We start from the raw sequence: 72,089 nt of genomic DNA, 5'->3' as shown, positions 1-72,089 counted from the left end.
TACTTGATTAATATCTAACATTATATTAGCAAAATTATAAGCATTTTTGTGAGCTCTTGTTGGGAAAATAACACTGGAAATACAGTGATGTAATCTGAATTCAACTCCTACTTTGTCATTTCCCAGCCATGTGACACTCAGAGATCCATTTCTTCTCACTGGCTCTTTGCACTTCACTTACGCAATGGTGGTGAGAAATGCAATGATATGCAAGGTCTCCACTATCCCAAACACCCTATGATTCTATTCATCACATCATTTTGATAAATGTAATTGACATGTATATGAGTTGTTCAGAAATGGTAACCATTATTAGAAAAACCACTGTCACTCATTCAATCCAGACTTACTGTGAATGAGTTATTGTTCTGAGCACTGAAGTAATGGAATGATGTTGAATAAACAAGGTATGCTGACTGACCCCACAAAGCTTACACTCTGTTGGGCATATCATACTCAAGTAATGAAAACACAAGACCAGACATGATGAATGGAAACCGCCATAGGTAGGATAGGAGCACAGAAGAGTTCATTCCAACTAGATGGAATGTAAGGGAAAGTGTACACAGAGAAATCCATTTCTCTAATACTAAGTATTTGCAAAATGATTTATGAGCACTGACAGTAATAACATTGTATGCATAGTAAGGCTTTTAACTTATTAAAATACCTACTTCTGATCATTGTTCCCTCATGACAGTGCGTTAAAATAGAGAAGGCAGCCATGATCAGCACCGTTTGAAATAGGCAGAAACTGAGACTTAAGACAGTTAAATACATGACATGATTTTATAACTACTGGCTAAAGTGAGGTCTGAAACTTAAGATACAGCTATGGCCACTGCTAACCCCTTCCCTCTGTAGAGAGACATTATCCCAGATGTGACTCAGTTGCCTTGGGAGCTTGATGAAGTTTCCATTTCAACTGGATGAAGTGCCTGCCTTGAGCACAGCTGACTCTTATGCTCATAACTAAACCATCCTTATTGTAGCTATAAAGTAATGAGATGCTGATATGTAATTTATCTCTTACAACTACTATGCAAACTTAGTTTCATTATTGCCATTTTAAACATGAAGGAACTAAACTCAGACAAGTGATGCAACTTGCCAAAGCCCCGTGGAGCAGAGCTGGCTCCACCCACCTCTGTGGCTCACTGCTGTCCCTAGGGCCTCTGCCCAGCTTATCACATGCACTCTGCCTTCAAGACTTTCCACAAATCCACGGGATCAGTGGGCAGGAATTCACAGGCAAGGGGATTGAGGGAGGATACTCCCAAGAACAGGCCCAAAGCTAACTCCCGCCATGTATGCTAAATCGAAAAGGCGCAGAGAGGCTTTTAGAAAAAAATGTCACCTTACAATAATTTGGGTTTCTAGTGTGAATTCTGGATGCATAAATAACAGTAATAATCATAATAACAATTTGAGTTCTGACATGAACAAAATGGAACTGTACTGCTCAGAAGGAATTCCTGGAGACTATTTTGAATTCTAAGGAAATATGAATCTGTGAGTTTAATATCATTAAATGTAATGTACATATATACTACATTTTCTTTGTCCATTAGTCTGTAGATGGACATTTAGTTTGTTTCTATTTCTTGATCACTGATCTCATGTTAAATGAAAGAACAAGTAATATAATTTAGCATTTTGTTAAATTTAAGGAAGATTCATTTAAATTGTCATCAGTGAAGCAATAGTGTCTATACTGCTCGCCTTATATATCACTCAGCAGTGCTGACATGAAGGATAGAATCATAACAGGTAATAGAGAAAAGATTCTATCAGCCTCAGGAAAATTAATGTCAAAGTCTGGGCTTGATTTCTTATCAAAGCTGATGCTGTTCAAAAGTCTTGCAGATGTTCAGCCTCTCTGACTAACTTCTTTCCCTTCTGATGTGGATCATTTTGTTCTGCACTCCATTTTCACTCTAGGTGTGTTACAATATCATCCATCTTGTATATTTGTCAGTTTATAAAAGCTTTGCAAAAAGCATGTGAATTGCCTCAAGGCTAGTAATAAAAAATCTTTCCAACTTCCTGTGGATTTTTATATGTGCTTCACAGTTTCCTATACAAAATAATTGGGGGAAAAATATTCACTGTTCAAAATTGCTCTTTAACTTGCTTCCATTTCCTTCTTTTATTCATTCACTTTTCATTTCTCTTACCTTTACAATGATCATCAAATATAAAATCCAAGATCTTATTCTTAAAATGCAAGATTTTGAAAAGGCTTATTTCAGCTGGCTTTCAGCTTAATCTAAAGGAAGATTTATTGATGGTCTGTCAGGTGGAGTTTCACTATCTATTTTTTTCCTATAGAATCTTCCATTTAAGACCTGTTCTTTGAATCAGAGCGATCAATAAGGGCTACGAACATGGGCAGATACTGAGTCGAGTTCCCATAAAAAGAGAAGCTAAATGGTTAGCACGTAGGTGACAAATGGATTCTGCAGTTTAATCATGCCAGCCGTGCAGAAGTGCCAATATGTCTTAGAAAGACTTCATTTTATCTACTGTTATTAGAAATACTGAGGGGCAGGACGGCTTTTGCCAAGATGAAGTGTCCCGTCTATGCCTCAGAAATATAAAGTCGTTCATGATTCCATGTGTAATTACAGTTTACCAGTGGAGATTTTTCCCACATATTACTTTCACTGCCATCTCTGTATATTTTCTGTAATCTTTGGCCAATCTTCTTGGGAAATTGACAAACTCCTCCATGAGAAATACTTTCAACATATTCCCAGGCTTTTCCTTTCATGAGAACTGGCTATATTAATGTTTAATCTATAGACAGTTCTTGATTACCTGACACTTCAAGGAGAAAATTGGTATTTTATTCTCCAATAAAATGCTGTATATATTTTTTCAATTCTATGTTTTGCTTCTGTTACTCAATACACGTTTGTTTGAATGGAGGGAGGGAGGGCGGGCAGGCAAAATCTTGATTGCTTGATGCTTTGGAAGAAGGTAGCTGTTAGGCTAAGTTGAAAGTCCCTTGGTGCAAGAGAACCACTGTCTGTCCTGGCCTCTGCCCCACACCCCCTCTCAGTCTGCACCTCTTGGGAGCAGGGCCATCTTTCACCACATGCACAGCACCAGCTTGAGCTAAGCTCTCCCTAACGATAACATCTCTCAGCTCACATTTTCCTGGAGATTAGGAGAGATCGTTGACAAAATTGGGTGTCCTTGCCCTAGATCCTATCAGACTCACTGACACAGGAAAAAATAAATTGAAGTGGTTAGTAAATGTTAGGAAAGGAGATGGGTTGTAAAAAAAAAGTTAACGTTTCTAAAACTAGTGAAATACAAGGCAACCCAGATGAAAATTGGGAGGAGAGAAGGTGATATACCCACCGGCAAATAAGTTTGTCCAGTTTGATACAAATATGGCCTATATCATGTCAGAGAAAATAGCTAACTTTTAAATGCCACCACCAAAAGCTAAGACATACGTCGGGGCAGGGGTGGGTGGGGAGCGGGACGACTCCCTCTGTGGGCTACATTTATGGTTTTGTGTGTGTTTGGGAGCTCAAATCTACACACAAAGATAGACACTGCTGGACAGTCAGATTCTAGAGAGGCATTGAGAAGACTATTCGATCCCAGGGAAAATTGTGGCTGTAAATCCAAAGAAACAGAGGGAAAACTGAGCTTGGATTCTACTGTCCCATGATGTCATTTTTGCTGCAAATGAGAATGACTTGGAGTCGCCGCCCTGGAGTTAGCCCTCTTGCAGTAGTGCAGTGTCTGTGCTTGTGCGCATCCCTGCAGAAATGTAGTTGAATGAATGTAGATCACTCCAGTCCACATCTCTTTGGGTTATTTTCATCTTAAGTTGGGCCCTGTGAGGCTGCCTCCTCACTCATCATGCATCCGTTTTCTTCTTCTTCACCTTCAATCTTTTCGACCCTACCATGTTGAAGTGAGCCCCATTCCTCCACTCCCAACCTTCCCATGAGCTCCCCCAAAAATCCCCATTCCAAGCCCTGGCCTTTCCCCACCTGTCCAATGGACCCTTTTGCACGTCAGGCAGGGGAGAAGAGCAGAAACTCCTGCTTAAACTCTGGCTAGTGGGGAAAAATCAAGAAGAAAGACACCTCATTTCTGCCTACATATGGGAGAGAAGAGAAAAGAACATCTCTCTTTCGGTGGGAAAGAGAGAAGGTGGTTCCAAGACAGGGAATATGATGGAGGAAGTATTCTATTCCAGGAACTAAGACCGCCGCTAAGTGATTTGTTATTCACCATCCTCAATTCCAGGCAATAAAGTAGAAAATTTACTATATTTCAGATGTATTTTGGATTAAGCAGGTTTCTGATGCTTATCAACTATTTATTACATCCTTTCACTGGGGAAATGTGTTCCAGATTTTATACAAAATGCTAATAAATCAGGGACTTCCACACTGACAAAACTGGCACTATAAACACACCAACCAGCCCCGTCATTCATCAGCCACACAGTGTGAAAGTTTACTCCAACAAATAAACCAGTTATTCATAAATCTGAAGTTAAATCCAGCTGGTGGAGGGCTTATTGCTCCTCACTACAGCATCACTCTTTAGAATCTTATTACTGTTTATCTGGCATGTTGTTATTTAGCTTTCCCATTTAGGGCTCAGCTGCTCATCTAGCTCATGAGCACTTGAAGGCAATGGACCACAGCTTCACTGCAAGGTCCCTGCAGCTGCCAGGACAGTGCCTTGCCTCTAGTGCAGCTGTCTATTCACTTACCAATTAATTTCTTCTTGAAGCCTTTAATCCGTCCATGTTATATGTGGTTCAAAAACAAAATTCCTAGCAGTTCCTTGTCTAGGCCCCCAGGTACTCTCTCTGTATATTGGGACAAAAGGTAGTTATCCCCCACAGAGCAGAACTCAGGTGCAGGCCAGGCTGATGCAGCCCTTCCAGACCCAGATAATCCCAACTCCAGAACTACGTACCTGCAGCCAACCAGGAGACAATACAAAACCAACCTGCACATGTGCCAACCAGGGTCCCTGCAGGAACCAGGGCAGCACAAAACGCTAGAGAAACCATGGTAGGGTCAGACTGAGCGTGGAAGTTCCAGCCATTAACTGAAACAACTGGGCAGGTACTCACCTTACACAGCAATGCTCAGGGATTCTTGGAGGAGTCTAAGGAGTCTGGAGTGATGTGACGGGAACCTGTGCAGTGGGAATCTGGGAGCTGGTCATGGTGACTGGCCATTTTTGAGAATCTAGGCAGGTGGGAAGCACAGTGCAGGAAGCCCCAGGCACCCGACATGAGGTCTGCAGAGAGCATTCATGTGTTTCAGAAGTTCAGTGATGGCACACCACGGGGAGAATGGCAGTGCCGTCCTCTGCCTCCTCATCCATTCTGGCGTTGTTGATGCTCTGGGCTCAGCGGGCCGTGTTCATCTGGCCATTAATGCTCACTTGGTCATAGTTTTATTGGCTTCCAAGCCTGCATATCTTTTTCACCTGCTGGGCTTTCAGCCCTGGTTCTTGGCTTACATTAATCACAAATGCCTGTCTAATTAGATACTGCTGGTCCAGCAATGAGTCTCAACCTTGGCTGCACATTGGAAACACATGGGGCGCTCTTTAACCATTCTGATCCCAGGCTGCACCAACTAAATCAGAATCTCTGGTGGAGGGATCCAGACACCGATAGATTTTTTTCATCTTCCCAAATAATGCATGCAGGGTTGCCATATTTAGCAAAGAAGAAAACAGAATGCCAAGCTAAATTTGAATTTCAGATGAACAAAACAAGTAATTTTTTGTACAAGTATATCCTGTGCACTATTTCAGTTTTTCCCAGGTTTAGATGTTTTTCTCATGATTACCTATGGTTATATGCTTTGGGAAGGGAGACCACAGAAGTATATCCCTTGCACTATTTGGGACATATTTATACTAAAAATAGTATTTATTGTTTATCTGAAATTTAATTTACATAGGATTACAGCATTTTATCTGCAAACCCTATAACAAGCAGCCAAATAGGAGAGTCACTGGAATCAAGGAGAGAGAACAAGAGCAGAGATTAGAGGGATTAGGCTGCCCAGAAGCACTGCAGAAGACCTGGAGCTCAACAACTGTTTTTTCTCAACATTTTACCAAACAGCACCTGAAGATATCTAAGGATTTAGAGCTGTAATGCACGTTTAAAAAAAAAAATCCTAGTAAAATGCTTTGTAGTCTGAATTTTTCAGTGAATCAAAAGTTTGTTGATTTATATACTTAACAACATATCTAGGACACAATTTTTGTTTTTTTTTTTTTTTTTTTTTTTGAGATGGAGTCTCACTCTGTTGCCCAGGCTGGAGTGCCATGGTGTGATCTCAGCTCACTGCAGGCTCCGCCTCCCAGGTTCACGCCATTCTCTTGCCTCAGCCTCCCAAGTAGCTGGGGCTACAGACGCCCACCACCACACCCAGGTAATTTTTTTTGTATTTTTAGTACAGACAGGGTTTCACCATGTTAGCAAGGATGGTCTCTATCTCCTGACCTCGTGATCCGCCGGCCTCGGCCTCCCAAAGTGCTGGGATTACAGGCGTGAGCCACTGCGCCCAGCCATCTAGGACACAATTTAATGTCAATATTTAGGAATAAGAAATCCTGAAACTTTGCCCAAGGATGCTGAATTTGGGAGTCCTGACTCGCTGAGCAGGGGAGGAGCAGGGGAGAACAGAGGGAGTGTCAGGGACTATCGATAATTCTGTAATGCCTGTCATACCTTACAAACTTTATGAAGACACACACACACACACAGAGACATATGCGTCTTCATAAAGACATATGTATTTACACATACATATATGTGTGGGGGTATGTGTGTGTGTGTGTGTGTATATATATATATATATATATATATATATCTCCCTCTTTCGAACTGATGAAACATCGGCATAATTTTTTTTTTCCTGTGAGTTTGAAGCAGTTGTAGAGATTTGGGTAAACGCCTCACAAATCTACAGAGGATGTTGAATAGGAAAACCAATTCAACAATTCAACTTAACAAAAATCTATTTGATAAGACAAAGTATAAGATAAATATCTGTAAGTCCATACTGATATAAATAAATGATTGAGCAAATAAATAAATGGGGAAGAACAGGCAAGTGTTCCATTCAGAAGAATTCCAAATGGTTTGTATAGATGTGTACCCTCAAGAAGGACAAGCATAGTTCCCACTCCATAAGGGTGAGTTCTTCAAAATAACTTCCTTCTGAAAGCACAGTAAGGAAAGGGGAAAAAATAGTAACGTTATAGGGGAGAAATCTGCCAATGCCACGTCAGCCAGGTTAACATCACTAAGGTTACCATCCACAGTGCTGAAGTCCTGTTGATAGTGTGTCCCTGTGAAGTGATGGGATGAGAATGATGCTTTACCCCGAGGTCTTCCTCCCCAGAATCCATAACCCTCATCTAATAATGAGAAAAACCTCAGACAAATTCCAATAGAGGGGCATCCTACAAAATTCCTGACTCAAAACCATGACAGTCATCAAAACCAAAGAATGTCTGAGAACCACAGCCAAGGGGAGTCTTCAGTGTAAGGAAGTATCCTGGAAAAGATCTTGGAGCAGAAAAAGGACATTAGGTAAAATCTAAGGAAATCTGAATAAAGTATAGACTTCAATGACGTTTCAATGTTGGATCACTAATTATGGCAAATGTACCGTGCCAATATCAGATAATAAAGGAGGAATACGGGTACAGGGTAGATGCATACTCTCTGTACTATCTTTACAACTTTTCTGTAAACCTAAAAAATTAGAACTATTAAACCTAAAACACCTAAACTATTCTACAAGCTAAAAGCTTATTTTAAAAAACCTATTCGGCACATAGTGTATGCTTATCCTGCTCTACTTCTGTCCTCTCATTGACTCATGAATTTGCTATTTCCAGAGAATAAGTCAACTGTATTGATGTCACTCTGGAAACAAAGGTCCCCTTGCACGGTGGAGCCACAGGGCATGACTGGGAGGGGAGAGCAGACAGGTACACGGAGCACACAGGGAGAATGTGGCCAAGATTATAACCAAGTACACGTCCCTGTGGGAACACAGAGAAAAAGAGAGAAATTCCGGCTGTGGGGACCAGGGAGGAGTCCATGGAGGAGATGACCAGCATTTTCACTGCATCTGGGAGAATTGGTGTGATTTCAGCAGGCAGAGTTGGGCATCTGAATATCATTTAACCTAAGGAATCATTGAAGAAACCAGAGGTATTAGGTACAAGTGAAGATCTGAAATTGAGCAGTGACCTAAGAGCTGGCTTTGAATAATTGTGGGATGCTCAAATGGAGGAAGAAAGCATATCTGTGTGTCACTGCATTAAAAGAGAATAACAGAATGGACCAGAGAATAATTTCAGAAGGCAGATTTGAGCTTCACAAAAAAAAGATGTTTACAACAATTTAGCACCTAACCAAATTTTATTTGAAAAGAAAAAGAAACCCTCCCTTTGAAAAATCAGCATGGATCCAGCAGACCAATGAGAAATACAGGGTGTCTATACTGAACCACAGATCTTACTACATTTACACTCTTTAAAAACATGATGACTAAGTCAGAATTTTAAATGTTTCAATGAATATTTTAATTATAAAAATATTAAATACAAATGGTGCATTATAGGCTATAAAAACAATATATGATGTTTCTCCTCAATGAGCAAGTGAAACTTATGGAAGAGAAATTCAGTCAAAATGTATTCCAATAAGCATCAATCAATTGTGAAGTCTCATAAAAGAATAATGAGAAGGAAACCGAAGTTGGATGAATAACAACAGAATGGCCCACTGCTTTGATGACAAACTCCGTAAAAGCGTGTCATGTAGTCCTATGAGAATCCTGAGAGCAACTCTGGCAGAGCAATTTAATGTCCGTGTAAGTCAGTACATTCTACAGAGATCTTGGGGAACAATATCTCATGGCCATCCAGTTCAGTACCATTGACAGGCATATTTCATAAGGATGACAAAGTCATTGATATGGGGGCAAAATGTATTGTGTCTTAGCCATTGTGTCACAGTAAGGCTGTGATGTATTCTAAGCACCTTGCCTTGCCACCGCTCCTTGCACAAAAGGCACTAACTCATTTTTCCAGTGAATTAATACAGGGTCCCTCTCCCAGAAATAGTGTAAATCTGCTGGCTTCTACATCCAGCTCATTTGTCTCCTTCCCTTTCCTACAGGAGGGAGGGGAAGAGTTGGGCACTGTTCCCCAGGCCAACTGCCTTGGGCCTCTGAGTCTAGTGAGTTCCATGAGGTTGTTGGTTCCAAAGAGCAGGGAAGGTCTGGACGTGTCAAGGTCCAGTCACAGTTCAGTGTAATGAAGAACAAGATGCAATTGTTTGTTAGAAAATGTTGAAGAAAGAAAATATAATTCTAGAATTACCTATGGCCATGCGAAAACATAATTCTAGAATTACCTATGCCCATGTGAGTTGAAGAAAATTGGTGTACAGCAGCGGTTCCCGACCAGGGGTGATTTCGCCTCCTTGGGAACATAGAGTAACGTTTGGGTTGCCACACCTTGAAGGAAGGAGTGTCGCTCCTGGCATCTGAGTGAGGTGAGGGGTGCTGCAAAACATCCTACAATGCACAGGACCCCCCAACGCAATTATCCAACCTAAAATATCAACGACACTGAGGCTGGCGGATGCTGCTTACAGGACAAACATCCTACAACGCACAGGATCTCCCAGCACAATTATCCAACCAAAAATATCATTGACACTGAGGCTGGGAATGCCGCTTATAGGATAACCATCCTACAATGCACAGGACCCCCCAGCACAATTATCCAACCTAAAACATCAATGATGCTGAGGCTGTGAATGCTGCTTATAGAACATCTTGGGCTTGGGCTTGAAAGCCAAACAAAAAGTATAGCTTCTCTGGACACTACTTCCTGCAAGTCACATGCAGCTGTTTATTATTACATGGGTGTTTCCTCATTCCTCAGATTCAGGGAATTTCTTTCCTGGGGGCGGCAACTTCTGTTCCCACCAGCCATGGCCCCCTGCTCCATCTAGCAGGCAGCACCTGGATGATGTTCCTCCAAGTGTGATCTGACTCAACCCCTGCCCACGTGAGCAGCACTTCCACCACCACATCTCAGGCCCATGGCATGACCAGACTGTGCGTCCAGGGTAGGAAACACAGCGTAGGAACATCGGAAAATGAAAGACATCAGTGAGCCAGCTCTGTCTCCAGAAAGGAACACTCTTGTGTTAAGTCCTGGAGACAAGACAGGAAAGATGAGTCTCAGTAGCCAGACCAAGAAGTTCATGCCGTATCATGTAAGCACTGGGAAGCCATGAGTCATTTCCAACAGGGGGAATAATATGGAGAAAAATGGCAATTTTACGAAGAGTAACTAAGATAGATTTATACTGTTTTGGGTCACACTTCCCTCCACCCACCCTCTCCTATTAACAAATATCCCAGGGAGATACAAATTATGTCTTTCCTTTAGTAACACTGAAATCTCAAATTTTAAAAGTTAAGAAAGAATACCGATTGAGTTTTTTTGTTTCATTCATGGGAATTCATTAAAACAAATATATTTTCTTCTCTTTATAGTTCATCATCATCATAACTAAATATGAAGTTTTCCCTTGTATCTAATTTAATAAAACTGCATTAGGAAATGCAACATGTGAAATAGTGCCATTAGAGTTGTGTTGATTAAATCATTTGTGGTACAAATAAAATGCCTCGCCTTAGAGAACAAACGTGCAGTCACAGTGCTGTGGCGATAACTAGACCAGATTTTCCCATTTGATGGGAGACCCTCATTTTTAGTCAACGTTCAGTCACTTCTCTAATTTCTCCCTCTTAGATAATCTTATTTAATTCAGTTGAAATTACATTCCTTATCACCAGCCAATTATAATTTTTAACGTTGATGTCTATTTCACAGATCACTTTTGAGCAGAAAAACTTAAGACTACGTACAACTGAAAGAGCATAAAATTATTTCAAAATGAAAGGAGGATCAGAGCAAGCTAAAAATTTTGATTTATTTCAACAAACCCCTTTCAACCCATTGTCCAGGCATCTGTCAGTTTCCAATGCATTAACATAGGAAACAAACCCACAGAATCTAATGTTCTCATTGTAATAATTATGACTTTTATTCAGGAATTATCTGGTGGGAGATGATATGCATGATCCTAACATTCTGCATGCCAGGGCGTCCATATCACACCCGGGCTCCCTAAATGGAGGGAAGGAGAACCTCAAATTACCTGGTGAGCCATGGAAGTGGAGGCCAGGTGGGAATCTCATGCATTAAATCAGGATGGCATTTTATTTATCTTAGATCCTCTGTGCTATGCCGAACTGTCTGAAACAGATCAGTTCCTCAGTAAGTACAGATATATCAGAAAAATAAAATATTTATTACTTAAGAAATGATTTGTGTATGCACCTATTTTTTCCTCAAATTGTAAATTCCTCAAAGCTATGTGGCCATCTCTTGTAGTGTTTGCTGAAGTGATCTGAATTTCAACCAAAAACTAATCCTTGAATAGAATAGAGTCTCATTAATAAGGGCAACCTCTTACAACAGAGCTGAAAACTCAACAAGCCAGAAGCTCACATAAGTGGGTATTACGATTTCTTCTGACCGGAGATAGCACCAGAAAACTCACTTTTCTTTTCTTTTTTTTTGAGACGGAGTCTCGCTCTGTCTCCCGGGCTGGAGTGCAGTGGCGTGATCTCAGCTCACTGCAAGCTCCGCCTCCTGGGTTCATGCCATTCTCCTGCCTCAGCCTCCTGAGTAGCTGGGACTACAGGCTCCCACCACCACACCCGGCTAATTTTTTTGTATTTTTAGTGGAGATGGAATTTCACTGCGTTAGTCAGGATGGTCTCGATCTCCTGACATTGTGATCCGCCCACCTTGGCCTCCCAAAGTGCCAGGATTACAGGCGTGAGCTACTGCGCCTGGCCAAAAACTCACTTTTTTAATCCTAGTTGAAACTATTTCTAAATGTGCACTTGCAGTCTCCTTGCAGATCTAAGTCTGGAGGAGCCTAATTGTGTCTTTCTTTGGTAACACATCTGCACAATAATGTTCTTCAAGACAAGAGAGCACAGATTTCTCCGTTCTCCTCCCACCCTCTCTCCTCCATCTAGCTGACACAACATGAAGAAAGCTTTAACTGGGAAATGGGAAGGAGCAGATGGGTGAGGAATCCTATGAATTCAGGTGAAACACAATGATAATAGAGTTTTAAAGTTCCCACGACAGCCAACTGTGTTCAGCATTTTCCAAACTAAAATAGACATCTTGTTGGATGGCATTGGTGCTTGGTGGACAGAGTGAATTCCATTATTCATGGAGGTGGCTTCAGATCTGTGGATTGAGATGAAGTAAGATTTTTCTCAGCCTAAATTTGGGACTTGTGATCTGAAAAAGTCAAGTATAAATATGAGGACATCGGTTCTCTTCCCTGAGTATAGAAGCATTCTCAAGCCTATACATATATAGACATATTTATAAATACCTAGGCCAAAAATAAACAGTCTCTCTGCACCCTGGAATTTCTTTTGGGTTTATCTTCTGTCACCTACCTATAAACTTTCTGCAAGAGTAGTCTAGTTCAGAGGTTTGGGTATTCCCTGAGAGAATTTCCAACAGCTGTAATTTCTCTCACATGGTTTTAATATATGAAAAATTTCATTACAAATTAAAATAGTTACAAAGAATATAATTTCTTCTGGTCATATTGACATTTATAAATAAAATATATATCACTCTTTTAAATGTATCCAATTAAACATAAATACCATATGGAATTCATGTTTACCTTCTTCTATTTAAAAAAAGGCATGAACAAGCCCTTTAACAATTAAAATACCAGTTCTTTTTTACTGATACATAATAGCTATATGCATTTTCTGTGATAATTTAATACATTCATATAATCAAATCAAAGTAATTGGGATATCCATCACCTTAAATATTTATCTTTTCTTTATGATAGGGACATTTAGATTATTCTATTCTAGCTATTTTGAAATGTGCAATAGATTAATGTTAACTCTAGTCACCCTATTGATCTGAAATTGTATTTTCGTTCCATTTCCTACATGGCATATAACATTAATGTAATTTACTTTTATGCTTGAAAGTCTTTTATTTATATCCCTGTCATACTCTTCTGCAACAAATACATGAAGTAGACACAGGTTGAAATGTATTGATTTTATTTTCTGTGATCATGGGCTGTAAGTGTTAAGAACTTTCCTTCTGGATTACATTAATATTACATGTATGATTAGACCATAATCAATCAGTCTGAACAACATAAACACAATCTACATTGCAATTAGCAGTTGTTAAACATAAAAAGTAAGTATTTATTGGGAACACATCTCAATGAAGTGCATGTTGACTGCACTAAAGGAGATATCAAATTTCCTTTGGTTGCCAGGAAGATTTTGTAGGCTGGGGCAGTGTTCCACGGGAAGACTCTGGATGCGTAAGGGAGATTTGGAAAGTGGAGTAGGAAAGGAGAACCTTCAACCAGAAGTACCTTCTTTTGCAGGTGACTATTAAGAGGTATCAATTTTAGTACCTGCAGAAATTGTGGATAGGGAAGTTAATTTCCTGCAAATTATCTGTTGCTATGTCTCCCATGAAAAGCCTCTGCAGATCCCCAAGGGATACATATCCCAGTTTGAGGACAACTGGTCTAAACCAAGGAATCTCCAGCAGCATGAGGTTTTCAATCCAATGCATTCTAGGAACAACATATTAGAACTTCTAGTTGAATTTATTTTTATCAAAAATGAGATGGCAATTTTATTTTACTAATATTTAATATATTAGGATTGACACTGGCTCTATATGTTGGAAGGGCTCTGGTTTTCTGAAGGAAAGAATGGAATTCCCACCACTTGTTCACTCTTAGCATTTTAACATAGTTGGCCTGTGCCCAATTAAGTGGATTAATACATCTTATTATTTAGTTTAACTAAATGTGAACATGAACAAGTAAGCTTAAAGAGATAGTTGAAAAGAAATCAAGGATTGAAGATAATTCTCGTAAGGCAAGCACAAGCAACTAGCAAGAAGACGAAGCAGTAATGTTTCCCTGCCCTTGAAGCCCTAAGACTATGCCAAGCCCAATTTCCCATCCATCTGCTCTTTACTAATTCCCAGTCCAAAAGCTCATCATCTCTTGTCAGGCTAACAGGAAAGCAGCTTAAGTGATTTCTACCTTCACATCCAGCTAGTTCGCACCATCCCTAATGCCAGACTCAGGTCCCTGACTCCGATCACTCACTTCCCTGTTCCACTACAGCGTTTGGTGGCTCCTAGTACAGAAAACAGCATGTTACCTTCTCACCACCTACCCTGGGGCCTCTGCAACCTGGTCATAAGTGATATTCCTAGAAGGTGGTCTCTTCCAACTGCCTAGGAATCACACTACCTGACCCAAGTGCACTCACTGGCCCCTCTGCTGGATGGGCATTTTATCATTTCTCCTCTGTCTGCAATTCTCCAACTCCTCCTACCCATTCTCAAATTCAGCTCAGGGCCTTACATCCTAAACATTCAGCACACTGAAGTCATCAGAAGAGGATGTGCATATATTCCCCGCTTCCCATCTGCACCCACACGTGCTGCCTTCCTGCTGGTCACTGCAGATAGAGTCCCCATGCTGCAATCTAAAGTCAGCCCTGCCCCTGTGCCCTAGATCCCATTTTTTTCTTGCCTACTCAGGTAGAGTCATCCACTGTATAACAATGTTTCAGTCAAAAATGGACTTCATATATGACAGTGGTCCCATAAGATCATTATCCTTTATATTTACTGTACCTTTTCCATGTTTAGATACACAAGTGCTTACTATTGTGTTATAATTGCCTACAGTGTTCAACATGCTAGATAGATTTATAGCCTAGGAGCAATAGGCTGTACCATACAGCCTAGGTGTGTAGTAGGCTATGCCATCTAGGTTTGTGTAAGTCTACTCTGTGATGTTCCCACAGTGAAGAAATCACCTAACAATGCATTTCTCAGAATATGTCTCTGGGATAAGTGATGCATGACTATATATTATTCTAGCAATTTCTACCTCTCCTCCTTATCTCCTACACATACACACAGACACACATACAAACACACACACACACAACCATTGCCATCAACAAAGATGCTCTTCATTTTTCCGATTATTTTTTGAACAGTTTCACTGGGTTTGGAATGGCTGCTGTTGGCCCTCTGCCCTTACCTCTTCAGTGCACATGGACCCCACTTCCACCTGTCAGCAACTATTCTTCGGCCTAAGGCTTTCCTTCTTCTGCCTCAATTTTGCCCCAACCCACCCACAGCAGGCCAAAAGTGCCAGTAAATTCACATTCCCTGGAACACCCTCCAACCAACAACTGACAGGTGTTGGTATATAAACACCATTATCTCCAATTCCCCTCTGCTGGGGCAACATGGCAGGTGTTGGGGGTGTCCTATTCCCAAAGCTTCCCTGCAGGATTGAGCACCATCACCCAAAAGGAGAGCTGGTGTGGTAAGTCCTCCTTATAAAGAATGCTGCTTCCCTACTCCAACTCCCCACTCCTCTGCCCATGTGCCCTGAACATCCCAAATGAGCCCAGACAGGGATAGAATCCCAGTTCCCTCTCCAGATACTGTTCCAATTTCCCATTCCCCTTTACAACAAAACTCCTCAAAAGCATGGTCTCTTGTTGGTGCCTACAATTCCTGTCTTCCCACTCTCTCTTAAACCTACAGCAACCAGGCTTTCCCTTTCATGTCCCACTGAAATGGTTCTTGTTGAGGTTACAAAGGCCGCCATGTTGCTGAATGTAGTGGTCCAATCTCAGGCCTCATCTTAGCTGGCTGGTCAGCAGCATGTGACTTAGATGATTCTTCCCAAAGCATTTTGTTCACTTAGCTTCCTAGACACCAGGGCTCCTGGTTTGCTGCTGTCCTCACCGGACACATGTCTTTAGTCTTTTTTTTGGTTGTTCATCTTGCTGACCTCTTAGCATTGGAACCCCCAGGGCTCAGTGCTCGGGCTTCTTTTCTCTACCTACACATCTACCTTTAAGTCTTTAAATACATTCTAAACTCTGAAGACTCCCAGAATTTACATCTTCAGACATGATCCCCACTCGACATCCACATGGATCCCCAATAGATATCTCGAACATAACAGTTCCAGAACTGAACCAGTCTTCCAGCCCACTTGTAGCCTTTCCCACCTCAGCAGATGATTGCTTCCTCTCTTCCCAAGGTCCACACCAAAACTCTTTGATTCAACTTTGGATTACGCCTTTTCTTACATGGAACAAATCTTGATCAGAATATATACAAAATGTGACCCCTTCCAATTCACCATTATTCATTACCTGGATTATTCCAGCAGCCTCCTAAGCAGTTTCTCTACATCCACCCTGGCTTCCTTAAAGTCTTGTCTCAACACAGCAGCCAGAATGATCTATTTATACTTAAGTCAGATCATGCCACTCTTCTGCTCAAAAACCATCCAACAGCTCCTCTTCTCATTCAGAATAACAGCCAAAACCCTATACTGGTCTTCAAGGCTCAACATAATTGAGCCTCTCTGATGTAATCTCCAGCTACTCTCATGCACTTGAACTTCATTCTAGCCACTGCCCATCTTTCTGTGAACACAACAGCCTGCTCCTGCCCCAAGGGTCTGCATTTGCTGTTCTTTCTGCCAGAGATGCTCTTCTATTCGATTTTGCTTCTCTTATACTATAATATTTACTTGTTTATTCTGTTTACAATCTGTCTCTCCTGACTAGAGTGTTGGTTTGTGTTGTCACAGCTACAGGAGAGCACGGAAAAGATCTGATACAGAGCTGATATTCAATAATAAGAATATGGAGTGAATGACTTTCTCACCCTTTTTATTCCCAAACATCCTAATTTCTGTTTAAAATATATTACTCCACTGCCTCAAACGTGCCCTCAACCTGTTTACACTCTTGCCTTCACTTATATAATTTTCTTTTTTTTTTCTGAGATGGAGTCTCGCTCTGTCACCCAGGCTGGAGTGCAGTGGCGTGATCTTGGCTCACTGCAACCTCTGCCTCCCGGGTTCATGCCATTCTCCTGCCTCAGCCTCCCGAGTAGCTGGGACTACAGGCGCCCACCACCATACCTGGCTAATTTTTTGTATTTTTTGGTAGAGACGGGGTTTCAGCCTGATAGCCAGGATGGTCTCAATCTCCTGACCTCGTGATGTGCCTGCCTTGGCCTCCCAAAGTGCTGGGATTACAGGCGTGAGCCACTGTGCCCGGCCCTCACTCATGTAATTTTCACTGTTGCTGAAAACCGTCTTCTCATTAATATAGAATCCAAGTCCACATCCTTTGTGAAGGCCAGGCAGAAGTCATCTCTCTCCTTTTGGTTTCTAAAGTCCTTTTACTTTGTCTTTCTATTATGTATAACAATCATTTATAACTGTTGTAAAGTCCTTAACAGCTTTATTTGCTGTGGCTTGAGTGTGTGTGTAGTTTTTGTTTGTTTTATACACAGCGCCTAGAGCAGGTTCTAGTCTCTGGCAGGTATTAACAGATGTTTGAAGAAGCAGAGGCTTAGAAACTTCAGTGGCTTGCCCAATATCACTGAGCTACTTCAGACAGTTTTGAGACCTCTGGCTGAGTGTCCTCACTCTACATTCAGTGGCCTTTTTACCTCCTGCAGCTTACATACCTTATTACCTTCAAAAACATAACACACCACTAAAACATTTCCATTGCACAGGATGTCAATAACTATCATCTGGACCTCTCCAGTAGAAGGAAAGGACCTGATTTTTTTCTGTTTAACCTCAGAGAACCCACGAATACCAAAGAACTTCCCAGAATTCCCAAACTTTAATATGCATACAAATCTCCTGGGCATTTGTTAAACCACAGAATCTGCAGTAGATCTGGGACAGGGCCTAAGAAGCCACAAGTTCATAGTTAATGTCAATACTATTGATGACAGTGAAGTTATATACAACTGTTCGTTAAGCTCAATCCCCCAGTTTCCCTAAGGAACAAAGAAATTAAGGCAATGATTTACCATCTTGGCCATGTGTTGGAATTACAAGGAAGCTTTAAAAAAACCCACTGACGTCTGAGTTCTGCCTCCTCAGATTCCAGTTTAGTTGGCCTGGGAAGCAGTCTGGACATTGGAATTTTTTAAAACTCTCAGATGAATCTAGTCTGCAGCAAGGTTAAAGACCACTGTTATAAGTGATCTGCTTTATGATTGCAGTGGGAATGCTGAGGACAGGCATTCAGGCCACGTATTCACTGAGCCAGTGCCCACCTGAGAGCAGGGTGGACTCAACTTCAGAGTTGCTATTGCTCTGCCAACAGTGACAATAATTTTAAAAAAAAGCTGTCTTGTATAGCTGCTACGTATCAGGCAGTGTTTTGAACACTATAAATATTATTTTATTGACCCCTCACAACATGCTGTAAAACTATTTATTATCCTCATATCACAGGTGAGGAAACTGAGGGATGGAGAGATCAATTAATTTGCCTAAGAACATAATTCAAGATTCCAACCCAAGTAATATGGCTCTTGGGCCCATGCATTTAACCAGGAAGCTCTACTGGCTCCCCACCAAGAATATTCTACAGGTCCTGTTAAAAGCTAAACTGTGGCCGGGAACAGTGGCTCACGCCTATAATCCCAGCACTTTGGGAGGCTGAGGTGGGCAGATCACGAGGTCAGGAGATCGAGACCATCCCGGCTAACACAGTGAAACCCCATCTCTACTAAAAATACAAAAAATTAGCCAGGTGTGGTGGTGGGCGCCTGTAGTCCCAGCTACTCGGGAGGCTGAAGCGGGAGGCTGAAGCAGGAGACTGGCATGAACCCAGGAGGTGGAGCTTGCAGTGAGCAGAGATCGTGCCACTGCACTCCAGCCTGGGCTACAGAGTGAGACTCCGTCTCTCAAAAAAAAAAAAAAAAGTTATATGGCTGACGTAATAACGGAATCAGCCTCTTTTTTTCCACATGCGTCAGGCAGAGTGCAGAAGTACTGCTGGTATCCCAAGTGTTCCACAACCCCCATCTGATCACTGACCTGCTGGGCTATTTGAAGAGGCTCTGACTGGTATCCCAAGTCCAGCCTTCTCTCTTCTAATTCTCCCTTCTCTCAGGGCTGATGGTGTCACCCTTCTTTTACAAATCTCCTATGGGTTCTCGTGGCTGCAGAGTATATATGATGCCATAGCTTGACATCCAAGGTCTTCACAATGTGGCTGACCTACCTTTTATGCCTCCTCTCCTCCCCAACTCTTCCCCACTATCCTCCCTTCATCTACTCCCAAATGCAGACTCTGTGCTCCAGCCAAAATGCACACTCACTGCCCACCGCCATCCTAGAGGGCTCCTCCACGACCTCTCCCCTTCTTTAGTCAAAATCCCACTCTTCTCGCAAGACCCAACTCAAACATGCCCCACCACGTGAAACACAGAGCACTGTATCTCACCAGCATCACTCTCTCCTCCCCTGCCCTCCAAGGCACCCTGTAGAGACCTCATGACCACACCTGTCACAGGAATCCCTGCTTCCTTCCTTCACTTTGCATTTTCTCAATTTCAGGCCATTAGGAGCTGAGAAAGGGGTTCAAATATCGCCAAATGCAAAATGTACTGAAGAAGCGATTTACAATGATTTACATTCTCAAGAAACCCAGCCTCTGCTTTCCAAGGGACTTCTTCCAGGGTATTTTTCTGCCCGGTGCCCTCCAGATTCCTTGGCCTTGACTAAATCAGTGCTGGCTGTCTGGAAGTGACCCCTCCCTCCCTGGCATTTCAACAACTATAGCCAATTTTATCTTCTCACTTTACCAAGAGCTGTTGTGTTTTTGACCTATCACAGAAGACAGGACAGGCTTAGAGCTCTTTATGGTCCCCTCTGTGTTTAGCATCTAGTAACTAATTGGTGAATATTTATTGAATTTAAAAGGGAAGAATGTATCTAGATGAGAAAGAGTTTCAAATTGTCACCGTGCCTGTAAGTCAAAAATCAGACTTTCCCCACACTGACAAGACTCTGTTTCTTCAAACAGGCCAAAGAGCCCAGCCAGAGACTAGGATCAGCAACAGGAATGATTATCAGAACATCTATCAATGCACATTGCTTGTATATGATGGCTGCTTAAAAAAATCAATCAACTTCCAAAATATCAATGGTAGCTTTGAATATTTTGGTGGGACTTTGCCTTTATTTCCTCAGTGATAGCTTTGAGCTCAGCAGAGAGGAAGGGAAAAAGGATTTTGTTGGTTTTTTTGGGTCTCAGAAGTTTTTTTAGATTCCATACTCTTCTCAATGACTGTGTAGCTAATTTTTTTTCAATTTCTGCCAAATACTACAGGTGAATTTATACTTAGGCAAAAAGAAGCCAATAAGTGCCAGAAACTGTGCTGGGCTCTGGGGAAATAGTTGGAAGGCTAGTGTCTGGAGTTTTCCAGGGGACAGAGGAGGAGGAAAACAGTGAAGACAAGGAAATACTTTATAATCTAGTTGAAAAGTACAGTGAAAAGGGGCAAAAAGAAGTACAGATAAGGTCTCTTAGTCCAGTGGGAGAGAGGAGAGTGAAAGAAGTGTCAGGAAGGGGATTCCACAAGGAAATGATATCTGGGCAGAGGGAAAGATAATTCTACGTTCACGTTCACTAGAATATCTGGCCAAGCCATTAAAAGAGAAATACAAAGAGAGAATAAACATATGGGGAAAATAACTAATTGTACTGACAAATGTTAATCAAAGTATCAACAATATATTATTTATTTCAAATATGATATTAACAAAAATGAAGCTCTTTAGTGATAACCAGAGTTCGTGTGGATATGAGAAATGAACCCTCCTATACATTGGCAGTCAGGGTATACATTGGGCAAACTGTTGTCAAGAATCGTATGGTAATTTTCTGTTTCTGGCATTTGTTGTCTTTCTGGGGTAATGGATTAACAAGAGTGTGGGTTACATGGGTATATGTGTTTGTCAGACTCTTCAAACTGTATACATAAGATGTGTGCATTTCACTGCTTATAGAGTAAACTTCAGGCGGGGCACAGTGGCTCACACCTGTAATCCTAGCAATTTGGCAGGCCAAGGCAGGCAGACCACAAGGTCAGGGGATTGAGACCATCCTGGCCAACATGGTGAAACTCCCTCCCTACTAAAAATACAAAAATTAGCTGGGCGTGGTGGTGCACGCCCGTAGTCCCAGCTACTTGGGAGGCTGAGGCAAGAGAATGGTTTGAACCTGGGAGGTAGAGGTTGCAGTGAGCCTATATTGTGCCACTGCACTCCAGCCTGGTGACAGAGTGAGACACCGTCTCAAAAAAAAAAAAAAAAGGATACTTCAATAATAAAAAATAAATAAATCATAAATTAATGAATTCACCAAGCTAAATGAACTTGGGCATTCACTACCACATTACTTGTAACAGCCAAAAGGTGCAGATAACTCAGGTGTTGGCTAACATGAACCTAGTAGAATAAATACGATGTATCTATTGAATGAAATATTAGGCAGTCAGTTAAAAGAATGGCAACTAGGAGGGTACACATAAATATCAAGTAGAGTAGTGTCTCTCAAGTGTAGCACGCATCAAATCACCCAGAGCACTTGTTAAAAACATGGATTGCTGGGCCCCATCCCTAGAATGTCTCATTCAGTACGTTTACGATGGGACCCAGGGATTTGCATTTCCAATAATTACCCAGGTGATACTGATGCTGTGGGTCCAGGGAGCACATTTTGAGAACAACTGAGTTAGAGGAATTCCTATTGGGTGTTACTTCCCCAGAATAGGCTCATAAAGCCTTCCTCCTCTCTCACTCCCTCTTCTTCCTCCTCATTATCACATTCATCATCATTGTCATCATCACTGCCATCACCACCATCATATAGAGCAGGTGCAGGGAGAAGGCTTGTGCGTACTAGCTGTGGCTCATGCACACACTCCTCTAAGGGGAAGCCTTATCTGTCTCTTTTACAATCCCAAATGACTTTGTTTCTAACTAAGCCCTGAAATTACCTGTCTGTGCATAGCTTCCGTTTTGCATTGTAAATATCTTAAGGGTGTGAATCTATTCTTTCTAACCACAGACCTGTGGCAAGTACAGAATCAACTGCCCTTTCTAGGAGAGCTGCGCCCCAGCTAGTTGCCTGACGACCTGTCAGTCACTCCTTCCTGTGCCTAGGATGCAAGACCCACAGCTCTAACCTGACCAACAGGACCCTTCAGGCAGGGCCAGCCACCTTGACAGCTTCTCCACTGGACTCAATTTGAGCTGCTCACCACACTCATCTCCCCTCAGAGCTTCCAGGGCTGCACGTTCTCATCTCCCCTTGGACAGTAATAACTGCCAGGCAGGGACCCTCCTTCCTTCCCTAGTCCTTCACTTTCATGTCTTAGCTTTAGACTTCAACTCCTCCAGGAGGCCTCCCATGATTAAGCCTCACTGTCCCACATACGCACACGCTAGTCCCCCTCTTGCAAAAAGGTCTCATCATGTCACTTGACACACTAAATGTTACTTCAATTTGTGTATGTGTGTGTCTGTTTTTCCCACTAAAACATAAACTCCATGAGGGCAAAAATCCCATCTTTTAGCTCACCATAGTATCCCAAGAGCTCAGTACTGATGTTCCCCAGCCCTTTCTTTAAAAATAAGATAGAATAAATGCTTCCCCTTTTTTTGCGACGGGATCTCACTCTGTTGCCGAAGGTGGAGTGCAGTGGTGTGACCACAGCTCACTGCAGCCTCAACCTCCCCGTTTCTCAAGTGATCCTCCCACCTCAGCTTCCCAAGTGGCTGGGACTACAGGTGCATGTCATTGTACCTGACTAATTTTTGTATTTTATTATTATTATTATTATTATTAACATTATTTTTGTAGAGCTGGAGTCTCACCATGTTGCCCAGGCTGGTCTCGAGCTCCTGGGCTCAAGTTACCCACCCACCTCAACCTCCCAAACTGCTGGAATTACAGACGTGAGCCATGGCACCCAGCCAAGAAATGTTTCAAGAAGAAAAATCTGGCAATGAAATAAAAAACACATTAAAGTCTTCAAATCGTGCCTAAGCATTCCTGATTAAGAGCCTACTTTCTACCTCTCCTGTAATCTTGATTCACAAATTTGATAGAGTATTTTTACAGACTAAAAATTCCGATCTTTTGATTATTGATTAACGTTAAGAGGCTTTGGCTGGTCGATGTTGCAGGTTTTCACAGGCATCACAATAAAGTCTAAGTCTTTTTCATTATCCCACAATGTATTTCAGACCCCTGGACAGTAGGACTGAGGAGATTCAATCTGGAATTTCCACGCCTTTGCCTTCACTCCCGTCTCTTTAGTGCTTGGGCGTCACGTGGAGCCACCGAGCTCCTGCAGTCTGTGCACCTTGGATTCCTTCCTCTTCAAACCTCTGGCTTTAGATCAGAGGAACTAGAATCCCCCAAAACACTGCAGCAATTTACAAGGTCATATCACGAAGTAGGAACAGAGCAGATCAACTGCAGCCCTAGTCATCTGAATGGCAGTTTCTCTGCAACGTGTTCCCTGTCTCCTACCTTCCGGTGAAAATTTCTGAAAAAAGAAAATATCTAACTGGATATGTTCTGTATTACATTTCCATTTTCCTTTCATACAATGCAATTTACTTTCCTTTGGTTTTTAATGCCAATGTTTAATTCTTATAAATTCATTCTAATGGGGTTTTTTCCCCACTAAATGATTAAGAGCTGTGAGCTCTAGAGGGCTACACAGTACGTAGACACCACATTTTGTTTATCCATTCAGCCATATACGGTTGGAGACTTGATTGGCTTCCACCTTTTGGCTATTGTGAATAGTGCTGCTATGAATGTGGGTCAAAGTATTATTTTTAAACTGCTGATTTCCACCAAGGCAGGTAAGAGCCAATGCACATCCATTTCAGTTGGAGATTTCAAGACAAGAGAAACACCTGATTGCCAAAGACTGCATTTAAATGGAAAAGACTTCAAAAGGTTTCTCTCTTCCCATGACTCCTTTTAGATGGCTCCACCCTTCCTCCTATTCCAGCCTCCTGCATACACCCCAATAACTGTGGGTTCCACCTTTTCCTCTGCCTCCCTCACACCTTCTATCAGAACTGTTCATTAAGGAATCTGTATTTCTAAAACCAAGACAGCCTCAGCTCCAGAGGGGCCTGAGGTGATGTAAGCAGTGGAGACGGCAGTGCCCAGAAGCTTTCAGACACAGCTGAGCAGTCACAGCTCCTGTGACTGCTGACACAGCCCAGGGCTCCTGTGTCATCTGTCCCTGCCTCGCTCCTGACACTTACTTCCAGTTAACTCCAACTAACTGATGACATCCAGTATCCAGTGACTAGGAATAACCTGAGCTATGGATTGGAAGCCAAGCAAAGTCTGTGTTTGTGTGTGGAGAAAGTGGTTGCCTGGAGAGGAAAAGCTGTTCGGTGGCCTTTATTAAATTTCTTCTATTTTAGGAATAGAAAGATTAAAGGAAATAAATCATGACCTTCACAAAATCCTTCCTTATTATGTTGACATCCTATAATCCTATTACAAATTACAAACGAGGTGTTTGGGTGCAGAGCAGGCCTGGGAGCAGATCTGTGGATAGCGGTACTCAGCTGCATCCCATGGTACAGGCAGAGAGCAGCTTGTGTCTGGGCTTCTGGCCTTTTCCCTCTTGTTTCTTGAAGCCTTGACCCCAGAGTGAAGGGCAAAGAGACCTTCAGATACGAGAAATGTTTGGATGCAACTGTCTTGGAAATCTTTCCTCAAATGCACTGATGAAAGGAAAAAAATATATATCTCATACTGCAATGGCTGTGGGAACATGTCCTGGAGCCGCCGTGTCAGCTGAAGAACAGAGATCACGCGGCTAGTGGGGGCCACGTGCAATTGTAAAACTGGATTGCAACACGCTCATCAGTGTTCCTCCGAACCGAAGAAAATGTGTAATTTTTTTCTATCTCATTGATAAATATTTCTAACACTTCCAACGTTAAATAGAATTGACAAGTGATGAGTGGAGTATGCGCTTCCATTAGTTTTAATATTTTTTGAAGATAAGTTTTATGCCTATGTGAATTGCTGCTAACATATTTATTTTAGGTTGTGAACTTCAGTCATAAAAATAATAATAAAAATTGTTATTTTCCAGGCTTCTGTTTATGATGAATTTGTCATTTATAGAAGACCCACTGGGAAACTGTAAGAGATATTTTATTTAGATTTTTGTGGAGGTATTACATATTCTTAAAATATTTTGGTCCTCAATCATTTTCAGGCTCAATAATTTTTTTAAAGCCAGCAAGAAAAGAAATGCAAAGATGCTGAAGGAAAAATCAGCAATACTATGGCCCAAAAGCTCCAGCAGAAATCTCCCATCTGGGCCTCAGATATGGTCATTGATATGGATGGGAGCTGGGGCTGGAAAGTCACCCCCTTCCAAGGCCTGGGGGCTGGACACTGTCCCTTGTGTAGAGAGGGTCCCAGTGCAGCCTGGGGAAGCTGTTCCATGAAAGACAGTCAGTCTCATCCAAGCTCAGGATCTGAAAGGTTTATGGGTTTAAAAATAAAAATGAGAAACTGAATAGACAATATTTTGTCATTTTCAAATGGATATAAACTATAAAGAAGATAATATTGCCTAGAGGCATTTAGGGGAAAAAGAGGAGTTTTTATTTCATGGGAGAAACATTTTATTTGTTCCCAAATGGGGTGTTTTTTCCTGTGGGCCAGGCTAATATTGTGATTAAATTGTAATTTTTTTAAAAAACAGGCAAAACGGCTGGGCGCAGTGGCTCACCCCTGTAATCCCAGCACTTTGGGAGGCCGAGGCGGGTGGATCACGAGGTCAGGAGATCGAGACCATCCTGACTAACAAGGTGAAACCCCATCTCTACTAAAAATACAAAAATTAGCCAGGCGTCTTGGCGGGCGCCTGTAGTCCCAGCTACTCGGGAGGCTGAGGCAGGAGAATGGTGTGAACCCGGGAGGCAGAGCTTGCAGTGAGCCGAGATCGCGCCACTGCACTCCAGCCTGGGTGACAGAGCAAGACTCCGTCTCAGAAAAACAAAAAACAAAGCAAAACAAAAAAACACACACACACACAAAAAGAGGCAAAACAATCATAATAGCAGATTCCTGCTTGGTTGTAACGCACTTTCAAATAAGAGATAATTTCTTGGCATCTGTTACATGTCACAGCCCCTGGCAATGCTATTTTTCCTGATGAAACTAGCCCTTTAAAGCATTTGCATTAGGCCGGGCATGGTTGCTCACGCCTGTAATCCCAGCACTTTGGGAGGCTGAGGTGGGCAGATCACAATGTCAAAAGATTGAGACCATCTTGGCCAACATGGTGAAACCCCAACTCTACTAAAAATACAAAAAATCAGCTGGGCGTGGTGGTGTGTGCCTGTAGTCCCAGCTACTTGGGAGGCTGAGGCAGGAGAATCGCTGGAACCCGGGAGGCAGAGGTTGCAGTGAGCTGAGATTGTGCCACTGCACTACAGCCTGGGCGACAGAGCGAGACTCTATCTCAAAAAAATAAAACAAAACAAAAAAACACTTGCATTAAACATTTTGTTAAACCATGATTTTTGGAGTTGAAATCACACAGAAGGAAGAAAGGAAGGAAGGGAGGGAGGGAGGATGGGAAGAAAGAAGGAAGTAAGGAAGGAAGGGAGGAAGGGAGGAAGGGAAGGAGGGAGGGAGGGAGGAAGGGAGGTCTCTCACTATAAGCTTCAGAATTCTTCCTACAGGGTTTATTAAGGCTCACATTGTGACCAGCCTGTTTCCCTGGTAGTTTATCTTTTAAGCTCTAAATAAACAAATGAGATTGAACTGAGCAGCACTATTAACACTATCAGGCTCCAAGACCACAAGATGGTGGCCTCTAAGATCTCGTGGCAATTTAGAGATGATGGCCAGGAGGCAGCAAGGAGCTGGGCACGGCTATTCTTGGTCACAGCATCACTGACTGGGTCCTCGAAGATGCCAGCAGGAGCGGGCCCTGTGTCCTTGGGCAGTTTCTAGTCTGCCCAGCCCACATCACCAGCCAGGACCATGAGCACTGTATGTGGGGGAGATGAGAGAGGGAGGTCGTGAGCCTTTCTGGAATAGGACACGGAGATGTGTTGGTCCCAGGACTAATGCCTGTGTCCTCAGGAGCTGTGGGGTCTGTGTGCATGGAAGCTGAAGCCACAGGGATGGTGACTCTGGCAGTGTGTGTAGTTCCCTGCACCATTTCCAGGCTGGCTGCATAGTGCCTGTGCTCCAAGGACCTCCCTGGGATTGTCTATCATTATCTGACAAACTCATGCCATGGCCATTATTTTATTATTTGCCCATTCAACAAACATTTACAGAGCACCTGCTAAGTAGCTAATAAAACAAAGTCCTTACCCATGTGGAGCCTTCACTAGTGAATGCATTCATTTTATTTTTGAAGTCATTACCATCATAATTACTACTGACACTCCCTAACCTGAGGATGCTGGTGTAAATTCTACACCTGAGTGAGGCGCTTGTGTGTCACTCACTGTTAAGTCAGAGGACCAGGAGCTCACGCACCCCTCCTAAGCAGGGCCAAGCCTCCACAGACAGCGGCTGTTTCCTCCATACCCACGTTACTTCCCGTTTCCTGTCTGTAAATCAGAGAGAAGGTGCTGGTCAGGGAAGCGCACAGGTTTCCCTCCCGTTTCGTGGGTAGAGTTTTCCGGCAGGGCTGTGGTGAGAGAGAAGCTCGGGCTATACATCCAGCTTCTGTGGTCCAGCGCACTGCAGGACAGGGTGACCGCAGAGGATCATTGGGTACTGTCTTCCGTGAAGCTGGGGGAAATGGGTCACACCTCAGGCACAAACCCCAAATGTGAAAAGCCAGCGTAGAATTCATGAGGATTCAAAACACGAGGATCAGCCTTGGCCAATACACCCGTGATAGAAGGTCATTAATTCCTCGCCTTTGTGAGGCAGCCCTAGAGAAGGCAGACCCCTCACAGTGCTGAGTAAGCAGCCAGAGAGGAGGACAGACTCACAGCATCAGAAGCAAGGTTGGGACTTCCCTATTCCGGCGTTGGTAAGAGCTGAGAACCAACAGGCGGCCCCCTGGCTGAGATGAGGCCTTTCTGCCAGGCGGCTGGTCAGCAGGACCACTCCTGCCCAACCCCCGTTCATCTTGGGTAGGACCAGCAGTGCTGGCCCGCGGGAGAGATGGTGGGACCTTTAAATAGAGCATGTTGCAAAACACTCCCTCCCCTGCTCCTATAGACATTACCCAAAGCTTCTCCTACTTGGGTGGTCCATGGGGTTGCAGCCTGCTGAACCTGTGATTCACTAGCTCCTGAGGCTGTGCTGCCCTCAAATACAGCAAAGTCGGAGCACAACAAAGCTCCGCACAGCGGAGAAGGCATTCTCTGTAGCCCGTTTTTCCCCCACAGCAAGAAGCAGCCAGAGTTCAGGCATAGCAGAGATCGCAGTTTTGCACTAAGAAATGTGTGAACAAACCCCAAGGCTTCCATCCCTCAGCAAGATCCAGGACTGGGATTGATGGGCCCCAAAAGACCTGAAATCAGCAACCCTGCTAACAGCTGCTCCAGACCCCAGGGCGGCCGGGACCACTCTCAAAGCAATCTGCCTCTGCTCCGCTGGCTGGGTGCAGAGGGTATAAATCAGCACAATCTTTCACAAGCAGTTTCAAGTGCATATCAAGCACTATCGCGCTTCCCAAAGGCCCAAGAATGATACAGTAGACTCTGGGGACTCGAGGGAAAGAGTAGGAGGGGGTTAAGGGATAAAAGACTACAAATATGGTGCAGTGTATACTGCTTAGGTGACACGTGCACCAAAATCTCACAAATCGCCACTAAAGAACTTATTCATGTGACCAGACACCACCAGTACCCCAGTAACTTATGGAAAAATTAAAAAATAATAATAATTTAATTTTTTTTGAGACAGTCTCACTCTGTTGCCCAGGCTGGAATGCAGTGGCATGATCTTGGCTCACTGCAAGCTCCGCTTCCTGAGTTCATGTCATCCTCCTGCCTCAGCCTCCTGAGTAGCTGGGACTGCAGGAGCCCACCACCATGCCTGGATAATTTTTTTTTGTATTTTTAGTAGAGATAGGATTTCACCGTGTTAGCCAGGATGGTCTCGATCTCCTAACCTCGTGATCCGCCCACCTCAGCCTCCCAAAGTGCTGGGATTACAGGCGTGAGGCACCGCACCCGGCCAAAATGTTTTAAACATTTTTTTACTATACTTTAAGTTCTGGGATACATGTGCAGAATTTGCAGGTTTGTTACATAGGTATACATGTGCCAAGGTCGTTTGCTGCACACATCAACCCATCATCTACATTAGGTATTTCTCCTAATGCTATCCCTCCCCTAGCTCCCACCCCATGACAGGCCCTAGTGTGTGATGTTCCCCTCCCTGTGTCCATGTGTTCTCATTGTTCAACTCCCACTTATGAGCGAGAACATGGGGTGTTTGGTTTTCTGTTCTTGTGTCAGTTTGCAGAGAATGATGGTTTCCAGCTTCATCTATGTCCCTGCAAAGGACATGAACTCATCCTTTTTTATGGCTGCATAGTATTCCATAATTTTTTTTAAAAGAGCTTTCTCGCTTCTGTGCCCCTCAGCCCAGTGACCCCACTGGAGGGATGGTGAGGATGGTGGAGTCTGCTGCTGAGTGTGCAGTGACCATCCTTCCCCTGTTCTTACCATGAGTCATGACTTACGTACACCCAGCCACTAGCTTGCTTCTCACTCAGGACCTTGTGTGTAAAGCTTTATTTAATTGAAATTATGGCTTTTTGCATTGCTTAGTTTAGCCTAAATTAAGTGTTCCTGGGCAGTGGGTCTCATTCCCTTTAGAATCACCAAGGAAGCTTTTAAAATATTTCTTTTCCTGGAACCCATTCTCCTAGAGGTGATCATTCAATTTGTCTGGGGATGGGACCCAGGAATGTGAATTTTAAAAGCTCCCCAAGTATTCTGTGTAGCCAGGACTGAGTCCTTGTTTCATCTACAGTCAAGCAGCTGTGTTAAGGGCACTGGGGTCAGATCTAAGGAATGAGGCTCTGTGAGGCGAGCATCAATTTTCTCAACTATGAAGGGGAAAGAAATGGAAATGGTGGCATCCAGATCCTAGGGTCATTGTGAGAGTGACATTAAATAATGCCTGTGCATTGCTGAGCTCAGTGCCCATCTTATAGGAAGTGTTCAGTAAAGGCTTGACAAATAATCACAATTTCTACTAGGAACATGAGTCATTTCTTTAGGGATAAGTTTAATAAGGATATTTCTATTCATAGAAATATTATCAGGACTAACTTAAGGTAAGGTTGTTTGACCTTCCCAGGGGCAGACAGTTCCTGAATGTGAACTGCTCTTTCTCAGAGCTGCCCACTGTGGATGGCCGTGATTGCAGTTGCTCTCTCTTTAAAATATGGTTGCTTTCTGTCAAGGCTACACACTGGAATCAACTTGAGTGTCTTTAAAAAAATAATAATAAAGTGGGGACTGCCCAAACAGTGGAGTCAGGAGCTCATCAAATCCTGTCCCCAAAAAACAATAATGAAACTTGACAAAATTGTCAAAAAAGTATCATTTGAGGAGCCTGAAAATCAGCTAACAATATCGATCAAATTGAGAAGCATTTATTCAAGAAAAACTACTAAATTTAAGGAACGGACAGTAGGAGTCTGTGGTCTTCTTCAGCTCTACCTGTGCAGAGCGTTTGATGGAAACCAGCAACTTTGCTGCCAGAGGGCACTCCCTTGATTTCAAGTGGAGCTCAGAAAATTCAAAACAGAAGCAATCTTGGTTTCAAATTAGCAGGGAAGACCAACAGTACAACTAGACTGAGATTGCAGCTCTGGGAGGGGCAAACAGAAGAATGGCAGACTAGAAAGAAATTAACAGTGAGATCCAGGAATGTGCCAGCCACAGGGGACTTTGGTGAGCTCAGACAGTCCCTGATGGTCTGGAGGCATGCACATAGCTGGGTCCCTGAGCAGGAAACCAGAAAGAATACTAGCTGTCCACTTATCCATGGCTCACGCTGAGGCCATGTGGATACACAAAAGAGACATGAGGAATGTGGCAAAAATCAAAAGCTGGAGAACATTTGTGGACTGCTTAAATTTTGAATGCATTCTTCAATCACATACAGAGTCATCAACAAACAGTGGAAGATTTACTGGCTCGAGATGTTTGAGCACAAACCATGACCTATCATTGGTTGCTCACTAAGCTGAGCAGACAGAAGGGCAACTCCTATAAAGCCAGGCTTAAAAATAAAAGCAAGAATGAAAATTGAAAACTGAGCCTAGGCATTAGCAGTCACACATCATAAGAAAGAAAGACTCCACAGATTAGCCCAAGCTAGTTACTAAACAAACAAGAACACAGTTTCAGCCAGGTGGGGTGTGGTGGCTCACACCTGTAATTCCGGCACTTTGGGAGGCTGAGGGGGGAGGATTGCTTGAGGCTAGGAGTTTGAGACCAGCCTGGGCAATGTATCCAGAGCTCATCTCTACAAAAAAAAAAAAAATTAGTTTAAAAAAATTGGCCAAGGGGCCAGGTGCGATGGCTCATGCCTGTAATCCTAGCACTTTGGGAGGCTGAGGTGGGTGGATCACAAGGTCAGGAGATTGAGACCATCCTGGCTAACACGGTGAAACCCCATCTGTACTAAAAACACAAAAAATTAGCTGGGCATGGTGGCGGGCACCTGTTGTCCCAGCTACTCGGGAGGCTGAGGCAGGAGAATGGCGTGAACCCGGGAGGCGGAGCTTGCAGTGAGCCGAGATCATGCCACTGCACTCCAGCCTGGGTGACAGCGAGACTCTGTCTCCAGAAAAAAAAAAAAAAGGCGGGGCGCGGTGGCTCACGCTTGTAATCCCAGCACTTTGGGAGGCCGAGGCGGGTGGATCACGAGGTCAGGAGATCAAATCCACGGTGAAACCCCGTCTCTACTAAAAATACAAAAAAATTAGCCGGGCGTGGTGGCGGGCACCTGTAGTCCCAGCTACTCAGAGAGGCTGAGGCAGGAGAATGGCGTGAACCTGGGAGGCGGAGCTTGCAGTGAGCTGAGATGGCGCCACTGCACTCCAGCCTGGGTGACAGAGCGAGAATTCGTCTCAAAAAAAAAAAGAAAAAAAATTAGCCTGCCATGGTGACATGCCCCTGTAGTCCTAGCTACTTGGGAGGCTGAGGTGAAAGAATCACTTGAGCCCAGTAGGTAGAGGTTGCAGTGAGCTGTGATTGTGCCACTGCACACCAGCCTGGGCAACTGAGTGACCCTGTCTCTAAAAATAAATAATTAAAAAAAATTTTTTTTTTTTAGACGGAGTCTCCCTCTGTCACCCAGGCTGGAGCACAGCAGCATGATATCGGCTCACTGCAACTTCCGCCTCCTGGATTTAAGCAATTCTCCTGCCTCAGCCTCCCAAGGCAGGAGATTACAGGCTTGGATTACAGGCACTGGCCATCACGCCTGTCTAATTTTTGTATTTTTAGTAGAGACAGGGTTTCACCATGTTGGCCAGGCTGGTCTTGAACTCCTGACCTCAAGTGATCCGCCTGCCTCAGCCTCCCAAAGTGCTGGGATTACAGACATGAGTCACCAGGCCTGGCCTAAAAATAAATAAATTTTAACTAAAGAACACAATTTTATAACTCCCTACGTTAATGCTGAGGACAGAGATCCTGCATCCTCAGAACCAGCACAGTGCCCAGCACAATGCAGGTCTACAGAGAAAACGTTTGTTTAATAAAAATGAAATCCAAAATACTTCATCCCCAATGTCCACTCCACCAGGCAGAAGTTCCAGTTAAGACTTGACCAACTCCCCTCTTCTCCAAGACCAGACCTGAGACCGCCTTCTTTTCTTCAGCATCTGTCCCTCCCACACTCTTCTTTCAAATCCAGATAATTTATGGTTTTCATTTCCCTGCTTCTATTCAATTTTCCCTTAGAGTATATCACCTCTGATTAATAATCCCTATTTATCATCATTATTACCCATCTTACAAGATCCATTTCTCAACCATCACTTCTCTTCCTCTTCATCTTGTCCTGCTTGAGAACACTTTCCTGATTTAAAAGCCATTTATTTACAAGATTTCATTTACAATTTTCTTCAGGTAGGACAATGGATATGCACACTCTGAGGATCTCCATTACCAGAAGTATGCATCTTTTGCCTTGAAGGATATAGGATTTCTGGATCCTGGTTCATTTCCCTCAGTGAGCTAAAAAGTCTAGCCAGATTTCTCTTCTAAGTAACCTGTTCTTTCTCTTCAGAATCTTAGCCAATTTTTTCCTTTGTTCTTATAATTCAGAAATTTCACCAGGATATTTCTAGGTAAGTTTCTTTGGTTTTGTTTTTCATTAATTCTGCCCTGGAGATCAGTGGTTTTATTCAATCTAAATCAAGATTTTCTTAGGTTAGAAAAAGTTGCTCCTGGCCAGGTGCAGTGGCTCATGCCTGTAATCCCAGCACTTTGGGAGGCCAAGGTGGGTGGATCACAAGGTCAGGAGATCGAGACCATACACTGTGAAACCCCATCTCTACTAAAAAAAACAAAAAATTAGCCAGGCATGGTGGCGGGCACCTGTAGTCCCAGCTACTCGGGAGGCTGAGGCAGGAGAATGGCGTGAACCCGGGAGGCGGAGCTTGCAGTGAGCCAAGATCGCGCCACTGCACTCCAGCCTGGGTGACAGAGCGAGACTCCGTCTCAAGAAAAAAAAAAAGGAAAAAGAAAAAGAAAATGTTGCTCCTAATATATGCTGAACAATCACTATTCTTCCATCTGTTCCTTTTTCACCCTCTGATTCTCCCACTACTCACATGGTATCATAGGATCTAAATTTTCACTCACTCTTTCCTTCCTATCATGACTCAGTTTCATCCTCCAGAATAGTTCTTTGGACCTTCTCGGTCACCATGCTCTTTTTTTTGGTTTGTTTACTAATTTCTTTATGATTCCAGAAATCATGCTTTGTAAATGCCAGATGTTTTCTGCAGTTGTGTCTCCTTGAGAGGTCTTGTTACTCTTTTGCACAGAGTCTCCTCAGACTGGCCACCTGTTCCATGGACAGGCTGTAGTTAGAAAGGAATGGTTGGGATTTGCATTTAAAACACATTTTCACAACGAGCACACAGCTCTTGCCTAGCTTAGAAGCTGGGGGCGATAACAGCAGCGGGCTGAAGTTAGGACAACCTTTGGCAGGGTCGCTGAATGGGTTTGCTCAGCTTGATCTTCCTCTCACAAGCTGCTGAGTCCATTTGAATAGGCTATTACTTCATTTGGTGGACTAGTTCTCCGCCTCTACAAACACCAGGCTATTTGTGCCCCAGAATGTAGCAGACCAACGCTGCCTCCTAGTGGCTTCATGGCCCCAGGAACCACACATTTATCCAACCCTGACAATCCCCCTAACCCCAGCATCCCTTACGTCCTGCCAGTCCTTGGGTTGATGGGGTCCAATCACCTGGGAATATCTCATTTGCCCCTATTTTTCCTTACATGCCTTCAGGGATATGAAATATAACTGAAAATTGTACACTATCATCTCTCTAAAAATCTTTTATTAACATATGTTCACAGCCTAATGTGGTAGCATTTTTCATTTATTTCTTTCTAGGGTCAAAGCTATGGACTTTTTTCCCTCTTTCTCTTTATTGTTTTTCCAATCACAAAAGCAATATATGCCTAACAAAAGAAAAAGCAATACAGTTTTTTACAAAGAAAATATTAAAATTCGGCCGGGCGCGGTGGCTCACGCTTGTAATCCCAACACTTTGGGAGGCCGAGGCAGGCGGATCACGAGGTCAGGAGATCGAGACCACGGTGAAACCCCGTCTCTACTAAAAGTACAAAAAAATTAGCTGGGCGTGGTGGCGGGCTCCTGTAGTCCCAGCTACTCAGAGAGGCTGAGGCAGGAGAATGGTGTGAACCCGGGAGGCGGAGCTTGCAGCGAGCCAAGATCACGCCACTGCACTCCAGCCTGGGTGAGAGAGCAAGACTCCGTCTCCAAAAAAAAAAAAAAAAAAAAAAGAAAATATTAAAATTCTCCTATTTGCCCATACCTTTGAGATAATCATCATTAACAAATTTGGAATAGAAACATTAACTTTTGCTCGGCGCGGTGGCTCACGCCTGTAATCCCAGCACTTTGGGAGGCTGAGACTGGTGGATCACGAGGTCAGGAGATCGAGACCATCCTGGCTAACACGGTGAAACCCCGTCTCTACTAAAAATACAAAAAATTAGCCGGGCACGGTGGCAGGCGCCTGTAGTCCCAGCTACTCGGGAGGCTGAGGCAGGAGAATGGCGTGAACCCGGGAGGCGGAGCTTGCAGTGAGCCGAGATTGTGCCACTGCACTCCCGCCTGGGAGACAAGGCAAGACTGTCTCAAAAAAAAAAAAAAATTAACTTTCAATTTTTATACACGTATACACATTTCATATATACATATATATAATGTGTATATATCATTCACATTGATGTGCATATAAATATGTTCATTTTACCAAGGCAAGTTCATTCAACTCATATACACATGAATATTCCACGACTTGTTTTATTTTTAGTTGAGAAGTAACAATTGTACATATTTATGGGATGTAGAGTGATATTACACATGTATACAATGTGTAATGATGAAATCAGGGCAATTAGCATATCTATCACCTTGAATATTTATCACTTCTTTACGTTGTGAACATTCAAAATCCCCCCAAAATGAGATGTTTTACTTGGTAATCTCTAAGCCTTTTCTTCTAATCCTAATGTAATAATTCTATCATGTTGTTGCCCTAAAGTCTGTGTAAGGGTGATGGGAATGAGTAAGGTAATAGGAATAATAAGCCAAATGGTTCTTACTCATAGAAGGGGCTGATCCTGTGTCTTTCCAGCCGTAGAGCTGGGCCAAACCACTGGGAGGGTCTGGGCACCAAATAGAACCCTCAAGTTGATACTGTGAAATCTGTTTTCTATCACCCTCTTCCTAGGTCTCATCTGTTAGGGAAAGGTGAAAGTCAGTGCCAGTGAGACTCAGAGGCAGCTGGGAGTTGTGGAGCTGCAAGCATTAGGCTTTGAACTGTTTTATGGTCTTAAACATACCCCTTAGTGGCTGGGCGTGGTGGCTCACACCTGTAATCCCAGCACTTTGGCAGGCGGATCATGAGGTCAGGAGATGAAGACCATCCTGGCTAACATGGTGAAACCCCATCTCTACTGAAAATACAGAAAAATTAGCCAGGTGTGGTGGTGGGTGCCTGTAGTCCCAGCTACTCTGGAGGCTGAGGCAGGAGAATGGCATGAACCTGGGAGGCAGAGCTTGCAGTGAGTGGAGATCGTGCCACCGCACTCCAGGCTGGGCGACAGAGTGAAACTCAGTCTCAAAAAAAAAAAAAAAGTACCCCTTAGCTACAGGCCCACTTGACATGTCTGATCTTTCTATATCAACACATTGTAAGTCTGCATAATTCCTTTCACCAATGTCCTGTCATTAGACATCGGTTGGTTTCCAATTCTTTGCTACGATGAACAATGCTGTTCTGACCACCTATAACCATATCCACTTCGACCTATAACCATATCCACTTATTGATCAGTTTTGTAGGATTAATTGCTGGCAATGAGACTCCAATGTTAACTTGCTATGTAAAATATGGATACATACTGCCAAGTTACCCTCTGAAAAAATAGTTTCTTTAATTACAAAAGAGTGAAAGAATAATGGGCTATGGCCTTTCTGGAGGGCCATCTGATGTCACTGCCCAAAATGTGAGGGGCCACACTCATTGACGCAGCAATTCCACTTTGGGAAGTTGGTCCTACAGAAATAATTGCACCAGGAACTGTTTACTGAGGAGCTACTGACACTGCAGCTTCAGGGCCACTCACTTGTATGAACCTGTTAAAAGAAAAAACTTTAGACAAATTAAATTTAATACAGTTTAATTGAGCAAAGAATGATTCACAGATGGCGCAGCTCCCCCACCACTCCCTACAAGTCCCTCCGAACCAGAACAGGTTCAGAGCAGCTGTGGTGCTGTGCTTGGTCAAAGAGGATTTATGGATGGAAAGCGGAAGTGAAGCACAGAAACAGCTGGATTGGTTACAGCCTGGTGTTTGCCTTATTTGAATGTGGTGGGAACAGTTGGCCGTCTGTGATTTGCCGAAACAAAGTGATTGGTACAAGAGTAGTTCACAATCTGTTCACACACCCAGTTAGTAAACAGGTCACAGTATACAAAGAAATATTTAGGTCCAATTTAAAATAAGTAAAGAGACAGCTTTAGGCTAAACTTATTTTAACACATCACAGCTACTTTTTATTTTTTATTACCAAAAGAATGATGCTCTCGTACACGCCATAACATGAATGAACCTTGAAAATATTCTTCTATGCAAAAGAAGCCAGAAACTAAAGGTCACATATTTTATGATTCCATGTATATGAAATATCCAGGATAGGTAAATCCATAGAGACAGAAGGCAGATTAGTGATTGCTGGGGACTGGGGGGAGAAGGGAATGGGGGCTGACTGTTTAATGGGTGCAGGGCTTCCTTTGGGGATGATGGAAATGTTGGGGAATCATATAGTGATGATAGTTACACAACATCGTTAATGTACCAAACACCACTGAATTGTGCACTTTAAAATGGATAAAATGGTGAATTTTATGTTATGTGTATCTTGTCACAGTAAAAGTCTTTGATTAATTAATTTTTTTGAGATGGAGTCTCATTCTGTCTCCAGGCTGGAGTGCAATGGCTTGATCTCTGCTCACTGCAACCTCCGCCTCCTGGGTTCAAGCAATTCTCCTGCCCCAACCTCCTGAGTACCTGGGATTACAGGCATGTACCACCACGCCCAGCTAATTTCTGTATTTTTAGTAGAGACAGGGTTTCACCATGTTGGACAGGACGGTCTTGATCTCTTGACCTCGTGATCCGCCCGCCTCGGCCTCCCAAGTGCTGGGATTACAGGCATGAGCCACTGCACCTGAATGATTAATTCATATTTTAAAAAAGGCAGTGGGCCAGATTTGGCCTGAGGGCCACAGTTGCTGCTCCCAGGTCTGTAGTCACACTGTTGATCTGTGTGACGGCAGGTTCCTTAGTCTCACTGTGCCTCAGAAGGTTGTGTGAGGATGAGAAGAGTTAATACTTACAAAGGGCTTAAAGTAGTGTTTGGAACATAGGACATATGCCAGAGATGCTAAGTGTTATCATTACTGTTGTTGTTAATAGTACACCTCTTAAGAGTCATGGAGCCCTTTGACGATTTAAGGAAAATTATGAACCTTCTAAGAAAAAACAATGAGCCTATGCACACATGAGAAAGTTCCACAAGGTTACAAGCCCAGGCAGAGCCAGAGGCCTAACTAGAACCCCTAGATATCTGTGTCACCCAGCTGACACCATCAACAGGATTTAGTTGCTGAGAGAGAAAAGAGGCCCCAGGAATCTCCACCTTGGAAGGCACAGCCATCAGGAGGAGGCCAGAGGAAACAGAAATGAAGGTTGAGGGGGTGACTGAGAAGAGGACAGGAGGGTCTCAGAGCCAGACTCTGCCCAGGTGGCGGTTTATCTAGACACTGCTATGGCCAGGTTCCCCTGACCATTCACAGTGGCCAGCTGCACCCAGGACACAGCAGGTTGGGGGGCAGAGCCGGCACCCTTTGCCTTAGACAGAGCTAGCATGACAGTGAGGTGACAGTGATATGGAAATGCCATCCAGGAGGGCCTTCCAGCTGTTATCCAGACCGCATCAACTCTAATGTCTTATTTTCCATATTCTGTATGCACTGGCATTTGGAGCCCTGGTCCTGGAGAACCCGCCCCTCCAGGGCAAGCTAATTCCTGGAGATAGCATGTGACTCCCTGCAAGCACCCCTGTGATATGCAAGTCAACCAGTCGAGAGCCCACATCCCACTATCTCCTTCCCCAAACTCTCCACACCAAGCCAATATTTCCTTTAAGCCACCCAGGACCAGGAACCAGGCAATAAAGACCACCCTATGGCCCAGAGCCCATCAAAGTTATTCAAACTTGCCAATCCTAAGGTCACCATACCCATCCCTTCCTGCAAAAACCCCAAAAAAGGCTCTGGGCCACACTGTCCCCTCTCACCTCTCTCTGCCTCCTGACCAACCTTGGTGCTTGCTGCATGGCCCTGCATGGCACGATGGTCGTACCTCTTCTTCCTAGGGATTTGTAAATATGAACTTCTTCCCTCATGACAGTCATTTCCGCATCTGCATGTCTTACTACACTTGATTAAAACAAATCCCAGGTACAGATTATAATACACATACCTCACAGCTATACTGGAACTGGTCATCACACACACAAAGGAATTGGACCTCAGACTAGCTCCATGATGATGGGAATAAAGGGCTGGATGGTCAAGTGCTATCCACATATCACACGTGTCCAGGCCATGGCCAATAAGCCACTGGTATTATATCTTGCAATGCAAGATGTGAAAACAGGAAGTTTGGAATGAAACATCCAGCCAGAGACCTCCAATTCTCGACTTCCTGGTTCCTGCTTCTTCCCTCCCCACACAGGCCTGCAGGTACATCATTGTCACCTGCTTCTCACCACCCCCCAGACCTTCTGCTCCCAGAAGGAATCTTCCTGGGGCTCATCTGTGAATGTAGATTGGAGCTGGAGGTTCCCAGGGTTCTGTACTCAGGAGAAGGGTTAGGTTTCGAGTATACAGCAGTGCCTATCACTGGGGAGGCTTTTCTTGGTCTGTCTGGCAGATAACGTTTTTAAATAAATATAGACCTGATTGTCTTCTACAAGATATTTTGTCTGTCTGTGCTGTTTCTTTTTTCTCTCTCCTTTACATCTAATCTTTTGGGTCCCAGAGTCCAGTTGGTGTGTACACCTCTACTAAGTGTACAAGACGCTCAGTAACCCCTGGGGCTCCCCTTCTCTTTTGGGGGGCAACATCAGGAAGGAAAAAAAATAAAATTCAAAAAGTGAAGTGGCATAAATTCCCTGTTTCAAAATAAGGAGAAGGAAGAAAGGCTCAGGGTAGTAATAACTGTATTGATGGTAATGGTAATAATAGCTTCCATTGAGTAAGTGTGCTTTTGTCCTAAAAGCTATGTGGGGGGGCATCCCTGCTTAAATTCTTGAAACCAGCTCCCCTTACCTGGGTTCTCCGCTCTGCTCCTGCACCCATTGGGACCCTGGGCCACGGGCAGCTCTTGCAGCCTCTGCTCCTCCTTCCAGGAATAGGGTCTTGCAGGGTCTCTGACCTGAGTTCCAATGTCTCTTCCTCTTCCAGATAAACTCCTTGTATTGGTAGGGGAATGAATAGTGGAAGTGCTTGGGGCTTGGGCAGAGACATGTCCTGAACATCTCACTTTAGTAAGAGCTTGAGTCGGACAGCCTGGGTTCAAATCCTAATTCTGCCACTTCCTAGCCATGCGGCCTCTGTCTTCCCAATCAAATCAAAGATAAAGTCAAGATCAAAATGTGGACATCCCTATACTTACAGATTAAAACCTTAGTTGAACTAGGAAGAGCATAAATGCTCATTCCTTAAAGTGGAACAAATTGTTAATTGTGCAAGATTCTATATTAGTAGATTAAGTGTTTACAGAATTGCTATAAGCCAAGTGGAGTAACACCACATAAGAAATAGTTTGATAACCTTTCTCTTGGAGTCTTGCTAATAACTTCAATAAAGGCTGAGACATCACATGTAGCCAAAATAATTTTCATAGGAGAGAAAGAAAAGGAGGAAAGAGGGAGGAAGGGAGGGAGGTAAATAAAGAGGAAGGAAGGAAGGGAGGGAGGGAGGGAGGGAAACTAACATCTAGTGACCTGTTAGCTGCTAATTATTCAAGTTTCTCTATATTTTCTTAAGTGGAACTATACAAATATGTATATAACTTCACTTCTGTGATTTCAGTATACTCCTTAGAAACATTTTTGTTGAGTTTTTTCTCTTTAAATTGTTGATTTTATATAGGTGGGACCCTGCATGATAGTTTTAGAATTGACTCCTTTCTTTCCTTACCAAAAAAAAATTTCATCCATAAAATTTGGTTCTGCTATTAAATAAGGCATCCAGCTTAATGTAAATGGGCTAATTAAAACACTTTCACAGACTCAACATTAAATATCACTTCAGCAGGCTAACATCTGAACATCAATATTAGATGAGGTTGTCATGTATAATGTAAGTTATAAATTTATACTCCACTGAACCAAGTAATGGGTGTGCAATTAGTAGCATAGTTAAAGGATTTGATAAAAACCAAAGCTATTTTTGTTATCAGATGAGTGAGGATTCTAAATGTTTTTCCTAAGGACAAAATGTGCTCCTCCATCATGGGATAAGAGCCAGTCTAAAATGAGAAGTCGATCTCACTTGGATGCATTTTATTGGAAAACACTCACCGGGGTCAATTCCTGCTCCAACTGGTAGAGAACTCAGCAGACCGTGATATGTCATCACCAGATTCCATTCAAGGATTAATGGCTCCAAAGAACCAGATGCCTCTCTAAGTCTTCCTGTAATGTTACACCCAAGTGTGACTCGTCCCACCATTTCAGTCCCCTTTACACACCAAGGTGCAGAGACTGGCTTTTCACAAGTCACAGGGGAATAGGGCACATGGATAATCCAGCCTATGCTCTAAATCATCTCTCTTGGTTCGGGCCAAGTCATAGTACTCGTGGGACCTGCCAAAACAGAAGCTCGCCTTCTCTGGGGCGGGTGGGGCGGTAAGAGATGGGATTTGTTTAGAGCCATCTCTCACCACGAGGGAAGGCTACAATGTCCCTGGAAAGATATTGTCTGGTTCTGGTACTAATTTGGCTCAAATGACCTTGAAAGGTCAAGGGATTTCTGTAACTCCTCCACTCCATATATAAGGGCTGCAACAATGTGATTTCAGGACAGCATCTGTGGCCTTCCCGAGCTGGACCTGAGGAATCAACAGCAGGTCTGGGAGTCTTGCCCTTCTTTGCACCCTAGCCGGGTATCGGTCCACCTGCAAATTCATCTTTAAGGTACAGTACGTTGAGCTTGTGTTGTCAAGTGTGGGAATATCTCGCAACTTGGGCTGAAAATTGAAATAGACATCACCCCCCTTATATGTGTGTCCTTTATTGACCACTTGAATTCATTTTCTCTTCACCTTGAACACCTACGCTGTACCAATTGGGAATAACAGATGGGCCAGTAGATTTTTTTCCATCTCTGATGTTTTTCCATCTTTTCATAAATGTCAATAATGCAGAAATTTCATGTTAAAGAGTGTGGAAAAAGCCAGAAATTCGGGTCAATCTCACAGAGCAAGGCTCTTTGGAGATTAACCAAAATAAAGATATGTCTCATGTTGGTTGATGGATAATTTAGTCCCAAGGAAATGTTCATTGTAGATGCTGGATCATGGAAGCTTCTCAGGAAGCTGATGGTGGGGGGATTAATAATGAATTTGGGGTTTTTACTTGACTAACCTGAGACCTGGGAAATTCCACTGTAGAATTCCCTTTCTTCTGAGTTGATACAGTTGACTCTTCCCTAGCCCCTCATCAGATAGACTCAAGTGCATGAGCCTCACACAGTCAAGCTTCAATAAATGTTATTTGATTAAATTGATATTTAATTTAAAGTTTATTATAAAAGTGAGTTCTAGCACTCTTTAAATGTAAGTTAATTAGAAAAGTAAACTTAAGAACTGCCATTGGAATTATGACTTTTCCAAATTGATAACATTTTACTGAAAATTGAACTAATCCTCTCAATAGATGTACACTGTAGAAAAAACTACTTTTGCTGGGGGCGGTGGGGGGGATGCAGAGAAACAGAATTGCTTATTTATCAAAGAACAGTCTCCTTTTGCTAAAGCCTATCTAATTATTGATATTTGCCCTTCACATATGTGCAAAGCAACTAGATACCCTCATTTGAAGGTGAAAAAACTGAAACACAAAGCCCCTGTAATTTTGAAGATACAGATTATTCCCTTGAACTTGAGGCTGATGATTTTTTCCTGACTATTAGAGCCAGACGGACCTCAATGAACCTGTAGATCAAACACCTCAACTCTCAGATAAGGAGACTTACAAACTCTTTTAAAAAAAATAACTTTTCAAAAAAGTGAATGAAACTCATAAAATAAAAAGCATCAAACATGTATTTTAGAAATAACTGTATGTTAGTATTAATATGGTAACTCTAAGCCAAATAGCATTCAAAGCAAATAGGAGAAACAAATTTTAATTGACCATTTAAAATAACTATCTACAGTTAGGACTTTGAACATTTTTTTTTTTTTTTTTCACTTATCTCAAACTATGTATCTGTCCTATTAGCATAAGAATGCAATGAAACTGATTAATGTTTGTGTTTATTTATTTAAATTATAATTATTTTTTATTTTTGATGCAAAATTGAACTGAGAAATGTATTGGTTACTTCTCTATGGGCGCTGCCATGACTCATCAATTCATTAATTCACACATATTTTTTGAGTTAGAAAAGCCAATTGCTTTCTATGGTCTATCTTAAGGTGGTCCATTCAGATATGTTCTCCTGAATCCAAGACCTGAATCTGTGCTTGTCTTTTCATTAAGAGGTGAATACATTGACATCCCATACTTTTCTGTCATTGAGACTGGAAGGACCTCTACAGAAGAAGTTCTGCGAAGTCCACAAACATTCCAACACTCCCGTGACAGCAGAGGGCAATATGGAATTATGCTGTAAACATTTCAGGGTACATGGACTTTGACCTGCAATTATACTTCTAGGAGTTTATGCTACAGATATACTTACAGATGTGAACAAAACATGATTTACTCTGGACTTTTTTGTAATAGACCCAAGCAGGAATTAATTCAAATGTCCATCCATACTAGAATGGTTAATTATGGCATATCCATAAACAGATTACTACACAGCCATGAAAAACAATGTATGCTGGCAAGGAAATATTTTCTTGGTTGAAAAAGGCAAAATGTTGCCAGGCGCGGTGGCTCACACCTGTAATTCCAGCACTTTGGGAGGCTGAGGCAGGTGGATCACGAGGTCACGAGATGGAGACCACGGTGAAACCCCATCTCTACTAAAAATACAAAAAATTAGCCAGATGCGGTGGCGGGTACCTGTAGTCCCAGCTACTCCGGAGGCTGAGGCAGGAGAATGGCGGGAACCCGGGAGGCGGGGCTTGCAGTGAGCTGAGATAGCGCCACTGCACTCCAGCCAGGCGACAGAGCGAGACTTGGTCTAAAAAAAAAAAAAAAAAAGGCAAAATGCAAAAGTGTTTATTGTATGGCCCTGCTTGCAAAAACAACAATATTTTGTACACATGCATATATATGCTTCTAATAAGATGGAAATACAAATATGACATCATTAACAGTGGGTGTCTTTGGGAAGTGTTGCTGACTGCAGTAAAGTAAAATGGGAAACACTTCTTTGTTTCATATCCTTCAGTGCTTTTTGAAATATTTTACCACGTGCACAAAAAGACATTCACATTTTTAAAAACAGAGTCTTAAAGGAGCATCTTTGCTAACAGTGTAAAACTTTGTAACTCTTGGCCGGGAGCAGTGGCTCACGCCTGTAATCCCAGCACTTTCGGAGGCCGAGGCGGGCGGATCACGAGGTCAGGAGATCCAGACCATCCTGGCTAACACGGTGAAACCCCGTCTCTACTAAAAAATACAAAAATAAATTAGCCGGGCGTGGTGGCGGGTGCCTGTAGTCCCAGCTACTAGGGAGGCTGAGGCAGGAGAATGGCGTGAACCCGGGAGGTGGAGCTTGCAGTGAGCCAAGATTGCGCCACTGCACTCCAGCCTGGGCAACAGAGCGAGACTCCTTCTCAAAAACAAAACAAAACAAAAAAAACAAAAAAAACCCTTTTAGGGTGAGACCACTGCACTCAGAGTCTGTCGCTATACTCAAGAATATTTTTTAGTAGAGACGGGGTTTCACCCTGTTAGCCAGGATGGTCTCAATCTCCTGACCTCGTGATCCGCCCGCCTTGGCCTCCCAAAATGCCGGGATTACAGGCGTGAGCCACTGCGCCCGGCCAAAACTTTGTTAACTCTTTGACCAAATTATGCTGGGGATTTTCTTTGAATAAATGATGGCATGCAGTAATTTCCATGTGCATCCCAAATATGTAGACCATCCCAAGAAAAGGGAAACAAAGGGAGAAGCAGCCTAAGAGAGGGAAGCCGAAGCCGCTAGGAGCCCCCTGCTCTTTGCTTCCCGGGGCACTTCCCTCCACACCTCCCCGAGGGTGCTGAGTGTGCTGTTCTTCCAGACGCCTCACTGTGTCCTCCGGAGGCTGTTCTATTTAGACCTGGCTGCCTCTCTGGGGCACCACAAATTTCTGAGGAGTTACACTTGATTGATGGAAAGCACACAGTGTGGGTCAGGAATGTGGGACATCCACCCCACAATTCTATTCTCACTCAACAGGGTGACAGAGATCACTCATGAGCCTTCGTTCCAGGTAGTCCATTTCTAAAAGTAAACAATGTTTCTGAAAATGCAGCTATTTTGGGAAGTCAGTTCCTGGCTAGAGCCCACTCAAGAAATATACATAGCCCGTTTCCTGTTCAGGAAAAAAGTAACATTGATTAGTGAAGGCCTAATAGCCACTGGACTGGCAGTTTGGTGAAGCAGAGGGGAGAAACAATATGTTAGCCAATTTTTGTATTTTAGCCACCTTGCCTTTTTAAAAGCTTTTAATAGGAGCAGAATATAAGATTTTCTAGAGAAGTAATTGCTTTTAGCTCTAAATTCTTTGGAGAATTTTGACTGGCAAGTGGCATGAGGGGATGACAGGTTCTTTGTCCACTGAGCACACTGTGTGAAGGGGACCATTTTTAAAAAAAAATTATTTATTTTGGCCGGGCATGGTGGCTCACGCTTGTAATCCCAGCACTTTGGGAGGCCGAGGCGGGCGGATCACAAGGTCAGGAGATTGAGACCATGGTGAAACCCTGTCTCTACTAAAAATACAAAAAATTAGCCGGGCGTGGTGGCGGGCACCTGTAGTCCCAGCTACTCAGAGAGGCTGAGGCAGGAGAATGGCGTGAACCCGGGAGGCGGAGCTTGCAGTGAGCTGAGATAGCATCACTGCACTCCAGCCTGGGTGACAGAGCGAGACTCGGTCTCCAAAAAAAAAAAAAAAAAAATACACACACATATATATATATATGTATTTATTTTATTTTAGTTTTTTAAGATGGAGTCTCACTCTGCCACCCAAGCTAGAGTGCCGTGGCACGATTTCAGCCCACTGCAAGCTCCGCCTCCCCGGTTCAAGCGATTCTCCGGCCTCAGCCTCCCAAGTAGCTGGGATTACAGGCATGGGGCACCATGCCTGGCTAATTTTTGTATTTTTAGTAGAGATGGGATTTCACTGTGTTGGCCAAGCTGGTCTTGAACTCCTGATCTCAGATGATCCACCTGCCTCAGCCTCCCAAAGTGCTGAGATTACTGGCTTGAGCCACTGCACCGGGCCAAGGGTACCATATTAAGTAAGGTCCTTGCCCCACAGTAGTTAAGGGTCTAGTTGAAGGGACAAGATTATGGGGTCAAAGCCCCAGAGAAAAGAGACCTGCCTTGGCTCCTGGTCCCAATCCAAACAGGCATAGAGGCAAACCCAGGAGCATCTCTGTGCATGGCAGAATGAGCTTAAGGACCTCCCAGTTCCCTTCTAGTCACAATTAAGTGACTAGACATCATATTGAACAGCCCGGTTGTGACCAATAAAACTGCAGTGGTTAACAGTAACCGGGAAGGGATGGTGCTTTCTTGTTTTTTTTTTTTTGTTTGTTTGTTTTGTTTGTTTTTGTTTTTTGAGACGGAGTCTCACTCTGTTGCCCAGGCTGGAGTGCAGTGGCGCAATCTCGGCTCACTGCAACCTCCGCCTCCTGGGTTCACGCCATTCTCCTGCCTCAGCCTCTCCGAGTAGCTGGGACTACAGGCGCCCGCCACCACGCCCGGCTAATTTTTTTGTATTTTTAGTAGAGATGGGGTTTCACCGTGGTCTCGATCTCCTGACCTCGTGATCCGCCCACCTTGGCCTCTCAAAGTGCTGGGATTACAAGCGTGAGCCACCGCGCCCGGCCCTGGGATGGTGCTTTCTCTAGTTGCTTTCACTTTGTTTTATTTCAACTCTATGTGTACCCAGTGTACGTTTCTCCAGGAAGCTAAGGCATAGTTAGCTACATGGTCCATGGGGAACTCAGAAGTTTTCTCTATTAATCCATGTAAGCCTCAAAAACTAGTGACCCAAAGGCCAAGTCCAGCCAACAGACATATTCTGATGCTCCGCACAGAGCTTTGAAATGTCTGTAAATTATCATCAACATTTAAAAATAAAGAAATTACATGTTTTGAAAATCAGATTTCCAGCTTCTTTTGAAAAACTTGAATATCAGGCAACTCTGGGACCATGCCCCATGGGCAATAGTCGGTTGGAGTTGAGTGGCAGTGTCTGTTTGAAACAAGCCGTGCATTCGAGAATTTGCCACAGAGCCTTCTAAACACACCAGGACTCCACAGGCTTCTGAGCTTGTGGCCTCTGACCTATCGGTAATCCACACAAGGATATAAATTAGGCAGTCCAAGATTTTATTAAGCACTTATTGTGTCAGGCAAAACATTTTCCACAGCAGCCTTTTCCACTGAAAACTGGTTAATTGGGAAAGTACATGTTGTTCCATTTTACAGATGATAAAACAGAAACTTAGTTCAAGTAACTTGCCCTATAAAGAGTGTGGGGGGGGGGTCTCCTAACTCCTAGTCCTGGACACATGACACAGGGCTAAACAGCAGGACGCTGCTCGCTCCAGGACGGACTATCTCTTTGTGCATTGAAAATGTTCCTCAGGCAAACAATGCTCCTTAATTCCTGTCTGCTGATGGTGTCATGTGCTTTTTACTTTTTATTTCAAAATAATTCTAGATTTAGAGAAAGTTACAAAGATAGTACAGAGTGTTCCCATATACCTGTCACCTAGCTTTCTCTAATATTAACATCTTACATAGCCATGGTACATTTATCAAAACAATAAAATTAGCATTGGTACAGTAAAATTTACTGCAGAACTTATCAGATTATCTCAGTCTTCCACTACTTATTGTTTGTTTTTCCTGTTCCAGGATTCAATCCAGGATACCACGTTGCATTTATTGGTGTATACATCTATCAATCATATCTCCTTATTCTCCTCCAATCTGTGACCGTTTCTCAGTCTTTATCTTTCATGACCTTGACACTTCTAAATGAACAGTGTTCAAGTATTTTGTAAAATATTCCAGAATTTGAGCTAGTCTGCAGTTTTCTCATGAATAGACAGCATTCTGGTGTTAGGAGAAGTGCATCATAGAGTCAGCATGTCACATCATGTCACATCAAGGGACACATGATATCCACAATACTTATTAGTAGTGCTGAGAGCCTTAACCACACTTATTTAAGGGGGTATTTGTTTATCCACTGTAAAGTGACTACTTTCCCCTCAGTCACCAAGTCATCCCAGACTGAAGGGGAGGGGGACTTAACTCCACCTTCTAGGGAGAGGGGAGTATCAAACAATTTGTGATCGTATGTTAAAACCACCAATAATTATTAAATTTTTAGAGACATATCTTTGATGTCATGTAAGAATTGTGTTCCTCCTTAAAATGTCATCCACTCATTTTACCACTGAACAATGGATTCTGCCTGCAATAATTATTACTGTGGTATTATTGCTGTGGTGTTCTCATGGTGATTTTCTCTTTTCCTCATTCTTTCTACACTTATTCACTGGAATTCTTCTGAAAGTAATAGTTGTTTTTTCTCCTCCATTTGTTTATTTCAATAATTTGTATTAATTTGAATTCATTCTTTGGGTTGTAACTAACATCATGTTGTTTATTTTGTTGTGCATATTGTTCCCTCTTTGGATATTGAGAACTCTCAAGTTGACTAATTCTGCAATGCCCTTTACCTATTTTTTTAAGCCTTTGTTAGCTTGTGACACTACAAAATGTGTTCAGGGTTTATTTACAGAGGTTGGGGCTCTGCATAAGAAGTTGTGAGAGGGAGGGTGATAAATGGAAGAGAAGCAAAGTAAATAGCAATTTTTCTCTTGAAAGGAGATAAAAGTAGTGTTTACTTTTTAACATTCACTTGGCAGTAATTTCAAAATTACAGAAAGAATAATTCAAACAATTCCTCTATAGCATTAGCCAGATGCACCTATCATCACCATTTACCCTGCTTATCATTTGCCTTGTCAAACTATATCTTTTCTAAATCACTTGAGATAAGTTGACACATCATAATCCTCCCCCTCTAAATGCTTCAGTGGGTACTTCCCAAGAACACAGTCATCTTCTTACATAATTAGAGTACACTCATCAACTTTGGGAACTCTATAACACTGATGCAATCCTGTAATTGTCCATGTTCCAGTTTTGTCCGTTGATTCAATACTGACCTTTACAGCATTTTGAAATCTAGTTCTTGAACAGATGATGAAATCTAGTTTTTTTTTTTTTTTTTTTTTTTGAGACGGAGTCTCGCTGTGTAGCCCAGGCTGGAGGGCAATGGCGTGATCTTGGCTCACTGCAAGCTCCGCCTCCCAGGTTCACGCCATTCTCCTGCCTCAGCCTCCCGAGTAGCTGGGACTACAGGTGCTCACCACTATGCCCAGCTAATTTTTTGTATTTTTAGTAGAGACGGAGTTTCACCGTGTTAGCCAGGATGGTCTCGATCTCCTGACCTCGTGATCTGCCTGCCTTAGCCTCCCAAAGTGCTGGGATTACAGGCGTGAGCCACCGTGCCCGGTCGAAATCTAGTTCTTGAACTAGGCTGATGTTTATGAGCCTACTCATCCTGATCCCTGGAGAGGTACCTATCACTCCTCTCCTGGGTGAGGTTCCTATTTGATTTAGTCAGCAAGGCTCCCTGAGCCCACCGACAACCTGGCAGGATTGAGCACGCAGAACGGACCTGGATGGATCCAAGCGAGACCCTTGCAGAGCATCTTAGAATAATTATAGTCTATGATGACAGATGCTAACTAGTCCTTATTTTTCTGGGGCACACGAACTTTCCCCTAAATGAAGGAGGGAAGTGGCTCAAACTGTGGGACGTGATGACAGGACTTTTGGCATCAGACATTGTGGGTTCAGAGCCCAGTATCAGCGCTTACTGATTCTGTGACTTAGACAAGAATTTAAACCTTATACCCCTGGCTTCTTGTCTGGTTACAGGGAAAATAATAAGATTTATTTCCCGGAGCTCTTGATATCATTAAGTGAGATAATTTTTAAGATCACATTAGCAATTGCCAAATATGATTCATTGTTCACTGTCACTTCTGTGATGTCAGCACCCAATGAATAGACATTCTGGGTGCTGTGAAATCAGCAGGTCTGGACTCCTGGCTCGCCCCATCATTAGCTCTGGAGCTTGGGGAAAGTCAACCTCTCAGATTCACTTTCTCACTCACAAATACAGGAATAGTAAAATCTAGCACAATATGCTGAGGATTAAATGAGATGGCATTTGGTACTGTCTGCAATGCAGGTTGCTAATAGAAATATAGATAATGATGATGATACATATTTATTATTGAGCAGATACTATGTTAAGTACTTTTCATGCTCCATTGTCTCATTTAATTCCCAGACCAATGCATTTTTCATGTGACAAAAGAAAGCTTCATAAGTGTCATATGGACTAAAAGTCACAGGGACTTCTCTCATAATTGTGTGTCCCTCTTTCATGACTTGGTGTCACCCCAATGAATTCAGGTAAGCTCTGAGGGAATAACAGGGCTGAGTTATTGTGGACACTTCCAGTATAAGCTTTTTTCTCCCATGTAAGTCCTTTTTTAGTTAAAACTCCAAGCTACCCAAGAACTCACTCATATTGCCCAGATGATGTTGTATTTCCCCTGAGCCTCCTCCTAAGACTCAAATATACTGCCGGCAAAATTTGAGGTGGCTTTGAAGGATATTAATTACAACGAGATTGTGCAGAGGGACTCAAGACTGAAATTCAAGTAGCCTGACAGAATTTTGGAGGGGAAGTCAAAAAGAAAATGTCTGTAATCCCAGCACTTTGGGAGGCTGAGACAGGCGGATCACGAGGTCAGGAGTTCGAGACCAGCCTGACCAACATGCTGAAACCCTATCTCTACTAAAAACAAAAAAAATTAGCCGGATATGATGGCACGTGCCTATAATCCCAACTACTCAGGAGGCTGAGGCAGGAGAATTGCTTGAACCCCGGAGGCGGAGGTTACAGTGAGCAGAGATGGAGCCACTGCACTCCAGCCTGGGCGACAGAGGGAGACCCTGTCTCAAAAAAAAAAAAAAAAAAGAAAGAAAAGAAAAGGAAAAGAAAATGTTTTCTGAAAAGTGCTAAACTAAGACACTAAGCAGCGCACTCCCACATTGCAGTCCAGCTTCCATCTGAGAAGGTGAGAGAGGAACGGGAGGAAGCTCAATCTGCCCTCTGTCCAGTGGGGCCTGAAGGTGCAGTGGGAGGAGAAACCAGTCCAAATGTCTCCGGCCACAGTCAGGTGGAGACATCTTAGCTCCCAGACCGAGAAACTTTGGACCTAAAGATATTTTCACCATGGGTGAAAAAGACCACCTGAGTGGAAATGGAGTGACAGTGAGTCGCCTGCACCTGTGGAAGCAGAATCTCCATGTGAGGGGGCTAAACAAACAAACACGTTTGGTGCTGGTGTCAGAGGGAGTCTAGTTTTTGTTTGTTTGTTTATCCTTACCATGACCCACATGAAACTGGCCACAGTGAGCACTTCGACAGAAAGTGCAGAGAGGAAAAGGGATGTGTGTCTTGATGTGGTGCACGGGGAATCATCTTGGGAGAAAGTTAATCTAGTTCTGCTTTGAGAAAGCAGTGATGACTTGCGCATTGCTCTCAACAGATTCAACTGGATGCCTGCTTTCTTGGTACCCAGCTGTTGTCATGAGCTGCCATCTCTCTGTCCCGTGGCTGGGTGGTTTGCTGGTGATGACACAGGCTTTGGAGTTGGGTGTGGTTTAAATCCCAGCTCCATCACCATTAACAAGGTGACCTTGGGCAGTGGCTTGCCTCTTTGTACTTCCTCTGTAAAATGACGGTAAGAAGAGAGTTGTTGTGAGAACTGAAGGTAAGATGTAGAGCGCTTTGAAGAATAAAAGGTATTCAGTAAGCACTCAATAAAGAGCATAAAAGTAAGCCAGAGACCACAGACCTGCAGCCCACCAGCCAGTAGGCAAAGATATGGTAGGCAGTTTTGTCTGACCACTTGGTGGGGGCAGACCTGCTCCTTTTCTGAACTCACTTCCACGCCCTGTTGTTGCAGGGCTGAGTTTCATTTGCCAAAACCAATGCATTTCCCCCCGCTGCCTATACTTTTAAAAGGAGAACTATTGCCCTCTACCCATGAGTTTATAAAACCTGGGGAAACAAAAAGATAACTGTAGTAAACCTGATTTTTAAAGGTGGGAGTCAGAAGCAGATAATATTCCTAAATGTTTTTTATAAAAATAACCAGAACAACTCAAGTATGTGGCCTTCTGGACACTACAGTTATTTAAATTTCCTGCTCCTGCTTTTTGAGCCCCTGGGGAATGGAAGACAACACAGTTATCTGGGTTCTAAGAAAAATAAATGATCTTATATTCTGAGAGAACCTCAGGTTTAGAAGGAATTTGAAAGACATCAAGGCCGAGCGCCATGGCTCACACCTGTAACCCCAACACTTTGGGAGGCCGAGGCAGGCGGATCACGAGGTCAAGAGATTGAGATCATCCTGGTCAACATGGTGAAACCCTGTCTCTACTAAAAATACAAAAATTACCTGGGCGTGGTGGCGTGCACCTGTAATTCCAGCTACTCAGGAAGCTAAAGCAGGAGAATTGCTTGAACCCGGGAGGCGGAGGTTGCAGTGAGCCGAGATCGAGCCACTGCACTCCAGCCTGGCGACAGAACAGGACTCCATCTCAACAACAACAAAAAGACACCAAGAGCACATACACACTCCCCTGAGAAGTCTCTTCTCTTCCATCTGCATACACATGGGATGAAAGTAGCAAGTGGAAACTTAGAAGGCATGTGAGTGTGCACCTCTGAAATGGAGTTTATAAACAAAAATCAATTGCACAACAATAGAATGGAGACACTGAGTTTGAAAAGTTGCTCATGTAAAAAATAGGAGCTTAATCTTATAAATCTTTAAAAGTGGCTTAGGAGGGTTCAGGTACCTAATGGGTTTATGTGTCTGCACATTGCTTAGTATTTCTTATTTCTGTGACAACAAAACCCTACCAATCCATCCCCCAGGAGATCACAGCGGCTTTCCCTTCTTCCCAACCACACAGAGAGAACAACTTGAGAAACTAGCGCCTTTCCACTCTCATTTGAGCCCCGACAGGGGCAGTACCATATGCATATGGCATAGAGCTAATGGTTGTCTCTGCCTGGGCCAGGTGCAGAGGCAGAGAGAGCCACTGTCAGTGCCTAGGTTTTCCATCAATACCGCCAGGGAAATGTAGACATTTTTTATTTCCTGTTTCCTGCCTTATTTTGATGTTTTCCTAAAAATGCTTTTCTAAAATTGCTATCAATTCTGTTCAAAGAGGGCAACACCAGCTACAGTGAGCCGAGTAAATGGGAGCAATAAATATAAAACAAGTTTTTTAAAACTGGAAGGAAGAAGATGTCACAGCTCATCTCAAACAAAATGCACTTTCTTTTACAGAAGTTCTTGCACGTTGTCATAGTTCTAACTGCTGAAGTTCAGGTTCACCAGCAGTTTTCAGTAAAACAAGCAGTGATGCTGTGAAATAACATTGGAGGGGTTGAGCCCAAGAGTCAGCACAGTGGCAACTGCCAATTTTAGTAAGACAGTCACTCCTTAAACATGTTCAGCATCACTCAGTAAATGTTATTATAGGGCCTGACCACAGAGAGCCCACAAATATAACATCCTAAGTGATGTAAGGGTGAAACTCATCACCAAGAGCTTTGCTAAAGGCTTCTCTGGATGCGGTCCAGCACTGGGTCTGGGACAAGATGGGAAGCCTCTTATCCCCATGATCTAAGTCTTTCTAATTCTTACAGCCCAGCAACAGAGATAAATAAGGCTTCAATATGAGCTGAGTCAATAAGAAGCAAAGCATTTGATATCATGTATAAAGACAAGGAGACTGTATTTAGGTGGTGGTTCAAATTCAGTTAACACTTTTGATGCTTGCCAGGGATCAGGAGATGCATTGTGAGTTCCCTGAACAAGCATGTGGCATGCAGGGAGGGGCATTTGGGGACTGAATGGTGGGCTGTGTTGAGGGCACTTTCCTGTATGTTACCACACTTCATCTCCACTTTGTGGCTAAGGAAAGGGGCTCCGAGCAAGTGAACGGCTTTCTTGCTCAAGTCACAACAGTGCAAGTCCTCCACTGAGCTTTCTCTCCATTCTGGTTGTCAGGATGCAGCCTCCTGGCCTGACAAGGGAGGTAGGGATGCAGCTGTGTTTCGCAGACAGGACAGCTGTGTCTACATGACCCCTAGTGGGTGGGCTGTGGCTTGGTGAAGAACTCCAATCCCAGTTCCTGCTGGAATGACAGCAATAGCAAGTCTGACCAGCCAGAATGGTATCTGCATGCTTGGGTGCAGAAGCAGGATAGAGGGCTGCCCCGTGAGACAGCGTAGGAAGGAGGAAGGCATAGAGAAAGCAAAATAGTTCAGGGTGCCCTGCAGGGAGAGCACAGGGAGGAGGTTTCGAGAAAAGCTAAGGAAGAAAGACATGGGCTCTATCTGCAGATAGAGAATGCACCCACTAGGAGGGGCAGGTAGGTAGCCCTCTGACTGCACCCAGCCAAACGCCGTGTTTTCTTCAGCCAGTGTGGTGTTGGACCCTTTTGGAATGCATGTCTTGAAGCAGAGCACGTGCCCTTCAAGACCTGGTGCCACTGCTCCCAGTGGCTTCACTCGTTTGGGATGCTTACGGATCCCTGAAGACATCTGAGTTCATGTCCCCTCCTAAGTCCTTCCAAAGCTCATGCCCACTACTCTCAAGCTACTCTATGAAAACAGAGACCCTATAAATGTTTTTCGATCAAAAAGGAATGAGAAGCAGAGCTGGCATGCATCAGTTTCTTCACAGCCTGATTTCCTTTGGGTTCACCCTAATTTTTTTTTTTTTTTTTTTTTTTGAGACCGAGTCTTGCTCTGTTGCCCAGACTGGAGTGCAGTGGCACTGTCTCAGCTCACTGCAATCTCCACCTCCCAGGTTCAAGCAATTCTCCTGCCTCAGTCTCCTGAGAAGCTGGGATTACAGGCATGTGCCACCACTCCCAGCTAATTTTTTGTATTTTTTTCTTTTCTTTTCTTTTCTTTTTTTAGTAGAGACGGGGTTTCATCGTGTTAGCCAGGATGGTCACCATCTCCTGGCCTCGTGATCCACCTGCCTTGGCCTCTCAAAGTGCTGGGATTACAGGTGTGAGCCACCACGTCTGGCCCAGGTTCACCCTGGTTTAATTTACTCCTTGGGTGTGTAGACACCACCCTGCTTTCAGCTATTTTCTGTAACCCAGTTCATGACTGTGCAAATACAGTATCTGCTAGAGTAAATCCTCCTTCCGTATCCAAACCACACCTTCCTCCCAAACAGAGAGGATGCAAAATGCCATGCGGATGTGAGCAGGCTGTGTTCCTGCACGGGCCTCTCTTGTTTTCATAATGAAGTTCTTTAGAATAAAATGTTCATTATCAATTTTGAGAAAAGAGGAACATTTCAATGAGTACCTGTTTGACCAAGCTATCCTTTTTCTAAATACCAGGTACCTAGTATGAACTTGTAATCTTTAGGGGTATTTTGTAATTTAAAAAAATCTGTGAAAATATTATGCACATAAAAGGCATTACCTTTTTTTTTTTTTTTTTTTTTTTTTTGAGACGGAGTCTCGCTCTGTCGCCCAGCCTGGAGTGCAGTGGTGCAATCTCGGCTCACTGCAAGCTCCGCCTCCCAGGTTCACGCCATTCTCCTGCCTCAGCCTCTCCGAGTAGCTGGGACTACAGGCGCCCGCCACCACGCCCGGCTAATTTTTTTTGTGTGTGTGTTTAGTAGAGACGGGGTTTCACCGTGGTCTCGATCTCCTGACCTCGTGATCCGCCCACCTCGGCCTCCCAAAGTGCTGGGATTACAAGCGTGAGCCACCGCGCCCGGCCTTAAAAGGCATTACCTTTTGCATACTTACATTGCAAATTCTGCATTTAACACCTTCATCACAGTTAAAAACAAGCACTGTCTTCTTATCTTGAACTTGTACATCAGGAAAATGAGATGCCTTAGATATTCCTGGAGCCTGAACAAAACCCACAGGAAACCTAATTGCTAGAGGAGGGCATGCATTCCACAGCCTAGTTCTATGAATGAAAATGTAAAATCAGATGTATTTTGTTAGTGGCTTCTCTTTCAATGTCCAGTGGCTAGAAATTTATTAGAATTCTGTGCACTGAATGATTAGCCTGGGAAAGAAAATAAGTGAGAAATATGCCCTTGAAAGATAGGAGCGGGTCAGGCTGGAGGACAGTCCCAGGGTTGAGAGAGAAATTTCAGAGGCTCCACGGCGCAGCCCCAGCCTGGCAGACTGCAGAAGGTGACTGGATGTGAGCGTTTCCCTTACCCAGAAAGTAGAAAAGCAATCCACGCTCAGACCCTCAATGTCTGAGATACTCCAAAGGGGCCGGATCTTCATATGAAAAAGATAATTTGGAAGGGGGTCATTTAACTTGAGTAACTGAACACCCATTAAATGCTTCAATGTATTAAAAACAAAATACGACTGAGCTTCTGTTCAAGAAGCTCTACCTCTCTAAGTCACAAACACCCCAGCGTCCATCAGTCACAGGAAGGGGTAAGGTCACTGAGCGCCTGAAGTGGGAGAGGGCACCTAAGTCAAACTTCCTCTTTCCAGGGAGTGTCCAGGAGCGGTAGGAAGAGTGCAGGCTCCAGGTGCTGACAGCCACACTGCTCTCAAGCTATGGAACCCCAACACCATCTATCAATGCCTCTGAAAATCAGCTCCTTTATGTGCAAAATGAGATGTGAATTAGCTCGATTTAGCTATTCCACAATGTGTACACATTTCAAAACGTCATCTTGTACACAATTATATACAGCTTTTGTCAATTTAAAAATATATTTAAAAAGTATTTTTAAATGTTTAATAAAAAATAAAATGTTTTAAATAAGAAAACAATGGCCCTCACGTAGCTGTGTGTGACCAGTGAGAACCACCTGCAGAGCAGCTGGCACTGAGGAAAATGTTCTCTCCCTCTTCTCTCCCCGCGTCTCCTTCAATCGTCTCTACCCTGACCTGCCTCGCTGCCACCGCCCACCCGCATGCTCAGTGGTTTTTTCTAGGGCAGCTCTGACTACAGAAATAAGCAGGTGATTGGAAGATGGGTCCAGGAAGAACACCGGAAGTGGATTCTTAAAATCTTTATCCAATACCCAAAGCTGTTTTCAGTTGCAAGCTTCTTCTTACCCCAGTACACTTACACATGCTGTTCCCTTCAAGTGGGAAGCTCTTGTTGCCCCTCTGATGAGAGCATCATATTCTACTATTATACATATAAGTGTAATATAAATAAAGTACAAATTATTCTATATCATAAATATAAAATAATAAATGTTATTTCTTCTCTGAAGCTTTTTTTTTTTTTTTTTTGAGATGGAGTCTCACTCTGTTGCCCAGGCTGGAGTGCAGTGGCGCAATCTCGGCTCACTGCAAGCTCTGCCTCCCGGGTTCACATCATTCTCCTGCCTCAGCCTCCCGAGTAGCTGGGACTACAGGCACCCGCCACCACGCCCTGCTAATTTTTTTGTATTTTTGTAGAGACGGGGTTTCACTGTGTTAGGCAGGATGGTCTCCATCTCCTGACCTCGTGATCCACCAGCCTTGGCCTCCCAAAGTGCTAGGATTACAGACGTGAGCCATAGCGGCCAGCGTTTTCTCTGAAGCCTTTTCTAAACTCCTCTCTCGCCCCTAATCCTTTGGGTACCCCAGGAAAACCCAGCTTGCACGGGGTCATAGGGACTTTGTAGCTGTGGAGTAAGGGACCAGGTCTCTTTCCAGTCTCCAGCCAGGGCTGAAGCATTTCTCTGAGCAGGAGCTGCCAGCAGGCAGGGAGGGATCTGTTGTGCAGGCATTTGTGTCCGCCTGCCTGATGGCACTACTGAGATCTGGAAAGTGGGCCACGTTAAGGTAAAAAGCAAACATTTTTGGGTTACATATGTGTCCCTTCAGAGGATGTGTATACATATGCTGAACGAGCTTGCTCCGGACATACCCATTTCCAAATGCAGCGGGCACTTCGTGTGAGCAAAGAGGATCTGCAGAGCAAAAAGCACTGGCTCTGAAGACCGACAGACCTAGGTTCAAATGCCAGCTCTTCCATTTTCAGTGATGGCCACAAGCAGATTCTCTCTCTAGTTTCCTCATCTGAACAGTGAGTGGAGACAGAGCTGTAGTGAGCATCAGACGGGACAGTGTGTAAAGCGTACCCGGCCCACACTGGGTCCTTGATAGACAGCAGAGGCTCTTGCTATTCTGTGAGGAAGGATGGAAAGAGCACACTGTTAACTGGTTGTTGGCCATTTGTCATGCATGAGGCTTAGCACTTTTGTTGACGATGCGCATCTTACACATGCACACACACACACACAACTGAAGTAACTGTTAAAGGACAGTTTTTTAAGAAAGCTAAAATAATGAATCATATTCAAATATAAAATGAAGAAGTATCAAATATTTTATTTTACTTATAAATAAGGAAAAAACTAGTAAGATATTACAACTGAGTCAAAAGAAAATTTTAAAAACACATCAATGAAAAAATTGATATTCGTAGGTATAGCAATTGCATTCCACTGCACAGAATTTATTTGGATTTCTCTGTTCATGAACCATTTTCATTACTATAATTTTTCTATAATTTACAAAATTGTCAAATAGCTCAAAGACAGTGAAAACGGCAAGCCTTAAAATCAGATAATTTGGAAGAGTTACCAGATACCCTTTTTGGTTTTGTCTAATTCAAAATTTTTCATGATGTTTTCTGGCATAGCTATTATTATTCCCATTTGCAGTTGAGGAAACAGACTTAGAATACAAGTGTGTGATGTGTCTACAGTCACCAAAAAAAAAAAAGTGTAAATGGCAGTGTCTACATGCAAGCTCATCTTTCTATCACTCCAAACGTAGAGTGGCTTTGTTTAAAGAACTGAGATTTGCTTTACTTGTATATTTCAGGGGATGAACAATCAATACATCCGTCGAGAAGTCTTCTGCTGTGAAACTTGTCATGAGCTCAAAAGCTTCTGGGAAAAAGAAATTAGCAAACAGACTTTTTACCGAGAACTGGAGGAAGATCGTCAGGAAAGAAGCGCCCTGAAAAAGTATGTGAATCATTTCTCTATTATTACTTTTAAAGTGGATTTCCCAGAGATATGCCAGATATGAAGACGGAGGTAGGGAATTCTCTTTGGTACCCACTGCTGTAGGAATGGACATATGCTGGACATGAAAGCATAAACTCTGTGCAGCGACAGGAGGAAATGCAAGTTCTCATGAGGAAATGGGAGCAAGGCTTGGAAGGAAGAAGTTCACTGTGCTCACAGGTCCCAGAGGAGGAGATCACACATGCATGTCCCACAGGGCCAGAGGGGAAGCTCCTGGTTTTGGTCAGGTGGGAGAAGAGCTAGCGGGAACCTCTCAGCCACAGTCTTTATTGGGGTTTCTACGAAAAAGGCAAGGCGGTGCAGAGTGTGTAATTCAAGATTAGTTAGTTTGAGTCATTCTGGCAGGATTTGGGCTATAGGAGTGGTTTCCAGTTGCCTGGTACCTGGACCCAGGATAATCAAGGGCAGGGGAAATAGTGGCTCACTGTATGAGAGTCAGACAAGGAGGTGGTTAAGGCTACAGACTTGAGATTGGTTGGTCTGGAGATTGGCCAAGCCTTTTGCTATCACTAAAATAGGGCTAGTCCTAGCAGGGGCAGTCTCTCCCCAGCCAGCAAACTTTGTAAGATGTCAAAACATCATAAAACACAGAAAATAGAAAACATCACCAATGCATCCACTCATTCAGTCTTGCAAGTATACCAGGGTTTTTCCACCTCAGCACTATTGACATTCAGGGCCAAATAATTCTTTGTTGTGGAGGGTTGGTCTGTGCTAAGATGTTTATCAGCATCCTTGGCCTCAAAACATTAGCTATCTGTAAGATCTCCACACACATTGTGAGAAGCAAGGCCACCTGGAGGTCAAAGTTGTCCCTGATTGAGAACCAATGACTCAGAGATATGGACAAGACTTTTTTTAATACAAAAAATGAAGTTATGTTATTTATGTCTTGATAAACTAAAACAATCTGTTCGCTACCCTTTCTCTGTTACAATCTTTAGCACATGTTGTTACACTACATTTCAGGGTTAGGTTGACAGATATGTATATCTGTGAAAAACTAGTGTAATAAAAAGATCCCTCATCTGGGATAATATGTATCAAGATTCTTGGGAGAAGGGTAATGTGGTCTTTCCCTCACTGGCAAGTGAACTTGTTGTTCTATTCCAAGGAGTCTGCTGAGAGATGAAGGTTTGCTTATGTGGGAAGACGTGTCATGTGTGTCAACCTCAATCTAGATGCCAGGGCCAGCACCTACCCTCACACGTCAAATGCCTTGGAGCAGAAGGATCAGCTCAATTCTTTTGGGCCTGTCCAGGTTCTCTGTCCCTAAAATGGGAGAGGCTAGCCAGGCTGTCTGTCTGCTAGGATGTCCACTTGCAGATGGAATGGTAGTCATGTGTTCCCCACAGCAGAGCACTGTGATTCCATGTTTCTGTGTCTGCCTAGTGCATGCCGAACTGAAAACATGAGTAATTCACATGTGTAAAACTCAAAGTGAATTTCTAAAACAAAATCCTTTCTTAAGCCCAAGAGGACCCTCCTTCCATACCCAGAGAAGAGCTCTGCCAACATTCCAGCCACACTCCTGGTGGCCTAATGGGCAAAACTAGGCCTTCCTACATGCTAGAAGAGTCTCATGTTAGAGCATCCAATCCATTAGATTCTCAGGGAAGTGAAGAGAGTCCGTTGTGTGGTCCCCACCATCTTCCGTCCTCCAGTCCTGGCCCACGAACCCACTGGAAGCCAGATCCCATCTTGAGCCCTGTGCTGTATCTTCCCTTCCAGAAAGCAAAACTTGCAATATGATCTTATTTTTGTCAAGATAGTAAAACTTTTAAATATATAGTATGTAAAGGAAAAAGATTAGAAAAAAATACACTAAGATACTGAAAGTGGTTATTTTTGACCAATAGGATGACAGATTGTGTGTGTGTGTGTGTGTGTGTGTTTGTGTGTGTTCTCCTATTTTTTCCAAACTCTCTGTAATGATCCTGTGCCATTTTTAAGTAAAAAATAAGTTATAAAAATGGCAATCAATTGGAAATTGTCCATAGAACAAAATGCATTAATTTTCCAGGCTCCCATGTTCCCTAGAAATGACCCCCTCTTCTAAAGTTTGGAGCAGTTTTCTCTACCTTCTATGACTGAAAGAATAAATCTTTGTGCTCAGCATGAAACATTTCATCAGTCTCCCCCAACTAAGTGTTTAAAGACAAGATTGCAGCGGCCACAGGACTCAGAACCAGGATACCACCAGGAGCCGGAGAAGCGAGGCCACTCCCTGGGTCCCTCCTTCAGCCTCGAGGCCGCGCACCAGAGCCATCACGCTTATCAATTGTGAATTAAAATTCTCAAAAGCCTTTTTAATTGGTTAAACAATGAATTAAAACCTCGTGGTTTTACTGTTATTTTTGCTGATAAAAAAAGCAAAGCAAACACATACACATCCCACATGAACCAGGTTTCACAAAAAATCTAGAATTTTTAAATTAGAACCAAAATGTCAGAACATTTGCTTAAATCCCCGCTGATCTGAGCAAATAGTTTGAAACACTGTCCTAACAAAGTAATAATCTCCCAACATATACTTGCAGACCAATAAATATCATAGACCCCTGAGTCCCTATTCCACCCCTGTGGGCTCTGCCTCCCCCAACTCCACTATATGCGAATGCCCACCCTCCAATGTACACATACACACACACACACACACACACACACACACACACATAACACACAGGCCTTTTTAAATTCTGCCCTCAATTTATAAAAGGCAAATCCAATCCACCGTGCAATCAAGAAATGTTCTAAATGTCTGAGTGAGCAGTAGAGACAAAAAACCTCCAAATTTTCCACCAAACCCCTTTGTTGACAGGAGAACAAATCCAATAATGTCTATGTTCCTCTCCCTCTGCTGGGCTAACCTGGCAAGATGTTGTTCCAGAGCTGGGTGGAGTGTGTTAAGCACACACCTGTGGGTTCAGTGACTCAGAGAAGGAAGCTGGGGATGGAGAGAATCCATTTTTCCTAGGAACTGATGTGCTATATCTGGCAGAAGTCCTGGGGTGAGATCACAAGACAAAGTGGGTGGCCCCAGAACTGGGAACTTCTTTAATTTCTCTGAGTCTGGAATAGAGAAAAGCAACAGAACATGGATGGGTTAGTCCCCCAAAGAAGTTGGAAAGTGTTTGCAAACAACTGATCAAGGCAATTTGAGAAGAGTCGAGTGTCGTGTCGGCATGATGTGTGACCATACCTCCTGGTTTGCCTGGGGCAGTTTGGATGGACACCTACCAGTTTGGTATAATAATTGACTGCAGTCTGTTTTATTTTCAAAAGTATCTCAGTTTAGATAATAAGTCTTATGGACACCTAAGTGCCCAGCCAGTAGCTATAACTAAGAAACTGGACAGTGCTTATATGAACTACTAATGTTTTCAGGCAAGAAGTGTCATCTTCAAAATACCACTTCATAATTTAGCAGATGTCAACAGTGTCAGGTAGACATTAAATCTGGGGGTGCATCAAGCCTCACCCCAAAACCACTCACCTCTCTCTTGCACTGAAGCTTGCTTATCGATTGTATCAATTAGGATGTTTTCAGCTTCAGGCAATAAGATAATTGGACTCAGAATCTACTAGCCAGATGAAATCTCTATTTCAAACTTTTTATAAGACAAGAGTTACTCTACAAAGAATAAGCAGGGAGAAAATTTTTCGTCAGATTTTTTCATTCAAACTGAAAGGATAGGAAATGCAGCTGGTAAATTGAGTTGGTCAAATGAGTATGCCAAAGCTTGTCAGCCTGTGTGAACGGACTGAGCTCTGCCCCTTGACCAGAGATGTAGCCAGTGAGCTGCAGGCCACAAGGAAACCAGACTCAGGCCCGCCTCTCCCCACTATAAAAAAACAATTGTCAAGGCATGCTTCCTGCCTACGAGAATGGAGTAGGTGTAGCAAAATCATCATCTGACTTTTCATACTAAAGTAAAAGCATAGAGATCAAGATTGGAGTACTGAGATCTGAAATGGGAGATCAAGAATTCAGTCAACTCTAAATTCCTTGAGGACACGGAGTACTCAATTGCTCTTCTTTACATAGCATAGTGGCCACAGAAGTGCCCCACTCAGACGACCTTCAGGATCATTTGCTTTGGGAGCATAGATGACTGATAGTGCTGGCTGCTGCCTTTCTGGATCCACCATCGTGTATGAGCCAAAGCCATGCTTCTCCCAGGCTGCTCCCAGCCAATTACTGAGGGTGGCAGAGGTGCTAGTTCCAGGCAATTCCTGCATGACATGGCTCCCCTGGGGGCAGCATTTGCTCAGGGACTTCCCACCAGCCCAGCCCAAGCTTCCTCAGAACAGTGCTGTGGGGTGGTTTCTTCCTACTCAATCGTTATCTCCCCCCTCTCTTTTCACAGATGTCAGACCAGCGCTGAAGTCTAAAGGCTCTTCTTGACTGCTTCAGTTTCCTCCCTTCTTTATTTTTCGCAGATGTTTCCCACAAATCTGCTTCTTGGAGGACCCAAACTGACACATATGTTTAGTGCCTAGCATAAGATGGAAAAATACAATTATAGATCCAGTTCTCCTCACCCATTCCAGGAATAACATCATGATTATGGCTTAAGAGTCTCACAAATATCATCCTGCTTTCTAGGTAAGCCCCAGACTTATCAAGGAGAATCTGTGCTCCTAGGAATTAACAACTCCTCCACAAATCAGAAGAATCTAGAACAAGAAATAGTAAACATTACTTGGTCTCCATTTGAAAAGTGAGGCCAATATTTCTAGGCTGAAGGTAAAAATATTCTCTCTGAGCTTTAGTGCCAGTCCTATGGCTCTTCTGATGTATCTGAATTTGTAAGCCAAGTTTTAAGCATTATCTTCCTCCTATGGACCTTCCCTACTTAAAAAGGAAAGCCCCACATATAAATTCGTATTCACCGGTTTACTGAGAACCCCAAAATAAACAGAAGCAACACAGTAATGAAAGATACCAACAAAAAAGGAGCAGCAAAGTGTCTGAATATTCATAAAACAAGATTTAAAAGACATTTGGGTAGATGGACACCTGAATTCCTTACCATTTAGCAATAGTGTATAACTGCTATAAAAAGTGAATAAATATATTATGAACCCTAGATTCCTATTTATTTTTCCTAGAATGAATGCATCATACCAAATGTGTTAATTCAGGTCCTCTAAGAAGCAGAGGGCAAGAGGAGATTAGATGTGGAGGAAGCACCTGTGAATGAAAAATTGGAAGGAAACTGTGGTGTGCTGATGAATGTTTACCTGGCCCTCTGGAGGAAAAATGTATGTGTGTATATACATACATATGTTTACAAGTCTGACTGATATGAAAGCTGTGTAGCACACAATTTATAAACAATAAGAAAACGCACAATGCCCATTATAAATCCCATACAGTCACGTGATTCTCACAGAGAATAATAATGAAATGTGATTTTATTCATTTTTGCCAACCTCTCGTATCTGGGCCAACTGATGGTTGCAATTCAATCATAATTTGAAAAAAATCATACAACAAGTAAACATTTGATTACTATCCAATTCAGAAAAGAAGTCATGTTATTGAAGATAATAGTTTTCTAGTACTGAAAGAATATTTCCTCAATTTTTTTTGCTATTTATAATGTATTAGCTATAGACATGACACACTTCTAAATTTAATCCATGTTAACATTTTGTCCATCGTTTAAGTTGAGACCAAGGGTCAGCAAACGTTTTCTAAAAGGAACCAGTCAGTAAATATTTTTGGCTTTTTTTTTTTTTTTTTTTTTTTTTGAGACGGAGTCTTGCTCTGTCACCCAGGCTGGAGTGCAGTGGCGCGATCTCGGCTCACTGCAAGCTCCGCCTCCCGGGTTCACGCCATTCTCCTGCCTCAGCCTCTCCGAGTAGCTGGGACTACAGGCGCCCGCCACCACGCCCGGCTAATTTTTTTTTTTGTATTTTTGGTAGAGACGGGGTTTCACCGTGGTCTCGATCTCCTGACCTCGTGATCCGCCCGCCTCGGCCTCCCAAAGTGCTGGTTTGGCTTTTTAGGTCATATGATCTGCATTGCAGCTCTTTAGCTGTGCCATTGTAGTGTGAAAGCAGCCATAGCCATATGTAAATAAAATATGTAAACAAGTGGGCAGGGCTATATTTCAATAAAACCTTATGTACAAAATGGGTAGCTGGCCAGATTTGGCCTTAGGGCCAAACCTTAGTTCAGACAATGAACAAAAGGATACATCAAGTCATGTATGATTTATAGTGTTTGCCAGCTTCCATGGTGTAAATATTCCCACCACAGTCTATTTCAAGCTACCAGTGAGATGTCAATGAAGACAAGTTCAGAAGAGGTGTTTGGTAGTAACACCTCATCATGTAGTACTTTCACCATAACAGGTGAAATAGACCTAAGCAATCTGAAGAGCATAGATTGTAAAATGCAGTAAAATAATTAGGAAGTCATGAATTTTGCATAGTCAGTGTCCTTGTTTTAAAATAATTATGTTTATATAATTTACTTTTAATAATGTCTATATTTAAAAATTAGCTTATAAAATTCCTGAAAAGTTAATAATTGGTTTTCATGAACTGTTATGAGCCAGCATCACCACACCACAAAGCCAGAGAAATGAAGGAAAGTCATCAGACTGTGATGCCGGTCTGACCTCCATGAAGGAGAAAAAGAAGGAGTTAGAATTGGGAAGACAGCAGGGCAGCCCTGATAAGTTTTGGCCAGAGTAATGGGGAGTCAGTGAGCCAAAGCCACCTGTTAAAGAAGTTCTGCAGTTTGCTGGGATGGGCCTGCATTAATACTACGGCCATGCCCAGTCACTGTCTTAGAGCAGCCTACAAGAAGTTTGGCCTTGGCATTGATCTGAGGCAAATACAAAAGGAAAGAAGCTGCAGCCACCAGTCAACTTTGCTCCTCACATCTGAGTGGTGCATTTTCATGGCCACCACACTCAGTAAAAGTTACAGTCCCTTTTGTTAATGAATGAATCCACATTAGATTAAGAAGTGCATCAAGTTCAATGAAACACCCAGGCAGCAGCCCTTATTAGTGAGCTTTAAAAGATCCTAGGTGACAAAAGTCATGTATTTGAAGGCAGATTTAGTTACAGAGGCTTTCATAGATGTGTAACAAAAAAAACTTGTGAACCTGGGTATTCTCCAGGTTGGAGAGGTGGATTACAAATTAAAATATAGGATAAATACTTAATAACCATGATTTAGAAATATAATTATGAAAATTACTAATCTGTAGATATCAAAGTAGAAGGTCATATAAGCTCAGTAAATCATCCCTTTTTTTTATTTTTGAGATGGAGTCTCCATCTGTCGCCCAAGCTGGAGTGCAGTGGCGTGATCTCGGCTCATTGCAACCTCTGCTTCCCGAGTTCAAGCGATTCTCCTGCCTCAGCCTCCCGGGTAGCTGAGATTACAGGCGCCCACCACCATCCCAGCCAATTTTTGTTTGTTTGTTTTTAGTAGAGGTGGGGTTTCACCATGTTAGCCAGGATGGTCTCGATCTTCTGACCTCGTGATCTGCCTGCCTCGGCCTCCCAGAGTGAACGTCTTGATGGTACTGCCCCATGTGCCTCATTCTCTGACAATATTTCAACTTTCAGGCCCTGCTTGCTCATGTGTTTATGCAACAGGCACTACCCAGCAACAGGCCCGTGAGCCAGATTCTTTCCATTATTTCCTGGGCCCATAATTAAGCAGAGTTGTAAGTAAGCAGTTTTCCTGAAGCCAGTCTGGTAATAGGTGCCTAGAGCCTTCAAAATATTTATACCTTCTAAGTGGTAATATTTCACCTCTGGGAGCCACTCCGAGGAAAATAGACTGGGATGTGGAAAGAGTATTAAGTATTATACTCCTTGTAGCGTTATTTATAAGAATGAAAGATGAAAGTGAATTCAATTTTTAAAGTTCTTTTCTGTTTATTCTGATTTTCCTGTAATAAGCGCATATTATCTAACCCCAGGACCTCAGAGCATGACTCCAGAATCTTCCCATTCTTTGCCGGGCCCATAATTGAGCAGAGTTTAATATCATCCCCTTGGAATTTAGGAATTAGATATATGAATCTGAGGGGAAACACACACGTTCAGACTGCAGCAGATTCCAAGCCCATTGTTTGAATATAGATACATAATGTTCCGGCACCATTTGTTAAAAAGCCTATCCATCGTCCACTGAGTAGCCTTAACCCCTTGTGAAAAATCAACTGGCCATATTACTGTGTATTTATTTCTGGACTTTCTGTTCTATTCTGTGCTAATAATCTATTTGTTTGTTCACTGCCTTGATGATGGTAACTTTACGTTAAGCTTCAAATCAGGTAGTGTGAGTCTTTCAACAGTGTTCTTCAAACTTCTTAAGGCTAATCTACTTTTGCCTTTCCATATAGAAGTTGGAATCATCTTGTTGATAGCTACAGAAAATTCTTGCTGGGATTTTGATTGGCATTACATGGAATCCACCTATCAATTTGGGAAGGATTACATTTGGGATAAAGCCATCTATCCATAGACTATGCCCTTGTGACTATTCATTTTTTTCTTTATTCGTTTGTGAAAAGCATTGGTTTGTTGTTGTCGTTGTTGTTGTTTTGAGACGGAGTGTTGCTCTGTCGCCCAGGCTGGAGTGCAGTGGCACGATCTCAACTCACTGCAAGCTCCACCTCCCAGGTTCACGCCATTCTCCCACCTCAGCCTCCCCAGTAGCTGGAACTACAGGCACCCGCCACCACGCCCAGCTAATTTTGTTTTTGTATTTTTAGTAGAGACGGGGTTTCGCCGTGTTAGCCGGGATGGTCTCCATCTCCTGACCTTGTGTGTGATCTGCCCGCCTCGGCCTCCCAAAGTGCTGGGATTACATGCGTGAGCTGCCGCGCCCAGCAGCATTGGGTTTTTAAAATTATTACTTTAAGTTCCAGGATACACGTGCAGAATGTATAGGTATACACGTGTCATGGTGGTTTGCTGCACCTATCAACCCGTCATCTAGGTTTTAAGCCCTGCATGCATTAGGTATTTGTCCTAATGCTCTCCCTCCCCTTAACACAGGAACAGAGAACCAAACACCGAATGTTCTCACTCATAAGTGGGAGTTGAACAATGAGAACACACGGACACAGGGAGGGGAACACACAGTGGGTTTCTTTTAAAAGTATCTTTGAGAAGAAAAACAAAGCCACGGTTCAGTCGACCAGCATAGCTGGAGACAAATGCACTGAGCATGTGCACGGTTTCCCCTCCGCAGACTCAGAGAAGAATGGAGGCAGAGGCTGGAGAGGAGGCTGAGGATGCTGGACAACCCTGATGAGAAGGAAAAGCCGACACACACCGCAGACTGAGCGCTGCCTGCCTCACCAACTTCAAAGTTAGCAAGCGACCACTTTTCTAGGGGAAAAAAACTAACACCCAAGTTATGCTTACTTACTAAACAGGACGCTCTCTATTTATGCTTCCATTTGCTAGGGGATTTACATGTGAAACCTCCCCCAGTGCTAATGGGAGTTATTATCCTGCTCAATCCCCTCTGCACAGAGGACAGGATGACCGCAAGTGGGATAGGACGCTTGGGCTATTTAATAAGAAAGCTCTTGGAATTAGCACTCTCCAGGTCTCACAGACCCATGTAGCCTAGTATATTTCCACATTTCCTTCTCATTTTGAAATGTTTCAAGTCTTGAGACATTTGAAGTGTTTTCTCTAAGCTTACTGAGGGCAATGACCTTGATGAAAATTTGGCTTCGCCAGGTCTCCTGGAAAAAGAGTCATAAAATCTTGTCCTTCTTTCCCTGCTTTTTGTGAACACAGAAATGTAACTGCTTGCAGAAATAAAGCTATTATTATAGAAAGAATTTAACAATATGGCTTGAAAAGGAACTCAATTAATTTATTTCTTCCTGTAAATGTGTTGTTTTTTCTTCATAAACGGGTTTATTTAGGAACCTGCAATGAGAGCATGCAGATAAACTTGGTTGCCGCGCCCTCAAGGTCAAGTCCCCCATGTGAACTCCCTTCACACTTGCTGAGTTAGTTCTCTGGTGGCACAGCAGGTGTCCAGACACATTCTGGAATTTAAAGTCACCCTCACGTTAGCCTCCTCTCAGGCCCCAAACACGATCACAGGGCAGGTGGCCTTCTATGGGGGCAGTAATGATGGGGCTTCCACTGGCCCGATTCCTCCCTGCAAGGCTGCAGCAGAGGGATGTAAACCGTGAGCTCTAGGGGACCAAGAAGCACGGACGGCCAGAGAGACACAGAGGGTGCAGTGGGGGCATAGTTTGAGGCGGTGCTGGACAGGATCCCAGCCCTCGCAGGTGAGATGCGCTGGCATAACTGCTTCCTTCTGCTTCCACAGGAAACTAAACGACCTCATTTCAGCTGACAAAGCCACGGGTGGCAAGAAGGGTTGGAGAAGTGTTCTACCCTGCCCACGGTGATGAGATCCAGGGTGCCGTACTGGCCCCTGCCATGGGCTCTTACTCAATTCAGATGCAACAAATTAGCCGTCACCGACAGCTGGGAAAATCTGCACAAAGTTCAGAAACGGAGGAGACTAATAAAGAAATAGACCTGGCAGGGCGCGGTGGCTCATGTCTGTAATCCCAGCATTTTGGGAGGCCGAGGCTGGCAGATCACGAGGTCAGGAGATCCAGACCATCCTGGCTAACACGGTGAAACCCCGTCTCTACTAAAAATACAAAAAATTAGCCAGGCGTGGTCGCGGGCGCCTGTAGTCCCAGCTACTCAGGAGGCTGAGGCAGGAGAATAGCCTAAGTAAACCCGGGAGGCGGAGCTTGCAGTGAGCCGAGATCGCGCCACTGCACTCCAGCCTGGGCGACAGAGCGGGACTCCATCTGAAAAAAAAAAAAAAGAAAAAAAAAAGAAATATAACTTTGGCAAGGGCAGAGGGCCATAGGAATGAACATCAGGAAGGCTAACCACATCTAGGGGTCAAGGAAAAGGGAAAGCTCCCTGAGAAAGGGATGCTTAAGCTGAGGTCTAGATGGTATTAATCATTTCATTATGCATGTGTACATCAGAACATCATGGTGTACACCCTACATATATAGAATAAATAAAGAAATACAGGCCGGGCGCGGTGGCTCACTCCTGTAATCCTAGCACTTTGGGAGGCTGAGGCAGGCGGATTATGAGGTCAGGAGATCGAGACCACGGTGAAACCCCGTCTCTACTAAAAAATACAAAAAATTAGCCGGGCGTGGTGGCGGGCGCCTGTAGTCCCAGCTACTCGGAGAGGCTGAGGCAGGAGAATGGCGTGAACCTGGGAGGCGGAGCTTGCAGTGAGCCGAGATTGTGCCACTGCACTCCAGCCTGGGCGACAGAGCCAGACTCCGTCTCAAAAAAAAAAAAAAAAAAAAAAAAAATACAGACAAGTAAGAATCATCCAGGAAAATGCGACAGGGAGGATGTCTTGGACAGAGGACAAAAGCAAGTGTGAAGAACTAAAGAGGAGCAGGAGATAGGGGGTGCGGACCCGAGGTCCCTGGGGAGATGTGTCTGTAGCCCAGAGACGGGGGAGGGGACTAGTCCATAGGAGGGGGAGGGGTGCAGGGGCCTCTGCAGCCAGACAAGAAACTCTGGATCTAACCACAGGGTAACAACAGGCCATTGACGGGTTTCAGGTGGAGGAATGAGCTGATTAGATGTGCATTGTTAATTTTTTCAAACACACATATACGTGTGTATGTAACTTTGTGTAGGTGCACACATATGATCATATCATGCACTCCGATAGGGTTTATTACAATTTTTGCTAACCTTTTCTCCCTCGTCTTTGTGGTTGGGACTTACTCCCTCCCTTTTTCCTCTACTGTCAACTGTCAGCGACTCTCATGCCTCAGTAACAACCTCACCTAGTTTTCTGCATGTACAAACATACACATACACACTCACACACACACCCACTGTACATCTAAAAGGCTTTGTGTGGATGTGTTCATGGGGTAACATCTTACAAAGGATCATATTCTTTTGTGTATAGTGTGTTCCTCACTCAACCATACCTCATACAAATGTGCCCAGGTCAATTTAATTCCAATTCACATTTTTAATGGGGCCATATTATCCCATGATATGGATGTTCTGTAATAAAGTTAACAATTCTTTTAGACATAGACAGTCACATAATTTCCAGATTTTGCATTTGAATAATGCAGCAGTAAGTACTCTTGTCTGGAGGTCCTTTATCCCAGGGGTTTGATACTAGAAAATAGATTCCCAGGAATGGAAAATTAGAAGACGGTATTTGCGATTTTTACTTTTAACATGGGCTTTCCAGAAAGGCTGGATAAATTCCCATTTGAACAGCCATTTTACGAGAGTATGCTTCTCCCCACGTTGCTGAGAGCATTAAGTGTCATAGCTAGCTTAAATTTTCTGTAGTCTGAGGTATGTTGAGTGACATCAGTAATAGGAGTCCCTTCATTTGGTTGTGGATTAGGTG

The 72,089-nt window shown here is 43.3% G+C and overlaps 1 protein-coding gene across 1 annotated transcript; it reads left to right on the top strand.

Annotated features, from left to right (window-relative positions):
• Positions 1–42,023: 42,023 nt before the first annotated feature.
• Positions 42,024–69,470, top strand: FAM240B (family with sequence similarity 240 member B). Its single transcript, XM_055269961.1, has 3 exons — positions 42,024–42,140; positions 59,428–59,573; positions 68,874–69,470. Exons 2-3 carry the CDS (start codon positions 59,431–59,433, stop codon positions 68,965–68,967), a joined length of 237 nt encoding a protein of 78 aa, XP_055125936.1. The 5' UTR covers positions 42,024–42,140; positions 59,428–59,430; the 3' UTR covers positions 68,968–69,470.
• Positions 69,471–72,089: the final 2,619 nt, after the last annotated feature.

This window comes from Symphalangus syndactylus, chromosome 3, assembly GCF_028878055.3.
Source record: "Symphalangus syndactylus isolate Jambi chromosome 3, NHGRI_mSymSyn1-v2.1_pri, whole genome shotgun sequence".
Classification (NCBI taxonomy): Eukaryota; Metazoa; Chordata; class Mammalia; order Primates; family Hylobatidae; genus Symphalangus; species Symphalangus syndactylus.
The sequence above is the reverse complement of the archived record's forward strand: the minus strand, read 5'-3'. Positions and strand labels throughout refer to the sequence as shown.

Coding starts and splice junctions, on each gene's coding strand:
- FAM240B (XM_055269961.1), top strand. CDS start 59,431: ATGAACAATCAATACATCCGTCGAGAAGTCTTCTGCTGTGAAACTTGT. Junction 59,574..68,873: donor GAAAGAAGCGCCCTGAAAAA/GTATGTGAATCA, acceptor TCCCCTCCGCAG/ACTCAGAGAAGAATGGAGGC.